The sequence below is a fragment of the Abrus precatorius genome, unplaced genomic scaffold (genome assembly GCF_003935025.1).
Source record: "Abrus precatorius isolate BTA unplaced genomic scaffold, Abrus_2018 Scaffold5, whole genome shotgun sequence".
NCBI lineage: Eukaryota > Viridiplantae > Streptophyta > Magnoliopsida > Fabales > Fabaceae > Abrus > Abrus precatorius.
In genome coordinates, this window is record NW_020874395.1 from 21,093,515 (window position 1) to 21,165,439 (window position 71,925).

At 31.6% G+C, this 71,925-nt stretch overlaps 5 protein-coding genes across 9 annotated transcripts; 4 read left to right on the plus strand and 1 right to left on the minus strand.

The window, feature by feature from the left end:
* The first annotated feature begins 2,398 nt into the window (after window positions 1-2,398).
* On the plus strand, window positions 2,399-11,531 carry LOC113868150. 4 transcript variants are annotated; one of them, XM_027503721.1, is made up of 11 exons: window positions 2,399-2,595; window positions 2,796-2,843; window positions 4,652-5,065; window positions 5,176-5,312; window positions 6,181-6,294; window positions 6,372-6,455; window positions 7,302-7,475; window positions 8,174-8,330; window positions 8,737-8,897; window positions 9,012-9,138; window positions 9,304-11,529. In XM_027503721.1, exons 3-11 carry the CDS (start codon window positions 4,748-4,750, stop codon window positions 10,828-10,830), a joined length of 2,799 nt encoding a protein of 932 aa, XP_027359522.1. In that variant the 5' UTR covers window positions 2,399-2,595; window positions 2,796-2,843; window positions 4,652-4,747; the 3' UTR covers window positions 10,831-11,529. The 4 variants fall into 4 exon arrangements, with proteins under 4 accessions (XP_027359522.1, XP_027359524.1, XP_027359523.1 ...); XM_027503723.1 differs by having other exon boundaries at window positions 2,573-2,843; window positions 9,304-10,579; window positions 10,652-11,530; XM_027503722.1 differs by adding an exon at window positions 7,588-7,658 and having other exon boundaries at window positions 2,573-2,843; window positions 8,251-8,330.
* A 3,093-nt stretch (window positions 11,532-14,624) lies between these two features.
* Window positions 14,625-27,631, plus strand: LOC113868151. Its single transcript, XM_027503724.1, has 16 exons — window positions 14,625-14,739; window positions 14,842-15,120; window positions 15,869-15,963; window positions 16,053-16,166; window positions 16,909-17,013; window positions 17,147-17,218; window positions 22,657-22,769; window positions 22,892-23,023; window positions 23,612-23,680; window positions 23,917-24,004; window positions 24,126-24,197; window positions 24,296-24,396; window positions 26,203-26,320; window positions 26,784-26,843; window positions 26,949-27,059; window positions 27,521-27,631. The coding sequence occupies exons 2-16, from the start codon at window positions 14,994-14,996 to the stop codon at window positions 27,629-27,631; spliced, it is 1,488 nt and encodes a 495-aa protein (XP_027359525.1). The 5' UTR covers window positions 14,625-14,739; window positions 14,842-14,993.
* Window positions 27,632-29,114: 1,483 nt separating this feature from the next.
* Window positions 29,115-30,466, minus strand: LOC113867868 (UPF0496 protein At3g19330-like). Its single transcript, XM_027503367.1, has 2 exons — window positions 30,379-30,466; window positions 29,115-30,264 (listed from the first exon to the last, which is right to left on the minus strand). The coding sequence occupies exons 1-2, from the start codon at window positions 30,434-30,436 to the stop codon at window positions 29,339-29,341; spliced, it is 984 nt and encodes a 327-aa protein (XP_027359168.1). The 5' UTR covers window positions 30,437-30,466; the 3' UTR covers window positions 29,115-29,338.
* On the plus strand, window positions 29,432-47,520 carry LOC113867867 (calcium-binding mitochondrial carrier protein SCaMC-1-like). 2 transcript variants are annotated; one of them, XR_003505201.1, is made up of 4 exons: window positions 29,432-30,550; window positions 43,382-44,134; window positions 45,954-46,911; window positions 47,007-47,519. XR_003505201.1 is itself a non-coding variant. In XM_027503366.1 (4 exons), exons 1-4 carry the CDS (start codon window positions 43,750-43,752, stop codon window positions 47,182-47,184), a joined length of 1,443 nt encoding a protein of 480 aa, XP_027359167.1. In that variant the 5' UTR covers window positions 43,263-43,749; the 3' UTR covers window positions 47,185-47,520. The 2 variants fall into 2 exon arrangements, 1 of the variants encoding a protein (XP_027359167.1); XM_027503366.1 differs by lacking the exon at window positions 29,432-30,550 and having other exon boundaries at window positions 43,263-44,134; window positions 45,954-46,742; window positions 46,821-46,911; window positions 47,007-47,520.
* On the plus strand, window positions 47,485-56,611 carry LOC113866904 (40S ribosomal protein S27-2-like). Its single transcript, XM_027501702.1, has 4 exons — window positions 47,485-47,520; window positions 56,017-56,118; window positions 56,287-56,315; window positions 56,412-56,611. The coding sequence occupies exons 1-4, from the start codon at window positions 47,485-47,487 to the stop codon at window positions 56,536-56,538; spliced, it is 294 nt and encodes a 97-aa protein (XP_027357503.1). The 3' UTR covers window positions 56,539-56,611.
* The last annotated feature ends 15,314 nt before the right edge of the window (window positions 56,612-71,925 follow it).

The window sequence follows — 71,925 nt, forward strand, 5'->3', positions numbered from 1 at the left end:
ATAACATATTTTATAATTAATAGTATGTATCCAACAAAAAAGTTAAAAATACACTTATTTGTTTATTAGTATTATTTAAATATGCCACATATTATAAGTTCTATTATTATTAAATTGATATATAATTATTTAAATAATTTTTTATTTTAAATTAATTTACTTCATTATCTCAATTTGAGAAGATATTAAAAAAATTTATTCATGCATTGGTGTTAATATTTTTAATTGAGATGATATTTGCTTATTTATTAAATATAATTTGATTATCTACATGTAGAGTTTATTATGCATACGAGAGAGTGAATAATTATGTAAAAATTATCATATGAAACAACATTGGAGCTGATAGGAGATGTATTACTTTAAGATTTCATAGGATTTTAAAACTTTTTTAAAGTAAAAAAGTATATAGGTATTTAATCAGAATTTTATATCACTTAAAAATAATTCAGTGGTATTCAATCTGAATTTTTAAGATTTTTGAAATAGTCCATTAAAATTCATTTGTATTAAAAAAATATAAGGATTTTAAAAGATCATTGTATTAGACGAATTTTGAAGAACTTTTTAGTAGTATCCATAAATATCAAATTCATAAAACAATCTCATCCAAACCTATCAGATTTTGGAAGATTGTTTAAAATAACTTTTTAAATGTTTTAAAAATTTTCAGGTGAGTTTTTTATCTCTTTTTTTTTCTATGTTCCTGTCTTTTTCAATTTTTTTTCTTTACTAATAATATTGCACTACTGCTCATATATAATATAATATTGTACTATTGTTGCCTTTCCATTTCTCTATTTGGATGACAATGTCATTCTTATTCTATTTAATTGAGTTTGTTCTTCAAATATATAATAATGCAGAAAACACTTAAAAATTTTAACTTTTAAGTAGTAATTTTTTTATAATACGCGTCAACAAAAGAGAAAAGTGACTCATGCAATACACGGATAAATTATTATGTCATACTATAATATTATAATTAATAATTATAAAATAAAAAATAACTGTATAAAATATTTATAATAATGTTAAAATTATTTTAAAAATTAAAATTAATTAATATATATTAATATTATTACTAATAAAAATATTTCATATATTGCATTAATTTTAAAAATAAAGGAATTAGACTCAAATATTATTTTAATTTATAAAATAATAATTTTGATTTTATAAAATTTAAAAATTGATCCTTATAATTAATTTGTAATAATATAACATGCATATATACATACCACAACATTAATAATCAATAAAAAAAATTAATTTTAATATATTTAAAATTTTTTAAAACTAAAACTATTGAAGGTATAAAATAAATATTAACTATATTTATAAATACTAAAAACATATTTTATGTTACAAAATTATTATTTAATATTATAAAATTAATTTAATAAAAGAATAAAACAAATATATACAACGTACGAGCATACTAATAATTAATTTTCATAAAATATATAATTTAACTCTTTTTTTATTGTGACTGTTTTTAACATATTTTTATTATTATTTATTAATAAACTAAATCATGATCCCATACATGTATGACATGAAAAAATTATAAAATAAAATTAAAAGTTAAATATTTATTTTTATTAGAAAATTGGTAATGAAATAATATTTTTTTAAATATTTAAAAAATTAATATTCATTTAACTATATTACACATTTTTATTAAAAAATTTGCATACTAGATTCACATCCCTTGTTGCAGTGCATGAAGAAACAAATAAATTTAAATGTTAACTAATAATTATGTTTATTAAAAAAATAGTAATCAAAATAATAATTTTATTTTCAATATTTTTAACGATTGATATTCGTTAATCAAATTATACATATCTTAAATTGATTATATTTAATAATGCAGTATTGTTTTCATTGTTATTTGTTAAATTAAAAGAAGAAAAGAAAAGAAAATATCCTTGCTTACTACTAGTATGTAAATTACAAAATATTTTATTTGAACAAGCTCTTTTATTAATTAATGAGATATTTAAATTTCAACGATTAAATCTACAGACCATTAAAGATATTTCAGGATTTTAATAAACTAATTTTAGTTAACAACGTATCAATACGTAATAACTGAATATTAACATTCAAATTAAAACATAAGGAAAACTATAATCCGTGGCACAACACAGAAACCCAAAATAAAATTGATTTGTCAGCTTAGAAAATTAGTTCAATATCTACACCAACCATCCTAGATTCTGTTCCATTGACCACAAAGTCAACGTCACATAAAAATAATTATTTAATTTCAATGATTGTTGCCAACACCCAATAGAATTGCCGTATTAAATTCACACAAATAAATAAATAAAAAGGGCAATAAAAACACACGCCCTCACTCTTTATATTCTGTCGTTGACATATCCTAAACACAAAACCGCATCTCCATCCAACGCTTACCTTACCACATGCGCGGCACGCTCGAAAATGTGTCGGAGCTGGAGTCGCTAAGCCGAGCGGAGCCGAGCCGAAGCGGGCGCGAAGCTGTCTAAGGATTCGATGCGGAAAATAACGGTTTCGAGAGGAAACCACAGTCGTCTGATCCTCTTTCTCTCTCTGCCAATTGTGGTGTGTGTCTCTTTTCTCTCGATGCTCTCTTAATAATAAGAAACCTTCTATGACTCTCTCACTCACTCTCTTTCTCTCTCTATCCTCCTCTTTCTCTCTCTTTCTCTCTTTGCCCTTGCCCTTAGGTTATCCCAAATTCCTATTCCTCTCTCAATCCTTATTATAATTTTTATTTTAATTAACTTCGATTATCGGCCCAGCTTCAAGTTCTTCTTCTTTCTGTGGGACAGGCGTGGAGAAATTTACTGGTAAATTTTTTTACTGATTTTTTATTTTTTCGATTTTTAGGGTTTCGCTGCTCCGAATTGGAAAGGAGGTATCTTGAATGCGATTTAGTCGTGACTTTTGAAATTCGATATGTAATTCGTGAATTTTGAAATTCGATATGAAATTCGTTGTTTTGCTTTTTGTTATTTTTGCTGTATATTTTTTTTTGTGTGAATTGTCGCGGTTTTATTTGTTTATTTTTTTTATGTTGTGAGCATGAGCAATGGGGTTTACTTCTAATTGGTGATTTAAATTTTGTAGAGGGCTGTCGTGAATTTTGAGTTTCATTTTCTTGAGGTTACTTGGTTAATTTTGTGTATAGTGCTTATGCTCTCTACTTATTAAGTGTGTGTCTTGTGGAAACCGGTGAAAATTCAAATCTTTTGTAAAAGGAATGTTTATTTATTTATTTGCTTTATTTTTCATTGAATACATATGGAATCTATTTATTTATTTATATATTTTTCATGATTATGCATGAATATCTTTTTTTTTTCCTGTTGAGAATTTGGGTTTATGTTGTTTAGACCTGTGGGGTGTTGAAAGTAACTGAAAACGTTATTGTAGTTATTGTTTCTGTTGGAATACTTGTACTTTATGTTTGGTTTACCCAAAAAGAGCTTGTTTTTGTCGACACTTTGATTGAACTAGTGAAAGATTTGTTGCAGGTTTTCATCAAATTTGTTGTTGTTTGCCATTGTCAGATATCATCTTTGCTCTCTTGATTTGGGGAGGATTTTACTTTATATACTGGAATTGTTATGATACTTGTGGTGATACTGGTGTTATAGATATTCCAGATCCTGATTGGCAGTGTTCATTCATTACTTTTGTGAGGAATAGAAATCCTATGAAAAGTCCTAGTAAATATTTGTTCATGGGAAGTTCATCGTGGTGAGCAGTCAAAGTAGGCGCTTGAAAGCACTTTTCTCTTTAAAGAAGCTGCAAAAACAAAAAGAGATTATTTGTCCAAACTTTAGCCTATCTAAACATACACAAATTATGATATGTAGCCTCTGTACAACTATGAATAAGTGTATGAAGTTGTAATGCAGTTGATTTGATTGGTATTCTTCTCTGGAACATAATTAAGAGAATAACCTCTTCTCCTTCTGTATGTTATCTTAATTTTTAAGTAGCTTGGGTGTTTTGTTGATGTGATACTGCTAAGGTCATGCTTAATGCATGGAATTTATTTTTGCATAATTAGAATGGGACTGGAATGACCATTCCTGTTTTATTCTAGTTTTGCTCAGTAATGGAATGATATTTTTATTCCATTTCATCCTGCTTTTATGTTTGGTACAGAAAATATAAAATTTAATCATAATTATGACTATATGAAGATAAACATGGGATTATGAAATAAAACAAACACTAAATTATTCTAGCCAGCCAAAAATGATCATTAATGAGGAAATTAAACAAACATTAATTTGTTCTAGCCAACAAAATTGTCATTTGCCTCACTTGAAAGGAATGGAAATTTCTGCCTCTATAAAATTGAGGCATGGAATCAAATATTTCTTTCCTGCTGAACTTGGCATTACTTGTTCTTATGGAATAGTGGTAAGAACTGAATGACTAATGAGGATGTTACACACAAAATGGTTAAATTTTTTATGTGAAGGGCAGTGATTGACTTGATTGAACTGAACCCTTAATTGAAGCAGCTTTATTAGTTAAAGTTGCACTATTTACAGAGAAAAGTATGTTTAACCTATCTAGATATTAAACTTGTCCATGGAAAGCTATGATGTAATTGATTGTTTATGATGATGCTTGGCAGGTTACTTATGGATGAAAGATGTTCTTTAAAAGTGAACGAGGCAGTGTTTTGATATATATTTGTATAGTGTTTTTTTGAAGAATTATTCTCATTCCCATGGCTGCTGATCAGAAGAGAAAACGGGTAAATGGTGCAAACATTGTTGGTTATGGTTCTAGAGAGCAACACAGGACCAAAAGAAAGAATTTGGGATTAGTTCAAAATGATTTAAACATGAGACCTCACATCTCTGTTGAGTGGGATGGTAATCAGAAAAGGGTTGTTGCTAAGCAGGAGCAGATTGGCATCGGTTGGAGACAAATGAAACCATTTGTTAATTTTGTTTCTAATGATCACAAGGTCTTGGCAGATGTGTTTACAGTGCCTCAAGAAATCTTTGACTTGGATAATTTAAGTGAAGTGCTTTCGTATGAGGTAAATATCATGTTTTTCTGTGTTTCTATTGTTTGCAGCTGAAAATAGCTTTTACTTTGTTTCTGAATTATGTCTAAATCATCTTCTATAAAACTTTTGGCAATTGGCAGGTTTGGAAGACCCATCTTTCAGAAAATGAGAGAAACATTCTCATGGATTTTCTCCCTAGTGGCTTTGAGCCACATCAAGTTGTGGAAGAATTACTTGATGGGGCTAACTATCATTTTGGAAATCCCTTTTTGAAATGGCAAGATCACTTTCTTTGTATTTTTCTCTCTGGATCTTTGTCTGCTCACACTGTTGTATTTAGCAGTTTACTGTTCATGTTCACAAGTACATGCTGCATGTGACAATTTCTAATTGAGGAATGTTATCACCACACTCTCTAACACACTCTTTTTAACATATTCCTAACTATTAGTTAAAATTTATTGAAAACTTCAAAAATCATGTGGGTTCCACTCTTCTTACTCCTAATTTAATATTTGTCTCTCATACTACAGTTTTTAATAAATTTTAACCAATATAGTTAGGAGTGTGTTAAAAAGAGTGTGTTACTTGCATTTTGCTTTCTTAATTTCAATGAATTAATGGATTAGTTATTGATGTAACGTTGTGATAATGAGTTTTATATATAGCCTTCAGGTTGAGTTTCCCAGCTTTACTACCAATTGCATATCTTGGGTATAAATTCTGTTTGGTGCATATTTGGAAATTCAATCTCGGTTTTATCATATCTTACAAGCATATTGACCAATTTTTTAGCATCTTCCTTTTACTGCATAAATTTTTTTTTCTCATGTTTGTAACTTGAAGGGATTTTGATTGGTTGAATTTCTGTTTTATTCTTCGTAGTTTCCATGCTTACAGTTTTTTATTTATGTTTATTTGACTACCATTTAATGCTCAATTGCTCATCTGGATTGTCATCATTCATCAATACTGTTTGTTATGGTCAGATCATATTGCTATCTCAGCAAGATCCTTTTGTTTATCCTGTTTTGTGAGCAAAATATCATTTAAAAATGGAATGGTATTTGTCTACTTTGCTGATCATTGATGAAAATCTTCTCCTTTTCAGAATCAGAAATGTCTTAAAATATATACTTTTGCAGGGGTGCTTCACTTTGTTTAGGTGATCTTCATCCAGATGTGATTGTTGACCGAGAACAGCATCTTAAGTCTGAGAAGAGAGCATACTACTCACAGTTACATAATTATCACAATGAGTAAGCATCGTACATTCTCAATATGTATCTTTTTGGCATGGTATTTAATGCTGTATTGTAATTCTTCCATTTTTCAGTATGATAGGATTTCTATCTAAGTTGAAGGAAAGGTGGCAAAGTTGCAAAGATCCAGAAAAGGAGATAGTGCAGAAGATATGGAGGTTGTCACTTACTTTCTGTGTATTGGGATCTACGCTACACACCTGACCACTTACAAAATTAGGGCAGGACATATTCCTTAGTTCCTTTTATTATTGCTTTGTGCTTTCAAGTTTCAACACCTGTATTGGTAGTTATCTGATATAGTAAGACAGCTCACCGTTGCACACGCTAGGCGAATGCATATAGAATGTATATGATCCTTCATATGATTAATTTTGAGAGTAGTTTGAGATGTCATGTTGTTTCAAATCTGAGATGGTAGAATTCTGGAGATCTTTCTTTGAGGTATCTGATCAAATGGAACTTCCACTTTATGTTCTGCTCGACTACTGTCTTCATCAGTCAATGATGAGTCTGATAATGTGCATTTATCTGCTTAATTTGTCCCTTGTTAAAAAGTGTTCGAGTTATTTAAGCATTACTATTTTATTTTGTTTCAATTTTGATGGTAAACTGTTAATTGGTACGGTACCAAATGAAATTCTTTGATAACTGTTGGGTGAAACTAATTGGATGGATTTTATTTTTGGATACCAAATGGACGATAGTTGGTTAATTAAAATACTATCTTGCAACATAATTGCTTGACTTCTCTCTTCTTGATGTATCCTTTTTAGATATTTTAATTGCCAAGGTGTAGTTTATGGTTGCGATGGGTGTTACTGTTACTAAATAGTTGTAGTTTCTGTTGATGTAAAGTATTTCTGTTATAGTAATACAAGCTATGCATGAACTTTTGTTTGGGGACTTCAAGTTGATTATTAAACTTGGATTTTGAGGTTTTTCTCCTGTTTTGGAATTTCTAGTGGTAATTGTTAATGTCATAAAGTTGTTGGATTTCGCAGATCAAAGAATGTAGAGAAAAGAATGCCCTCAAAAGTGATTGAACCTAGAGTTTATGATCCTGATGGGAATGTTACAGGGTCATCTGAGTCATGCTCTTGGGATGCAGAGGAGAAGGCATGTAGTAGTGACAACCAAATTTCCTCACTGAGAAAAGATGATAAACTTCAAAGAAGGTAACTAATGACTTTCTAATCACTAATGTTTTGGTACATACAGGGTCTCTTACTCAGTAATATGTTTGAAATTGAACTACTAATTTGGTGAATTTAAATGCTTTATGACTAGTGATTTTGGTTCATCAACAATGATTCCTTTTGGCTTTTGCCATCTCTTAAGCAGAGTAAAAGATCATTCCGGTAAAGCTGTGATGTAGAAATTTAAGATATCTGAATTTTTGCTTGAATAAGTGAATTTTCCAAGGCATAAATTTTTACATTTTAAAATTGATTACTAGTGCCATCCACACTGATCACAAGAAAACTAACATTTTAGAGTTAACTATCATCACCGATAACCAGTTATTGCTCACAATTGTTGTTACTATTGTTTTGTCATTGTCATATTTTCTTTTTTGAGAGCTACTTTTGATTCCTCCACTTATTTTGTGGTTATCACATAACTGTGTGTGCATAACAGGCATGCTGCAATATGGAACCGGGTCATTTGGGGGCAAATTTCTTTCTCTGGTTTTGTATGTTTTATTTGGCAATATTTTGGTTTGTATCTAGTAGCCGATCTCACTTGGTGGGATAAAGCTGGGTTGTTGTTGTATTTTGGTTTCTATCCTCTTCTGGATGTGTAACTGTCATGTTTAATCTACCTTTACCTGCTTAATGCTTAATACAACTGTTTATGAAACAATTTTTGGCAGGGTTCTTGAAAAAGACATTGTTAAAGGTAAATCCAGACATTTGATGGTTTCTTCAAACGATATGCTTAATGTGGCAGAAAAGCCCAAGATAGGGGACAAACTACCCAAGCGTAACATTCATTCTACTGATGGTGACAAATACATGTCATGTATCAAGGTTAGGCTCTCCACCTTTCTAATTACTGACCGATACTAAACTGATAAGAGAAACATGGTATCTGGGTTAGTTATCTCTTTAGTGTCAATAATTAGAGGGACAAAAGTAGTTACTCTATTTAGCGGAATTAATTACTGTTATTGAAACTTGTAAATATTTAGACTTCAACTGACATACTACTGTTATGTTCTGACTTTCATTTTTGTTGTGGTTAGAGCTTTTAGTGTGATTTCACTAATTCTATTTAATATAGTTATTTGGATTTAACAATAAACACGTAATAGTAATATATTTTAAGATGATTTTTCCTTCAAGGTGAGGAAACCAATAAAAAAATTTCATCTTCATTATGAATACGTTAATATTTTGTAGAGTATTTGCTGATTGTTCCCTTCATGCATTTCAGATTAGTAGGCAGCAGCATGAACTTGTTAAGAATATGAAGCAGTCCGGTAAAAGCATCCAATCTAGATCTCTTAACCGTGTTTTGGGTAATCTTGATAAAATTCATGTGCAACCATATGAAATATTTGTCAAAGAAGAACAGAAGAAGTTGCAAGAGCATTGGTTAGTGAGATGTTTGCAGTGCTATCTATTTATGTCAATATGACATCATTGAACACATTAAATTTTTAAAATTTTCATCATTATTTCTCACTAGAATATATTTTATTTGCATAGGTTACAATTGGTGAACAAAGACCTCCCTGTGGCATATGCAAATTGGACAGAGAGACAGATACAGAGAGATGGTGTGAGAAATTCTTTGCTGGCAGAGATGAAGGATAAATTAAATCCATTCATTGAGGTTTGTAGTTGTGCTTCCTTATTATGGTCTTTTATGACTTCCTAGAATTGAGTTGCATATCTTGTATCAGTTTATTGAATCCTAGAAGATCCTCGGGCCCATTATCATGAGAATTTTTTTCGTAATGCCTCTGTTAAATATGTCCAATTATAATTTTTCCTTCAGGAAGAGGATAATGTGAACTCAGGAAGTGAGCTTCAGGATCAGGATGAGGATAACATAAGCTCAGGGGGTGAGCTTCAGGATCAGGATGAGGATAACATAAGCTCAGGGGGCGAGCTTCAGGATCAGGATGAAGAGGATAACATAAGCTCAGGAGGTGAGCTTAAGGAGCAGAATGAGGATAATGTGAGCTCAGGAAGTGAACTTCAGGATCGGGATGGCGATAATGTGAGCTCAGGTGACGAGCTTCAGGATCAGGTGGAAGATGGAGGTCTGAATGATCAGTCTAACTTGAAAGATGATAAGGATTCTATTTCTAGGTCCCCAGAGAACCAGTCCCTGCACAATTCTTATGTTAGTGGTGAATCTGGTGATGATGAGTTCAACCAAATCAGTGTGGATTCAGAAAAGAATCTTGTTTTATCAAAATCAAATAATGCTTCCCCAAATAAAAATGATGAGTATACAAGGAATATTAACACTCAGGATATTTCTATTGATGAAGGAGCGCCTTTCACTTCTGGTGGTGATGTCTGGCAAGCAGTTGAAATGCCACATTCATACTATGATGCTGCTGTGACCAATGAGTTCACAGCCAGTGGGCTATCACTGGCTAATCCTCAAGTCAGTGAAGAGCAGCCAACCCATATGATTGATCTTGAATCTAATTTGCGTCGAGAAGAAACAGGTAAAGAGTTGTTACGGAGGCAGTTAGATGATGGGACCTTCAGTTCTTACCAAAGTCAGGATCGAAGTGTTTTACTTCCATCTATCTTCAAGGGAGAAGAGCTGCTACCTTATCATCATGAACAGAAAGGAGCCCAGTTAGATTTCCAGACTTCAAACAACGTTATGATTGGAAATAGCCAATTTTCCAGTCATTTTAAGGAGCCCTTGCAGACATCTCTGACGTTGGACCAGGGGCGAAGGAGAGCTAATGAAGTATACCTGCCAGAAAACATGTCAGAGAATATTTATTCTGATGGAGGAAGGTACTTAATCCCCAGGCAAGATCCATTAATCCCCAGGCAAGATCCAATTGCTGCAGTAAACATGACTGATTGGGTTGCTAATACTGCTCGGCTTGCAGCACCTTCCCAACCAAACTTAAATACTGGAAATTTTATTGGTCATCATTGGTTCCCTCCTGACCATCAAGTTCGTGGTGGCTGGAATGGATCTGATGGCGGTAGTCTTTCAACTCAAAGTCTTGGCACTGGAGCAAACTCTGATCAGAGTTTATTTAGTATTCTGTCAGAGTGTAGCCAATTACGTTCAGGTAGTACCTATGATTCAGTTAGAAATACTGACCAATTTCTTGCACCCAGAACTTATGGAGTAGTAGATGCAGGTACACCAAGGGTGAACGCCGTTGTACCGCAGTCTTCTCATCCATTAGATTACTTCACCGGACGTGAAGCACCTAGTGGTCTGGTACCTGATGATATGACATGGATGAGCATGCCGCATCAGAATTCTGCATTACATGATCAATTGGGAAAGCCATACTTAAGGTCATGGAACCGTTAATGAATATTTTACTCAGTTAGCGAGATATAGTTCAGAGCTCGACTGCAAGACAGTGAGAAGAAATGCATATTTGTCCATGTGATAGTATTTTGTGACTAGAGCAATCACAGAAGCTGGGGTATGTATCCCCTGAGATGAGATAGGTTTCTGTACATACCTATACCGAGGCCAACTCAACACCATGTACATATCTAGATATTTAGAGGCGCAGGAAAGAAACCAAGGAGTTAAGATAAGCTTCAAGAATTTAAGGTTATTAGGCAAGTTACATATTTTATTCTTATTTTTTATTTCTTTTCCTTTGCTTCTTCTAGAGAGACATTCTTTAAATAATTTTGGAAGGTAAGAAATGCTGGAGGCTGGTGCCTCTTTTTGAGTTATCTTTATTTTGGGTTCGTTTTTCATAACTTCGACGTATGTTTATAATGCTAAAAATCATATGGACTTCAGTGGGAATAATCAGAATCACTGTGAAAACAGCAACCAAGGGAAATTCTCGCACGTGGGCCATAGTCTTGTACTGTTAACATCATCTGGAGATGAGCATATTAGGCTTGCTCGAGTCTATAGGACACCAAAGCCCGATCAGAATGAATGTGACTATTTGGTTTGCCAAAATTGAGGCAACGTTGCCTTTAGGCTTTTGGCAACAGAATTTTCTTATGTTTCCTAAAGATCTTAAATATATAATGTTAAATTTTTATATTTTGTATGGATATTTAAAAAAAAATACTCAAAATTCTAATATTTTCAAAAAAAGTATTTTAAATCATTTTTTTTTAAGAAAAAGCTATCGTGAGAGGAACTAGAACTGTCAAAAAGGATCAAAGCCTTGGGGTCAGTCTTAACCAGCCCTGAAATAATTTATTAAGCCCTGTTCTAATACTAATTAAAAAAAAATTAATTTAGCCTTAAGTTATTTAAAGTAGGAATACCCATGATTGGCCCTAACCCTGATAATACTGCCAAATTTTATCCAAGGAAGTAAAATTGCTGTATAAGTTAAGCAGGTTGAAGAAACTAGGCAACAAAAGACGAAAGTGACAACATCGACGACGTGGGGTGTGGGGAAAAAGGCATATGAAACTGGGCCAACTAAAAAATAATAAATTTCTTTTATAATTGTTAATATATATTTGAAAACGCATATTATTTTTTATAAGAAATTATTTAATATCATAAATTTTTATATATTATAATATTAAATGTTATAATTTTAATAAAAATTAGTATTTATTTTTTATCATACGTTTTAACCACATTTTAAGAGATATAAGTATTAAAGTTTTTTAAATATATAAATTTATCTTTTTACACACACATTTATCATATTACTAATTTCTTATATTATTATTATTTTTAATTTAAACATTAATTTAATTTTTTAAATAAGCATAAATTTAGTTAATAATGTAAATAAAATTTATTAATTATTATAGAAAATAAAGAGATATTTTTTAAGAAGAATGAATATCCTTGAAAAATAATATTTAAATAAAAGATATTGAAATATTGTATAACATTTTAAAGGTGGAAAATTTCATACACCAAACATTTTTTTCTTATGTTATTGAGTAGTCAATGAATCTTCGGAGAAGTGGAGCTCAGTGCTACTCGTTAGGAAGAGTTGTAACACTGATTTAATGGTTGGTTGAAAAAATATTTTTTATTTTTTTAATTAAGAAAATAAGCATTTCACTAAAATAATTATAGTTAAGATTAAATTTGACACATCTCAGTTTTGTTTCTTCGGTTAAAAATTGATTTTATCAAAGCTCAATTTACTCAAACTTAAGATAAATAGATCTTTAATTGTTTTTGGAGTAAAAATTTATCTTTTGTTGTATCATTTGATTTATTGTGTTATTATTTTATTTTTTTAGTTTTGGTTGTCGTATAGTTATATTAGTTGTGTAGACGTCATTTTCTACTTTTTATTAATTTTATTTTTAATGCTTTATTTTAATTAAATGATGAAGAAAAAAAGACACCAAAATGACCTGCGGTAGTTCTTGGTGATAAATGCAGACGTTCTATAAATTTAGACGATTGATTGCAAAATTACTTAAAGGGTTTTGATAATCTCAACTGTTATAACTTAGTTTATGCATCCATAAATATAATCTTTAATAGAAAAAATATATTTTTTACATTAAAATCATAAAAGTATAATAAACAATTTTTTTAATAAAAATTTATTGTTATTAATTGCTTATATTTAGCTCTTAACATTTTTAAAAAATAAAACTAATAAAAATTTAATAAATTAGTAGTCTTTTCTGTTATTGGTGTGCACTAGAGTTGTTTTATAGCCAACACCTAATGATTAACCTTTTCAGAGTAGAAATTATTGAAGTAAATTTTATCTTTGTTAAGTAAAAGATTATATAGATGATTAAAAACCATGCTTAGAATTTTAACATTGCTGATAAATTAGTACTTAGTAGTTTTTAGTCTCCATATTTGAGACTTTAGGCAACTAAAGGAAATGTTCACTGTACATGTAATTGTCAGATTAATTTTATTAGTAAATTAGTCATTGTTAACCATAAATTCAAACTATAAATTAAAATAAATTGACAATCATAATAAAATTGTGTTTGAGTATAGTTTGTATTAAACTTATCTAAAGGTTAATAATGAATTCTAATCCTGAATGTCATTTGTGTTGGCTTTTTTGTGTAAAATATCATTAAAAAGAAGAAGAAGAAGAAGAAAGGGCACATGTCCTAAGTAGTCGTTTGAGAGAATTTGTAAAATTTAGAATTTTAAAATGATTTTGAAATGTGTAAATAATATATGTTGGTGTGTGAGAATTATGAGAAACAAAATAGTGAATAAATAGAGTAATTTGAATGAAAGAAAGGACACATGACCTAAATATTTTTTATTTTTTAATATTTTAATATAATTTAGAGAAAATATTCACTTCTCAAGTTTAAGAATATTGTGGTAAGCACCTCGTAAAATTTAGGATTTTAAAATAGTTTATATTATGAAAAACAAAGTAGGGGATAAATAGGGTAACCTAATTTTTTGTCAAGGTTTTTTTGTCTTGCTCAATATTGACGTGAGTCCCCTTCTTGTCAAGCTCTAATAAAACGGATAGCGTTTGAGTGAATGACATTAGAAAGGATGGGTAATGGTAACTTCGTAAAATGAAAAATAAAAAGTTTCTCTTGTCCTTTGCGCCTTTAATTTTTTTCTTTTACCGGAATATGTAATTTTTTAGTTAATTTTCTAACAAATGAATATAAATCTTTAATTTTTAACCCAATTTTTAAATATTTTTAATAAGCACAAGTTCTCTAAGTATTTTTTTAGGAGTGTCATTATTATTCTTACATGTCTATTATTATTATTTAAATAATTTTAAAAAATTCTTACTAAAATATAGTTATAAAAATAAGATTTTAAAATAAAGATTGATTAAGTAGGATTGACTTCCACTTTTTTTTTTTTTAATTATAATGCCAAATGCATGGGGTCACATTACAAATAAAAAATTACAAGATTTATGTTAAAAGGTTACATAGTCATTAACAAAAAGTTACGAAATAAATTAAATTGGAAGTTACAAGCATACGAAGAAAAATTATAAAATTTCTATTAAAAGTCACAAAAAATTATGCTTTCGTGATTTTTTTAATTTATGATTCTTAATTTGGAAAAAAGAAAAAGAACGATAAATATACTATAAAACATCAACGAATCTATTTTGAGAATGTAAAAAGAAAAGTTTGAATGAATCAATTTCGCTATAATTTACCTCTATCACTCACTTTCTGAACGATGAACAATCGCTTGGCCATGGATACGTGAATTCCCCCTCCGAAGAAACCGAACATCTGCGTTTTCTTGACAACCTTGGTGACGAGGCCGACCAACACGCTAGTGACAGTTTCATCGGTTAAACAAGAACTTGCATTTTTGTTTTCTAATTTTTAATTTATGTACCTTTCATTTTTCTTATTTTATTTTATTTTTTGGTTTATTGTGTGGTTGTTGCAGCACCGTGAAGCATCCTTACGCCTAGTTTGTTAAGCACGAATCTTATTCCATGATGTGTTGGCAAGAAACACTTTGTTTCAGCTAAGTTTCACCGACACATTTAATATAAACGGTTCCTTTGATTCATATTGCAAATTTTCAATCTTAAAAAAATGGCACAACTGGGTTCGGTAGAAACGGGTCACGATAACAAGAAGGATGAAGTGATTCGGATAGAACGTGAATCGGTCATCAAAGTTTTGAAGCCTCACCTCATCATGACATTGGCCAACCTCATTAGTATGTTTTTGTCTTAACCCTTTTGTTTCTTCAATGTGCACGTGCCATATAACTTTGTTGCACTTTCGTAATCATTAAAATTGCTATTTTAGATGGCAAATGGGTTGGCTCAATTCGTTTATTTTATTTTTATTTGTTTTTAAGTTAAATAGAATTAAATTTAACAAAATTAATTGTGAATTGTTCAATTTAATTAGAATATGTGTTCAAATTAAATTTTTTTTTTACTGAAAGATGTGATAATTAATTTTTCAATGTCTTAATAATCAGAGACTTAAATGTTAATAATACTTGAATATCATTGGTTAGTTTTTCCAATAATACTAATAACACACTCTTTAATATACTATTATTTATTATTTAATGAATTTTATTTTTTATTTAATCATTTCTAATAAATTTTAATTAAGAACAAAGTGTGTGTTAGAATGTAATAATGTATTCTAGCATTTTTTTTCTTAATTTATCACATATTTTGCATAATTATTATTACCAAATTCATTTTTTTCTCTCTTTTATTGGGTATATCGTATATAATTAATAGGTGGCAAAGACTTCCAAAAATCACCATATTGAAGCCTTAATTGCGGTTTTGAAACTGAACAGTTGTTAACTGCAATTAAAATCCATGCCCTGTATATAATTTAATTATTTAGTGTAGTCATGGTGATAATATGTTGAAGTTTTGATTTGGATGAAACAATGTAGAAATATAGTTCTGACAGAGTCGTTTGGGTACTGTATGCAGAACATAGTTCTGATAGACTTGAGTTTTTGAAGCTATGCAAAAGAATAGAGTATACAATTCGAGCTTGGTACATTCTTCAGTTTGAGGACATGATGGTATTCTTTTCTTGACCATTTCAGATACAAATAGTGATATAGTTAGATAAGAGCCTGATTTTTTTTATTATTTATTTTTGTGCCTACAGCAACTCTATTCCCTCTTTGATCCTACATCTGGGGCCCAGAAGTTGGAACAGCAGAACTTGCCTCTTAGAGAAATTGAAGAACTTGAACAGAATTTCTTGAAGTACCTTTTTGAGGTAGTAATAGGATGACATTATAGGAAGATATAAATAGGATGATATAGCAGTACTCTTTTAGATAGTTCATTAATTTCTAACGTCTAAAATGATCTTGGAGACATTTGATTTGTATATTATATGGACCTGAAAATCCATAACAATGAAAATTGTATTATATAAAAGTAATATATGTTAATAGACAAATTAAATCATATAATTAGTCTTCATAATCACTACTATATGCAAATTGTGTTGTCAATAGATTTATACCCTTTAAGTTCTGATTATCATGCTATGCCGGTTAATCAGAGGCTATCAAACTTTTCTTTCAATTCAATAATTTTAAACATCTTTCCTTTCTCCTCCTCAATGAGTGGAACTGCCTTACAATAAAATGCTAATCTAGCAATAATTGAGCCTTGTCTAAATTGTGAAGGGTGAGGAAGTGTAGGGGTTGTGACTACATGACAATGGCTGGATTGAGTTTCACTGTGTTGTTATTAGAATAAAAAGGTTATTTGGCTACTCTTTTGTGTAACATAAGGAATGTGGTTAAAAGCTTTAGTTTGTGGAGCAAATATTGTCAAGGTATGAAAATGGTAAGGCTGAGGCAGTGAAATGGCATAGAGGTAAATGGTGAATAAGATTTAAAATAACAAAATATTCAGGGTCTGATTGAAAAACGTAGCACTGTAATATTTTAAAATATATGTTATTCTGTTTCTAATGGTATCTGAAGATTCTTTGATTCTCTATGCAGGTCATGAAAAAGAGCAACTTCAAGATTGCAACACAAAATGAGATTGATATTGCACTTTCTGGACAGTATCTTCTAAATCTTCCCATTACTGTTGATGAATCTAAGGTTGGCAACTTTGCCTCGGTCCTGTAACACATAATGTACTTGCATTACATATGTGCCTTTAATGGCTTTGGTTACTTTGGATGTTTGATTATGCTGTTTAACAGTTGCTGATCTGTATTTTTGTTGAATGTAGCTTGACAAGGTTCTTTTAAAAAAATATTTTGAAGCACATCCCCAACATAACCTTCCAGATTTCCATGATAAGGTATGGCTTTAAGGGTACTTATCCACGAAGGAACTTCTGGTGCCATGCTGTTCATTATTTTGCTCTCTGAAACTCTTTATAAGTCATCATCGTACAGCTGTTTACAATTTTGATTTTAGATTTGTCGAATGGTGTTTTTAGTTTGTTCTAGCTCTGTTGACTATTTTGTATTCCCATTCTTATCAACCTAGTAAGTGGTTGTGTAGACTGACAGAAATTGATGACATAGGTCAACTTAGGTCATTTGAAGCTTTTGATTATACTCCAATCTCTATTTCATGAATGGGTACAATACGGGAATTAAAAGGTCTATCACAGATGACATGATCTTATATTTAAGGTTCAGTTTTTCCTTTAGACACTAAAGCATTCCTCTAGATTCACAAGTAAAAATTAGAGCTTGTGTTATTAATTTATTGAAGTCTTATATTTAGTTTCTACAAAAGCATTACTTTTTAGAACAAGCTTTTTTTAAAATTGTTAGAATTTAATTTTTAGTATTTTTAAAATATTTAAAATTAGTCTTACCGTTAATTAAGTGACAAATTATCATTATTTTTTATATTTTATTATTTAAAAATCAATATTTAAAATAAAATTCCCTGATTCTCTCTCTTTCAACTTCCATCACTCTTGCATTGGACTTCATCCCTCTAACTCAAGGCCAGAGCTCCATTTTTTCACTGGTTCGTCTTCTCCAAGACCAAAGCCGTTTTGTTTCTCTCTCTCTCTCAACACACCAACCAGTAAGCATTACCCACTCCACTCTCACAACACAAACCCTTCATCCCCAATTCCCAACCATGAATTCCCACGATTCCTCTCCACGCTCTGGTGACATCGATGACGATAACCTTTCCCTTGACAAACAACTCCTTCCACCTACAAAGCCAAGTTAATGTGCAGCTATGGTGGCAAAATCCAACCCAGGCCACACCACAACCACCTCACCTACGTCGCCAGCGAAGACCTCTAGCGCCTTGATCTCGGTCACCAACGACGAAGACCTCCACCACATCTGCTCGAGTACGATCACCTATGCTGCACTTCACCTAGACCCGCACGGTTAAGACTCTTCCTCTTCTCCCTCAGTAACACAACAGCTGCGCTCATTCGTCGCAAACTGTTAATTTCGGACTCTCTGACTCTAAGCTAGAATGCCATCTAGACTTCTTTTATTTCATTACTTAAGATAGAACAATTGATGATGAGGACTCAAATATTTGAAAAATATTAAGGATTAAATTTCAACAATTTTTTTTTTAAGGACTTCTTCCAAAAGTGTACGACTTTTATCAGGAAAAAAACATAATTAAGTTTTTATTACATATTCATTTTGAAAGAAATACCTTGTGTGAAACAAAATAACAATAGTTAAGGTCTGAGATGCGTAGTAATTTGTTAATATTGTAATGTTCACGTGTGAAGAATTGGATGTTCTAGCTGGGGCTACAGGCTAGTACCAAGAGTTGAGGTAATAGATGATTATTATTCAAGAAAGATTTAAGTTTTGTCAAGAATCTTTCTTTTCTTGTAGAAATACAACAATGATCTAGTTCAATACAATCCAAGGGGCACTAGTTCTCTCCTAATTTCTAAATAGTTCACTCTCTCCCCTCTGCGTATTAGTCCAATACATTTTATAAGCTGCCCTCGTTCTAACACAACCATTAGGGTCCATTTTGCTTAATCTGCCAAGCATAGACCTTTTTTATTATGGGTCTATTTTCATTATTGCAATCAATACTCCCTCCCTCTCCCCTCCCTTCTAAAGCTTTGATCTAGCCCACAAGGTGAAATTTTGGAAAAAAAACTCTTTCTAGTGTAGACAATAGCTCCTATGAATTCTCAAAATCTTGTATATTTGTTCATTTAACTAGTACTTCCACTTCTGCATCATTACACCACAACTTAAATAACTCATAAGGTTGTAGTTGCAACTCTCAATCCTCCAAAAGTGTTGCTGGAAGTGGATGAGGATGGAGACCTGTTGTAATGGCCTTTTTGAGGAGACTAACATGGAAAGCTGGATGAATTGTATTATGTTTTGGCAACTGTAGTTTGTAAGCAATTTGTCTAATTCTGATAGAATACTAGATTAGAATGTGGGCTTAAATGATGTAAGCCCTAGGATTTGGAAAATGTATGCCTGTAAGAAGTATTTGAGATGGGGCTTAGATCCTTGGTTTGAAATTGGCTGAATACGGGTCTTTGAATTGCTGAATGTCATTGGAATCATCATTGGAAATGACGATAGTATCAACATAAACAACCAAATTAATGCTTTGGCCAGACATATAATGAAGAGAAAAGACAAAATGATCAACTTCACATCTAGTCATGTCAAACTGTGTTATGGTAGAGCTAAAATGCCTAAATCGGGCACAAGGGATTGCTTCAAAGCATAGAGGGAACGTTAGATATGACAAACAAGATGAGACTGACCACAATAAATCCTAGTGGCTATTTCATATAAACCTCTTCTTATAAATCACTGTATAAAAAGGCATTTTTAACATCAAGTTGATGAAGGGGCCAACGATGAACAACATCCATAGCAAGAAAAATGCGGACTAAGGTGATTTTGACCACAAGGGAAAAGGTGATGATGACATACCCTTCTTCCTCTTCCTTCCATTCTTTCACTAGTTGTTTCAAGGAAGCTGCTAATTTAGATAGTCTGGGGTCTCCTTTGAGGATATATTCCTTGTCTTTTTTAATCTTCAAAATGAAGTCTTTAAAATTGACCTTGATCTCCTCTAAATCCCTATATAGTCTCAAACAATTCCTCCTAAGGAAATAGTTTGGTTGATTTAGCACAGTGATCCATCAGTTTAGTATGACTTAGTGTGAAGTTGATCACTCAATTTCCTATCATCATTCAACTTCAAGTTTTATCTACTTAATTGTGTACATCAATGACTTTGTCATTACATGGAATGTGGCATTGAACAAGTAAAGCAACACCTCTTTCACCACGTTCAAATAAAAGCTCTTGACAAATTTCAATACTTCTTGGGAATTGAGGTGATACTATTCAAAAGTGGTATTATGATTTTTCAAAGGAAGTGTGTGATGAATATCATAGTAGTCATATTAGGATTATGTTTTATTGTTATGAATGGTCATAATGGACCTAACCCATTAAGGTTTTATGTGATTCTTGAATTTGGATTAGTGAGAGTGATCATACAATATTTTATAAATAGACTAACATTGGTTACATTTTAGTTATTTATGTTGATGACATTGAAATTATTTATTCAAAGAAAGAGATCTTTCTCTCACAAAAATGTATGTCTTGGACCTGTTTGAATAAAATTGACATGAAGGGGGCTAAACCGTGTGAGACACTTATGGAGCAAGGAGTGAAGTTGACAATGGAGTCTCATTGTTTGATCCATAGAAATATAGAATATTGGTTGAGAAGCCGAATTATTTAATTGTCACTGGGCCATATATTGTTTTTTTAGTCAGTGTTATTAGTCAATTTATTCCAATTAACACTAACTGGGAAGCACTTATGCACATTGTTAAGTACTTGAAGAAGGCCCCGAGAAAGGGTATTGTGTACAAGAATAATGGGCATTTGTAGGTGCCAGGTGGAGGCATTTTTTTATGCTGACTTGGCAGGATCTCCTATAAATTGCAAGTCTACTACAAGATATTGTGTGTTCTTATGAGGTAATTTGATTACCTGGAAGGGCAAGTAGAATGTGGTGGCCAGATCAAGTGTAGAAGCAAAGTACAAGGTTATGACTCCATTTGTGAGCTACAATGGGTTAAGAAAATCTTGGAGGAGATGGGATTTGACAACACTAGTCTTATGAAACTTTGGTGTGACAACCAAGTTGTTATATATCAAATCCAATTTTTCATGAAAGGATAAAACAAGTTGCTATTTACATCACATCATATTCAAAAGAATCTTCTATGTATATATACATAGGGTCTTTACTCATTGTAGACTATCCAATTTCAGTTCAATCACTTTCTCTCCCCATCTCTCTTATGGACCCAATACTAAACTTTTGTTGAGTCATGATGAATAATTTTCAAATATAGAAAAACATAGAAGATTGGTTATTTATAGTATGTAACTATTTTTATTGGTCTTAATGAATTAGTTGCTTGTTTCTTATAAATAAGTTCGAAGGTGGTATTATAGAACTTAGGAAAAGGTCTCTTGTATAAAACAAATGACATGCTCAAATTGTGGGGTATTCAAAAAATCAAATTGAGAAAGATCTCATAGCAGACCTGCATCTAGTTATTGCATCCTTATTGGTGGTAATATGATTTTTTGATAGAGTAAAAAACAAAATGTGGTTGTTAGGTGTGATGTAGAAGCTTGAAATGACGAGGATGATCATCATTTGACATCATAGCCCACGCTTGATACAAGCATGATGAATTTCATACTCTCAAATCACTAGCTGCAATCCAAAATCCTAATTTTTGGCATTTTGTCTCACATTGCTCTTATTCTTGAGGTGAAGTATTGAGATTGGATGACTCACGTGTAGAAGAATCACTTTGATCATTTAAATATTCTCTTTTAAAAATTTGTCAATTGTTTTTACTTTACTTATACCCAAAAGAAATTAGACATATACACAAATTAACGACAAACGTTATTTCATTTAAATAGCTTCTCACTTGTTCGACTACCCAGTTAACTCATGCATTACTTGTTCTGCATTATTTTTCACATCTTCTAGAATCATCGCTCAACACTGTTTATTCTTACACACATGTTCTCTACTAAATTTTTCATCACAAGTGAATTCTCCTTCTATCTCCTTATTCTGTAGCAACCATTGCATTGGGTTCACCCTTGGTAATGAGTCCCCTACTCTTGCTATTACTTGTTACCTAATTGCCTTGCCTCCAACTACTCTTGTATTCTGTTGTTTTGAGGGATCTTGGGTTTGGAAGTTGTCCCAATGTCTCCAACAAGAACCTATTCTTGCAATCTGTTGAGTGTTTAGTGTCTGCTGCCATGAAAAGGCCTTCCCTTTCACTGACAACGAAGGCTGGAAATGCAACCTGATATTTCTTTCTGGTGCCTGTTTTTCCAACAGCTTCCAGAAAAAAGAGCTTTGATACTAGTTGATAGACTAGTAGTAAAAGATGATTGTTTTTCAAGAAAGATTGAAGTTTTGCGCAGAAAGACTCTTTCTTGTTGAACTGGTACACTAAAAGGTCATCTCCACCATCTCTCTCACTCACTCACTTACTCACACAACACACACTATTGTACCCAAACATGCACTCGAGCAGACACTCTAGAGACTGATGCATTTTTATTTTGTTAAATCAGAAAAGTTTACTACACCAAACCAAGAAGGATGAACCTGCTCAACAAAAACTATTGTTTTGTTACTTGGTCTTAATCTGTTTGTGAAATAGCAATTTAATACATCCTGTTATTTTAGTATATTATCTTTCGGCGTGGCATTGGAATTGATCAAACAACTGATTTCTTTATCATGGAGAAAGTGGACATGCTCATAGCACGTTTTTGGGCATATCTATTAAGAATAACTAGGTAAGGATCTCTCACACTAGGAATTTAATTTGTATTATTATCTGATGCTAATGAATATTTTATAATGATGATGAGTCATGATTTCCATAATTATTTGAATATTTAACACATGTTGCTTGCAGGTTGGAAAAGTTTCTATCCAGACGGTCAAAATTGCATTGTAGGAAGGACCCAAAGAAGAACGATGAAACTGACTCAGAAGATTATCAGGATGATGCATATAAACGAATACGCCTTGAAAATTTGCCATTGAGGTCTTGTTGGATCTGAGTGTGTTTGTTCCTGTGTTGTCCTTGTTGTACCTCCAGCTACTGCTCTTGTTATGTTATTTTCTGTCTAAATCAGAACTTTCTATAGTTCATTTATATAACATTTTTGCAGATAATATAGGCTTATCATTGAATCTCCTGTTGACTCAGATAACATTTTTGCATTGACCATTCACATCCTCTTATGCTTCCTATTTAAAATTTAGATTTATCAATATAAATACTGAATGTTAGCAGTTTCATTTAATCAAAGATTCAAATTATCGGTATTTGCTTAAAATGACATGAAAGTTAATTGCTCTGGAATCAACACAGTAACAGTAGCCTTGGGAAATTTTATTAATGAACATTTACAAGCTAGTCATCCTCCTGTAGGAAGTTTGAATTTATATTTTTCATAGATTTTCAGAAAATAATTCTTAAGGCTCAAAGTTCCCTATAGTAATCCAATTGTTCATATTGTCTGAGAAATGCAGGCTGTTTTCTTACTGCCAAACTCATGCATCTAAACTGTATAAATCTTGAATATTTTATTATCTTGTCACTCATGAAATTGTTTGCTGCACTTTACAGTTTTTCTAATTTGCTGAACAAGAACACAATCCAAGAACTCACGTTTGATAGGATAATTGTTGTGTACAGGTAGTACTCTCTTATATCTCTTTAGTTTAGCATATGTTCCTTTTCCCATTCAAAACCAAAATCATAGTTTCTCTATTCATCACATTGATCATATCAGTCTGTGTAAAAAATGAGTAATCTGAGTTATCTTCAGAGGGGTCATGTAAATAATGCTTGGAATTCATAAATCTGTTGTGCAAAAGGAAAAATATGAATATTATTCTATTTAAAGCCTAAATTGGAAACTGTTTCATCAGGCCAGTGAGTTCCAAATCAAAATCAGAACGAGGAATTTTTGTGAAGCATTTCAAAAACATTCCAATGGCTGATATGGAAATAGTTCTTGTGAGTTTCCTCCTTTGTGAAACATATCAACAACATTCCAATGGCTGAGTTAATACCTAATTACCCTTTTCCCCTAATTACCATATAAGTGTTGACCTGATCGAAACTTTTTACTTGACAGCCAGAAAAGAAAAATCCTGGATTGACTCCAATGGATTGGGTCAAGTTTCTAGGATCTGCTATAGTCGGGCTGGTTAGTTTTTCAACACAAATGGAGTTTCTCTACCACAATGTAGTGTTCTTATTCTTTACCATTATGTACTGATGTATTTAATGTGTTTTTCTTCACAGGTTGCTGTAGTTAGCTCCCTTGAAATGGCCTCAACTGATTTGACGGTGATTGTTGCTGTTCTTTCCACAGTACTTGGTTATTGTGTTAAGACATATTTCACGTAAGCATGTCAACTGTTTCCATTTTAAACTTTGAAAATTTTATCTGCAGTAACTCCAAAGCTTGATCCTCTGTATATTGAACATTCAAAGATAGTGATTAATAGTGAAAAATAAGACACAACAGGTTTTTTTGAAACAGATTATTGGTTGAACTAGTCCTTTTGTAATGTTGAAAATAGAATCATGTTCGCAAGATGTTAGGAACCAATCCGAATAAGGAATGCTTATTCCATTAGGAGAAATAAGGATAGGCCAAAGGAATCAAGTTGGCCAGCCTCAATTACTTAGGCCTAGTTTGTTAAAGCTATTATTAGAGAAGTTGTAATTGTTTAGCTAGTTAGCTCTCTAACTGCAATACTGGAGCTAAGATATAAACATAAAAAGAGAATGTAAATGAAGCAGTTACTTGATAATGCAAAAGATGATAGAGCACTTTTATTGACTAGATCATTAAAAGTATGTCAGGTATGCTTTCCTAGTTGACATAACAAAGTTAAAAGTTTGAAGGTTTAAAAGATGCGGAACCATAAGATTCATTTTATTAAGACTAAGGTGACTGAAGTGTTGATGCTTAAGTGTAGGTGGAGTAGCAGCAGAGACACAAGCAACCGGCAGTGATAATTGATATAATCCTTAAGACTCAGGTCCTGCTCCAATCATCCATTTGGTATGTCGATCTTGGACAAGAATAGAGTTGCTAACAAAAACAAACATAGCAACTAACGGTACCAGTGAACTTGCTAATGGATATTATGTTAAAAGGACGACCAGGAACATAGAGTATAGAATATAAAGAAAGATTAGGAAGAGGTTGAGTTTGACCAATGCCTAGAACTTTTATTTGAGAACCATCAGCCAAGATAACAAAAGGCAAAGAATCTGAGTAAGATAGATGAGTGAAAAGGGATTTGTTACAGTCAAATGGTCAGATGCACTAGAGTCAAGGATCCAAGAGAGGAAGACTAAGAAACAAATGCTAAAGGATTACCAGATTGAGCAACTGCAGCAACAAGATTACCAATACCAGAGTCAGATGGTGAATCGTTAAAGACCATGAGAAAAACAAGTTGGTAAAAGGATGGACAGGCTCACCATAGAAGGGAGAAGACTCAGAAAGATGTCGCCAACAAATGGGCCTGGCCGGAAAAGTGCTCATGCGCGTAGATCTGGTACAGGCACGGGAGATACATGCGTAAGAGAGAGGCCACGATACCTGAGGGTGGCAATGCTGGTTGCAGAGGCACACTGGGAAAAGGAGGTGTGGTGGTAGGCAAAAAGTGGCTAACAGAGGTCGTGGGTACTATTCACCATCATGGGTACCATATAAGAGAAGAGATTTCTGAATGTTGTGTGTCATATGATGACAAATGAGCTGTATTTATAGTAATGCAATGAGGTACAACAGGATTAATAGTAATTAATTAAATCCCTAATTTACAGATAAAATGTTCATATCCCTGATTATTATCTGATATTTTTTATACATTGAATGTGAGATATCCTACCTTGTCACTGCTGTTGGAGAGTTAACTAACAACTTCTCTAACATCTTTAACTAACAAGTTCTGATTAATATAGGCTCGCTCACTTGGCACTTTGGACCTATCCTTATTTCTTTCTCCTAATGTAAACATTCCTATCTGTGGTTGATTGCTGACAGTTTATAAATTGCCAAATTCAACATGTTTTTATTTTATTTTTAAAAAAGTTATGGTCAAACATTCACAAGTTTGTGGTGTATACAAGTCATTGCGTTTGATGAATCTATTTAACCAATGTGCCTACCAATCTTTAACCACCCATAGGTTCCAACAAAACTTGGTTGCATACCAAAACTTGATCACTCAGTCAATGTATGAGAAACAACTGGACAGTGGAAAGGGTACACTTCTCCATTTATGTGATGATGTCATTCAGCAGGAAGTAAGTTCTAGCTTGATGTGTTCTGTTAACTTGTTTATTATTTTTTATTTGAAAAGCATAATAGGAGTTTTAACATCAGGATGGAGTACCAAAAAATATTGGATTGCTGTAAAATTTTGTAAGCTTGATTTATATGAAATATGCTTTCAATGTGATGGGTGGCTTTTCTGAGAAATTCACCCAACAATCAGTAATTCACACGTGGTTCACTGGCTTTGGTTGACAGCAATCTTTGACTCGTTAGCATAACCGTATGTTGGTTGTTTTACTTCTCAAATGCTCCCTAATATGCCTGTAATAGTAACTGAAAACTTTGTAAATTTATATAATACTTAGTATTGGAATATGTGCCAAAATGTTTTTGAAAAGCATGGATAAGCAAATTTCTTATGCATTGCTTTATATGTAGTGATTACTGTACTAGTGAGGATGTTCATATAACCTTTAAATTCTTAATGTGCAGGTCAAAGAGGTAATAATATCATTTTATATTTTGATGGAACAGGGAAAAGCTACAAGACAGGTATGAACGTCAATATCAACTGAGCAATCTTGTTCTCTTTATAATTTGCAATGTTTGTAGTTTTCTCATTGCTATTCATATAAGCTATATAGTAATGTTAATCAGGATCTGGATCGATGGTGTGAAGACCTAATCAGAGAAGAGTTTGGGGGGAGCTGCAATTTTGACGTGGATGATGCGGTTCAGAAATTAGAGAAGTTGGGAATTGTCACTAAGGTAAGATTCCTTCTAAAGTGATTATAGCCCAATTTGAATTAATTTTTCAATAAGAATTTTTAGGAGACAAAAATTAAGCACTGTCAATTTAAAATTAGTTTATGTTCTTTTATTTTTTAGAAAATCTTTCACTTAATAGTATAATATTTCATCACGTCTATGACTTGTTTAATATCCTTTGTTGTAACCAAGTTCGGTAGATCTGATTCTGAAGCAGTCGGTGAAACAATGTTGATTTTGAAGCCGTGATTTTTCGCCCATTGGATGTGACTGCATTTACTCTCTGATGCATTAGTCATGTCCACTTTATAGATCTTAGTACATTTGCATGTTAAATGACAATTAGAACTTATGAAATCTTGTTTGTTGCTTTAAGGTCGTATATTCAGGAAATATGCTGATACAACTTGTAGGAAATTATTTTCAATTGTTGTTACCTATGACATGTGCTTGAAATTCAGGATGTCATTGGTCGGTATCAATGTGTTGGGCTGAAACGGGCTAACGAGATAATTGGCACCACCACTGAAGAGCTTATTCTTAAGGCAAAACAAGGAAACATTTCTCCTTGATGGTGTTTTGGAATATATGTCAATATTTATGTCTCATAATTTTATCCTCGTAATTTCATACGTGCCACTGTCTTATTCTTTATTCTTTTCTTTTTTCAAAATCTTTGCAGTGTTCATAAAACCTTTAAAAAGCACACTTATTTAAAATGCTTGGGCAAATTCATTATTTCATCAGTTAATTTATTGACATTATGAGTGGGGATAGTGGATTTTCCTTAAATCCCTAATGGTCGCATCAGATGTTGAATCAGTTTAACGAATATTGAGTAATAAAAAATCAGTTAATTTAATTCCTAAAATTATAAAAGTATCGTTTTAGTCCTTAAAATTTTCAAATATATCATCTTAGTACTTATTATTATAATTTTAAGGACAAAAATTATTCCATTTTATAATCATATACAAATTCTAAAGAATAAAGTAACATTTTTTGTAATTCCAGAGACCAAATTGACTAGTTCCCATAATTTTATGCTAATTTAACTTACTACTACCAATATTTAAATTCTGCACCCGTTCATGCTTAGGTCACATGGTTGCTACAACAGCTACACGAATATATACCAACACTGGTCGCCTTCCTTATACTTAGCAACCCGAATGAACAACCATTCCAAGATCTCAAGAATCGCATTTATCAACAATATTTGAAGATAGTCTCAAAAGTATTTGGACAAAATGGGACTACTTTTAAACATAAAATCCATTTGTCTATTTTAAAATATATTAGACCTTTGAAGATGACATTTCAATAACTTAAATTCCTACTATTTGGTCACACAAATAATAAATCTGAACCTCGGGGTTACCTGAAGCATAGTTCAACCAAAACAGTATTGGATAAGGTGACCCTTATTAACATGAAACCGTAACCCTAACAACTTGAACTAAGCATAGAAGGCACATGAATTTTTAGCTGTACAACAACAATTTGGGTCAAAATCTATCAAGGTTTTAAACTGCGATCAGCAACTGTAATTGCAGCCACAGTATTAATGTTTCAGATATTATACAATTAATGTTATCGTTAGATCGAAGAACAGAACCAGAATTTCTTTCTCAGACATCGACCCCTAATCACTGTCTACATTTAACTGCACTGTCTGCACCCTTTTTTGCCCACATTAAATCCAGATTACTTGTGCCACATTCACATCATGTTGTGAATGCCAATCACCAAGGTTTTAAACAACAGTTTTGAAGGCCTCAAAAGCCTTAATATTGTGAGAAATTACAAATAAATGCGGCCCTAGACTTCTATTTAAAACCAAGCAGACTGATATTGCAACCACAATCACAATTTAAAACTAAGAATACTTGGGGCCCGTTTGGTTTGTGGAAACTTTTCTGTCTTTACTTTCTGTTTCACTTTTATTACAAGACTGCCACTTATTTTCATTCTATTCCCTGTTTTTTAAGATTTGTTTTTTAATTACAAATTTTTAAAAACCGGAAACATAATATAAATAGAAAACATTCCTGAATCCAAACAGACCCTTATATTTCAAACCTAATTTACCATACATCAATTTTACATCCTCCTCTTCTTTCAATCTATCTCTTCCTTTTGTGTCAACTTATCTATCACATCTTTTGTTTTTTTTTTAACATTTCTTTCTTCTCCCATCCATTCCACACCCCAAAAAGGGGTGTCAACAAAATATTAATCTAAAACTAAAACATTGATTAGTTGGTTAGGAACAAGAACTACAAAGTTGAACTATTGCATATCTCTTGAAAGAGCAAGAATCTTGCCTTGTTGATGTTATAAAAGCAGAGGTATATGTGCTCTTCCAGATCCTCAACCTGGCGTATAAAACCATCATGGCTCTTGCAAAGTTGCTTAATCACTTCTTGCACAAGGTACCTCTCATTCCCCCTCTCCAAGCTAAGCCGAACCAAAACCCTATCTCCTTCAACCGCGGCGCGAAGCCGCGAAACGAGTGCATCAATTGTGCCAAGATCATTGCTCAGAACATAAGAACATTTTGCAGCAGCATCAAGCTGTTTCAACCTCACTAATTCTCTTCTCTCAGATGCACAAACAGGCACAGCGCCAGCCGATGCCGCAGTCGCCAAGGCGACCACAGCGTGCAGGGTCACTGCCACGGTCGCCACCACCACCCCGACGGCGACGGCGACCAGGCAGATGGCCGAGCCGGCGGCGGCGCGACGGAAAAAGCGTACCCTAGATAGGGACTTCGAAACGCGGCGATCGAGCTGCGTTTTGAGGTTGGATAAGGCTTCGCGAAGGTTCGAGAAGATGTGGGAATCGGGGATGGAGTTGTTTTGTTTGTCGAAGTGGTGAAAGAGAGGAATGGCGCGCTTGCAATCGCTGTGTGTTGGGTGAAGAGGGTCGATTGTTTCGAAGAGGTCAAGGAGAGGGGCGTGGGCGGCACGCGCGAGGCTGAGACATTGGTGGAGGTGGAGGCAGAGTTCGGAGGCGGTTTCCGTGTGGTCGAAGAAGGTGGAGATGAGGCGCGTGGTGGTTGTGGTGTCTGATAGCGCGTGTTGGACGCGGTCTCGGTCTGGGTTAAGCGTGTGAAGTTGAGATTGGATATTGGAGCGAATCTCGGCGTAGGAGTTGGTGTGAACGGCGAGGTTGTATTCGCGAGAAACGCTGGGTGTGTCCTCTGTGAGATGTTAATGCAATCAGAAACGCAGCGTTTTGATAGAAAGAGTGATTGTTTTTATTTTAAAATAAAATAAAATAAAATAAAATAAATGGTTGCGTTTTGTTGAGTTACCTTGAGAGGAGTTTGGCATTGAGGTGGATGATCTGAAGAAGGATATGCATTTCGGCATTCTAATTCTGAGAGTTGATCGTTGCACTCTGTGAGTAGCGAGAAATTGCCAAAGTGGAGGTGTTTATAAGCTAACACTGCGTATTCTTGGGGACTATACTTCCTGTCGTACCAGGTAACTTGTAAACATTGTCCAAAGATTTGTTATTTGTAGTGTAAATTATTTTTTTTAAGATAAAATAATTCTTTTTTTTATTTTTTATTTAATCAAAATTATTAAAATAACAACATTTTGGATAATAATTTTTCTGTTATTTCATACATTTTTATTAATTTTATTATTAAATTACCATTAAATTTTTAATTATTCACAAAATAATTCTAATCAACTACTTATTTTTATTTTTTATTAAAAATATTTAACAATTATGTCAACCATCATCATTGATTAAATATCATACATTTATAATTGTTATAGTTAAAATTCATATACACTTAAAATACAAAACATTCTCTAAATCAATAAAAAAGAAACAAAATTAGTAAGAAAAAACTTTACCATAAAAAGGGAATTTAAAAAATTAAATTAAATAAAAAATAATTAATATTCAAATTACAACTTCACTTAAATTTATGTGACAAAAAGGAATAATTTAGAGTCCATTTGTTTTTTAATATATATAAGAAAAGCACTTTTAAAAAAAAAAAATCATCTTTTAGTTTGTTAGCTTGTTTAGTTAAATTTATGAAAATTCAGAAGTTAAAAATAATATAATTTTAGCTTCTTTTTCTTCCCTTTTGTAAATAAGCTGTTTTAAATAGCCTCTAGAAAAATAATTGAAATTATAATTATCCTCTAAAATATTTTTTATAATAATAATAAATAAATAAATAACCCCTAAATTTTATAATAAAAAAAATCTAAAAGTCAACCATTTTTTATATATCTTAAAAATCATTTTTTTAAAAGGTGAAACAAACAGGTCTAGTATAGTTTTTTTTTTAAAATTTTGACGTCAAATTATGAGCATTTAAATTAATATTACATATATTTAAATTTAAAATATATGTACTCATATGACATGTGAATTTATAAAATATTTAATATATTTCTTCTAAATTTTTAGTTATTTATATTATTTCTAATACTAAATATGTTTATTCATATAAAATATATAATTAATGAAAACATTAAAATTTATTTAAAAAATTAAATCATTTATATAATATTTAGAAATAAACTCCATATAAATTTAACATTTAAAAATTATTTTATATGTAATAATAGAAAAATTATAAATGCATAAATAAAATAATTAATTTAAAAATTAAAATTAAAATTAAAATTAAAAATGTCGTATCATACATTTAATGAAATACATATATATATATATATATATATATTATTGATAATTTATATTGTATTTATAATATTATTAAATATTTTTCTATTCACGTTGAGTATATATTTATTAAAAAATTAATTTTAATTAAAGGAATAAATATTAATCTATTTATTTAATCTTAAAAATTTTAATTTATATATTTAATTATGAAAATTATAAAAATTTGAAAAATAAATTAAAAACAAAATTATTATTTTCATTTCTAAACTTTAGAATAAAATTCGTTTTTATTCTCTAACTTCTTTTTAGTTCATTTTAATTCTTTAACTCTTTAAAAAGTTTTAGATAGATCATTTTCTATTAAAAACTCTTACTCCATTAAAAAAATTTGTCATTGTATGTAAAGAGTACTATATGTTACTGTTTATTGTCTTCTTTAATCTTATTTCGAGTATCTTTTTTTCTTTCTTTTCCCTTTCATCTTCATCTTCTTATACTCAAAATTTCATCTTCTTGCCACTAACATCAAGCACTCATCTCACATCCCAAATCATTTAAAACTTTTTAACGTAGTTAGAATCTTTAACAGGAAAGAACATGAAAATATATTAATATATTAATATGTTAAGGGACAAAAAGAATAATTTTTCTAAATTAAAAAGTTAATACAAATAAATAAATTAATATGTTAAAATAATTTTTTTAAAAAGATAAATGAGAAAATATATCATGCATCACTTTTAAATATATATTAAAAATGTCACGTGACATATTTTAATAAAAAATATTTAATTATAATATATTTTTATTTAATTCTTTTTATATATGTGTTTCATATCGTGTATATTTAATTTTTATCTTGTTTATATACAATTATTTAAATATTATCAAAAAATAATTCTACAATAAATATTACTAAAAGAATATATACATACTGGTGTATTTTACCCCATGCACTCAGCACGGTTTATAATTTATTTTTTTAATAATTAATTTATAGTAAGAGAAAAAAGTATAAATGTAACTTTTATATAATATAAAACATTTATAGTTTATCATTTTAAAATCAATATAACTTATATAGTATAAACATTCATTTATATAACTTAAATACTCGTTTACATTTATGTATGTTTTTAGTTTTGCTATCATGGAAATGTTTATTTACATTATTCTAATATTAAATATTCTTTTATATAAAATTTTAATGTCCTTTTTTATTACGCTAATATTTATTTTATGATTTAAATTTTAATATAACTTTATATAACCATTTTAACTCCAAGTAAAACAACAACTTATTTTTATAATTTAAACATGAGATTAATTATTTGAAATTAATATTAAACTTTTATTCTCTATTTATGAATATAATTTTTCATTTAAAAGTTAAATATCTTAGGATACCTATGAACATTTTTCTGATCTATTTATGCAATGAATAAGATAATTAGTAGAAGGATATTGAAGAAATATTTTTTTTTATAAGGATATTGAAGAAATAAGTTGAAACTGTATAATAAATTAGATTTCTCTTTATCATGTTACTAGGTAAGGGTTCTTTCCTTTTTCAGATTGATATTCATTACTAGAATTTTTGTATATGAAGCTGTTGAAAAATAGTTTTAAATCATTTTGTAGTAAACATATTAATTAAATTGACTCAATTTTCAAAAGAAACTTTTAGTTTTATAATTTTGATTTCAATTTTTATGTATAAATTTATTAAATTTGATTACATGACAACCTTATAGTAAAAATATATTCAATAAATTATATTATAATTAGCTTTAGTATATATTTATACAGAGAAATTTGCTAATATTCACTACTTTTTCTGGAAAAGAGTGTTTTAGTTAACTTTTATAATTATGACTTTCTTAATGCACACTTAAAGGTATAATGTAGTGACATATTGTAACTTAAAAATAAATAAGTGTATATTGACACTTAAAATCACTAACATATATTTACTTTTTTTAAAAAATATATATATAACAAATTATAACTTAAAATACATTTAAAATATAAATTATTAGTTTTAAAAAAAAAGGTAAACGAACGTTAATAAATTCCTTATAAAAATTCCCTTGAGGAGACAAATTACCGAAAACAGATTTGCATTGCTATTTTTATTACAGGTACCATGAAACGTATTTGACAAAGAACTCTATTTTATTGAAGTAAAAATATAATTGATAGTAAATAATAAGCACGTTGAGATAATAACTTTAGGTAAAAGTTAATTTTCATTTCTGCAATAAAAATTTGTTTATGAAGAATCTCTCTTAGAGAAGTATTTTAATTTTGTCAACTATTATTCTTAGAAATTAATAAATATTTTTTATTAAAAAAGTATAGCATATAATAAATTAATAAACATTAGATATTATATTTTTAATAAAATATTGTTTTTTTTTATTTTAATCATCATGTTCTTATACATGATATTGAAAAACCCTTCAATGCTACTTTCATATGAAAAGACAATATTACAGGCATACCTCATTAATATAGTAATTGTTTGTCAATTGAACAATGATTTTTCCTATGCTTGTAATAACTGTCTAGTAGAATTACCGAGATGTCATGTCATTCAAGATTGCAATCCTTTGTTGGATTTTCACTTTTGCTTAAACACAGGAAGCTGATTTAACATGCTCACAAATCAATTTCTATTTTTGCTTTTTGGGATTCGCTCTTCGCTATTACGAGCGAGGTTTTATCTAGCATGGGATCTGGATTATTTGCAGTTTTAGATTCGCTTTAAGCGGAATTTTTTTCCTTAATTGAATTTTGGTAAAAAAATAATTTTATTTTAATATAAAAAAAATTCACTTAAGTCAATTTTGTTTAAATCAAAAAAATTTATTTAAGCAAATTTAGAAAGAGTAGCAAAAAAATCAGAAGAAGAAGAGAGAAAGGGAGGCTGGGAGGGAGACCAGAGATGGGGCAAGAGCACCAAGGAGAGGGAGAACGAGAGAAAGCTAATAGAAGAAAGGAAAAAGGATTAGATGAGGAGAGAAGGGGAGGGAGAGGGGGATGGGTGGGGTGAAAGGGAGAGAAAGGGGAGGAGAGCTAGATGAGAAGAGGGAAGGAGATTGGGTGGGCCGAAAAAAGAAGAGATGAGGAAGGGGAGGAAAGAAATAGACTGAGTGAGAAGGAGGGAGGAAGAAGGTAGTTGGATTAGAAGGAGAGGATAGTAGAGGGAACCGAATTATGGAGAGAAAGAAACATATTCGCTTAAGCAAAAATATGTAGGAAGAAAAAGATGTTGCAGTATATTTTTACTTTCGTTTAAGTAATTTTTTTTAACTTAAGCTAAAATCATTTTTTACTAAAATTCGCTTAAGCGAATCCAAAACTGCAGCCTGCAGCTCCTGCTAGAACTACAGGCGATCTGAGTCCCTAGCATGGACCATGTTGAAAGTTCCCTTAAGGAGCAATTACATATCCACCGTAAGATAAGCTGTTCATCAGCAAAAATCCAATTCCCCATCTACACTGCCCCCACCTCCTCTACAGCATGAAAACCACCATGCAACCTATTAATAGGTTATGCAAATGATAGTGGATGCAACATCACTTTATGTTATAAACATATTTTTGTTTATATTATATGTTATTTTAATTTTGAAATAGTAAGAATAACTTTATGTGATTTTAAGTAAATGATTTAATTATAAAATTTTACTTGTTTATTAATCTAAATTATTTTAAAGACAATATAATATATTAAAATTAATGTGTAAGTGAAATTAATGGTTAAGTCTTACAGTGTAAGTGTATGGATATAAGATATCAAATTCTTGCATAGTTTACACATTAAGAATAATGATATATTAGATTAACCCATCATTAAAATATTGTATAAATTATTACATGAGAGTTATAAACAGTTTTTAATGTAATAATAATATATGTACTCTTTTAATGTGGAATTATTATAATTCCTACACAATGAGTTTTATGTTTTAATCAGATTTGGATCCTCTCTCATTGTAGTGAGAATTGGACGTCCAGTTCCATTTTCATTTAAGCAAAAATAGAGAAAACCATAATTTTTTTTAACACAAGATTAGGTTATGCAAAAAAAAATTTATTTAAGCAATTTTACAGATTTGCTTAAGCAAATTTTGTTGGCTTAAGCGAATTTTGCATCTTCTCTCCCAATTTTTTCCTCTCTTTTTCTCCATACTTAACATTCCCTCCTCAACTTCCATATTCAACTCTCCTTCTTTCATACCTAATTCTTTTCTTCCCTCCACCTCATACATATCCAACTCCTCTCTTCCTTTCACCTTATACCCAATTCCTCCCAATTGTTCTCTTCCTGTTCTCACCCTCACCTCACCTCACTCCACCCCCATATCCACCTCTCCTCTTTTCTCTATACCCAACTCCTTCACCCTCCTCTCTTTCTACCACTACCTCTATATCACTCGCTCTCTCCATCTCCACCCATCCCCAAGTCCCCTCTTTCCCATCTCACTTAGGTAAGATTATCAAAAATCCCTATCTAAGGTATGCATATTCTGCTGCTGGCTCCACCTTCTGCTTGGTCGTTGTCAGGGTGGTGGCAGTAGCCATGACAATGATCCTGCACGCTATGGTCACCTTGGCGACTGCAGCATCGGCTAGCGCTGTGCCAGTTTGTGCATTTAAGAAAAGATAATTAGTGAGGTTGAAATAGCTTGATGCTGCTACAAAATGTGCTTATGTTCTTAGCAATGATCTTGGCATAATTGATGCACTCGTTTTGCAGCTTTGCACTGCGGTTGAAGGAGATAGGGTTTTCGTTCAACTTAGCTTGGAGAAGGGGAATTAGAGGTATCTTGTGCAAGAAGTGATTAAGCAACTTTGCAAAAGCTATGATGGTTTTATACGCCAAGTTGAGGATCTGGAAGAGCACATATACCTCTGCTTTTATAACATCAACAAGGCAAGATTCTTGCTCTTTCATGAGATATGCTAATAAATTATGGAAGAATTTCTATGTGTTATTCATATACAAAGAGCATTCATATATACACGATACCCAGCACTATTTTGGTATCAGGTTTCCTAAACATATGCTTATAAATCCCTAAGATTGTGCCTGTAATATCTCTCTGGACAACTTGATTAAAGATACAGCAAATCACCTTTAATATGGCTAATAATAATTATGCGTACAACAAATATTTTATTTCCTATTACCCCCCTTCAAGGTGGTGCATAGGGAGTCTAAATGCCCAGCTTGCCAAGTAAATCATGAAACTGAGTGCGTCCCAAAGCTTTTGTAAATGTATCTGCAAGTTGTGTGTGAGTGGGAACATAAGATGGTTGTAGATTTTGACGGACAATCTCATCACGGATGAAGTGACAATCTACATCAATATATTTGGTACGCTCATGAAAAACGGGATTCTTTGCAATGTGTAACGCAACTTGATTGTCACAATAGAGTTGTATGGGAATGGAATGGGTGACTCCAAAACTTGAAAGAACACCTTTGATCCACTTCAGTTCACATGTGGTACTAGCCATGGAACGATACTCAGCTTCAGCAGACGAACGAGCCACCGTATGTTGTTTTTTGGTTTTCTAAGAAATGGGAGAATGTCCCAGAAATACAATCCATCCAGTGAGAGGCTTACAAGTGAGTGGGCATGCGGCCCAGTCAGAGTCACACCAACCATAAAGTCAAAAATCGCAGTGACTATCCAAGAGAACTCCTTGACCAGGATTACTTTCGAGATATCTAACCACTCGCAAGGCAACTTCCTAGTGTTCTGTTCGCGGTTGTTGCATGAACTGGGAAAGAACATGAACGTAATACGATAATTCAGGTCTAGTGAATCATAAGTAGATGAGGCGTCCTACCAACCTGCGATAGCAATCGGGATTAGTAATAAGCTCGTCATTGGCAAGACCATGATGATTTTGTTCGAGTGGGGTGCTGGCTGGTTTCGCTCCAAGTAAGCCAGCCTCACTAATAATGTCTAGAGCATATTTTCTCTAACATAGAAAAATACCTACAGGGGATTTAGCAACTTCCACTCCTAAGAAATATTTTAACTTGCCCAAATCTTTCATATGAAAGCATCTACTCAAGTAATCTTTGAAACACTGTATGGAGTCATGATCATTTCCACATATAATCAAATCATCAACATACACTAGAATCACCAGTTGTATGTCTTTATCATGAAGTGTGAACAAAGAATAATCTGAGTAAGACCGTTGGAAACCGTATTCTTTGAGAGCCTGAGATAGTTTAGCAAACCAGCAACGTGAGGCTTGTTTTAACTCATACAATGATTTGTGAAGTTTACAAACCATCCCTGAATGAGATGAGCGAAAGCCTGGTGAGAATTTCATGTAGATCTCTTCTTGCAAATCACCATGTAGGAACGCATTGTGTACATCCATTTGGTGAAGTTCCTAGCTCTTTGCAGCAATGACCGCAAGACCAATTTGCATGGTGACCATTTTTGCCACTGGAGCGAAAGTTTTGTTGTAATCGATGGCTTCAATTTGATGATTTCCAAGAATAACCAATCGAGCTTTAAACCTTTCTATGTTTCCATTGGAATGATACTTGATTTTATAGACCCACTTGCATCTTAGTGCCTTTTTTTGTGTTGGTAGGGGGCACACCGTCCATGTATTATTATCTTCAAGTGCTTGTATTTCTTGTTGCATTACTGACTACCATTTGTTATCTTTTACTGCTTCTACAAATGTCATTGGCTCTTTCTCCATCGTCACGGATTCAAGAAACCTATGATGCTTCAATGAAAATTTTTCACAGTTAGCATAATGAGCGATAGGATAGAGCACCTTTGATTGTTGTTGTGGAGTGGGTGAACAATTAGATGGGCTCTTTGATGCTCTCACTGTATTGGTTACGTAATCTCGAAGCTTTACCAAGGGAACTCTAATACACATGCCTCACCCAAACTGCTCCTCATTTTCTAGTTGTTCATCAATTGCACCATCAATTACAGCATGTTGTGTATCCTCAAGACTGGTACCCCCTTATTGCAACGCGTGTTTTACTGCCTGCCACCTTAGTGGTCACAAGCTGCTCATTGTAGTCAAAATCGGCCTCTCCATTCTGCATGTCGGTTATTGGTTTACTGCTAGACCTGTCAGTGTTCTCTCCAAAAGGAAATTTTGCCTCAAAAACATCAACATCTCTTGATACAAAATAAGTGTTGGTGTCCAAGTCAAACAATTTCCATCCTTTCTTTCCATGTGGGTAGCCCACAAAAACGCACTTCTTGCTTCTAGTGCAAATTTATCTCCCTTCCTTCCTTGGTTATGAGCGTAACATAGAGACCCAAATACTCTAAGATGGTCATAGGAAGGTTGTTTCCCATTCAGCACCTCATAAGGGGTTTTTCCATTCAGCAAAGGTGTCGGTGTTCTATTTATCAAATATCTTGCAGTCAGAATACATTCACCCCAAAAAGAAATAAGAAGATTACCTTGAAACCTCAACGCTCGAGCCACATTGAGTATGTGTCTATGTTTTCTTTCAACTCGTCCATTTTGTTGAGGCGTTCCAGTGCATGATGTTTGAAACACGATTCCACGTTTAAGAAATTGTGTTCTCAAACATGTAAATTCTGTTCCATTATCGCTTCGAATCATCTTAACCTGCTTTTCATATTGTCTCTCTTAAAGTAATAAAGTTCATTAAGGCACGAGGAGCTTCCTTTTTATCTAATAACAAAAAAATTCAAATTGCTTGAGAACAATCATCCACTATAGTCCTCATAAGTCACAATGAACCAGTTCAAACACACTGGCGACTTTATGATTGCTTAAAGAAAAACTATCTCTAGTTTGCTTAGCCCTTTGGCACACATCGCATGCCTTATTTCCGTGGTTATTATTCTTGCTACTTGTATTTGAGACTAATTCAGTAATCTTCAAAGAGGGATGCCCCATTCGCCTATGCCAGAGATCAAGTGACATCACAACATCAGCTTTAAAGGCTTTCTCATGACGAATTCCTCTCAAATAGTAGAGCTCATCTATTCGTTCACCCAATCCAATTAGCATCCTCGAAGTGCGGTCCTGCATTACACACAAAGAATTAGTGAACTGCACTATACAGTTTGTGTCATCTATCAACTGGGTCACGGATATCAAGCTGCAGTTTAATATAGGCATATATAACACGTTCATTTTCAGCCCTCCTTCAAGTGTTGTTGTTCCCTTTTTAGCCGCAACAACTTTTTGTCCATCTAGAAGTCCCACGGGACATCCTTTTACATTCTTCAATTCTTGAAGTGATTTCAAATTTCCTATCATGTGGTTGAAAGCCCCTGTATCAATTATCGAAGTTTCTTTACCTATCATTCTTTCATTGGCATTTCCCTTCTGATTATTCAAGATCTCTACCAATGTTTGCCATTGTTTTGTGCTCAACCCCATCAAGCCTCCCTTGTCTACCTCTATCGCTGGCTCAGGTGCTCTTTCACCAACTACATGAGCAGCATTTGCTTGCACACCTCTGCCACGTCCAGAGTTTATACCATGTCCTTGTTGTTGCCCTTTCATGCGAGCAACTTTTTTTCCTTCATGACGTGGCCTATCACCCCACCAATCTAGATATCCAACAAGTTGGAAACAACTCATGGTGTCATGGCTCGTTCGATTGCAGTTCGAACAGACTATTCCTTTGTCTTTTGTATCTCGACGTCCTCTCATACCTCCACCGGTCTGTATAGCCAGACCAACAATCTCTTTCTTTTCTTCCTTGGTTCTAACAATGACCTTCACGCGTTCTTCTTGTATCAAGATGGAATACACTATATTCAATGTTGGTAATGGATCGGTTGCAAGAAGATTTGAGCGAACCGTTCCATACAACACGCGTCTAATCCCATCAAAAATTGATTTACCTTATCTTCTTCCCTTCGTCTCTCTAATTTTGCCTTGATGTCACATTTGCACCCTTCACATGTGCATGTTGGTATCTGCTGGTAATTTCCCAGCTCATCCCACAACGTCTTGAGCTTTCCATAGTAGTTCACGATGGTCATCCCCTGTTGTTTGCATTCAGTCAGTTCTGATTTCAGTTGTTGAATCCTTGGTCAATTCACAACTGAAAAATGTTCTTTAATGTCATCCCACAGTTCCTTTGTGTTCTCCCCATAGGAAATAGTAGAACGCAGAGAAGTTTTGATGGTGTTTAGGATCCAAGACACCACCATAGATTGCACGGTCCACCAATCCTTAATTTCTGGTGAGTCTTCATTCGGCTGTTTCACAGTGCCGTCTACAAACCCCCATTTACGTCGTGCATGTAACAAGGTTCTCACAGCTTTTGCCCATTCTTTATAATTTTCACCCGTAGTTGAACTTGGGTGATTATGCTCCCTGGATTGTAGTTTGAATTCAGGTCATATGGCGATGACTTCTTCTTCACTACTCTGGGTATTTCCACATATTTCTCTTTCTTAGAACCTAGCTCTGATACCATAATAAATTATGGAAGAATTTCTATGTGTTATTCATATACAAGGAGCATTCATATATACATGATACCCTGCTCTATTTTGGTATCAGGTTTCCTAAACATATGCCTATAAATCCCTAAGATTGTGCCTGTAATATCTCTCTAGACAACTTGATTAAAGATACAGCAAATCACCCTTAATATGGCTAATAATAATTATGCGTACAATAGATATTTTATTTCCTATTATATGCAATAGTTCAACTTTGTAGTTGGAACAAAATCTATAAACTTAAGGATAAAAGGGGTTTGGGTTTTAGGAATATTAGCCTTGTGAATCAAACCTACCTTATGAAAATATAGTGGAGACTCTTAACTTCCCCTAATGACCTGTGGGCTCAGGTCTTATGTAGAAAATATAAATTTGATCTTAGTAGAGACCTTTACACTAGGACTAATCAAACTTATTCCCATTTATGGAGAAATATATTGATTGTTTGGGGCCCTTTCTATAAAGGGTTAGGTTGGATTCTTAGGGATGAATTGACTATTAGATTTTGGAAAGATAATTGGATTCCTACCTTTCAGAATTTTTCTAGTTATGTTGTGTAATCTATCTTGATGATGTTTTAAATGCACCTATTACTATATTTTTTGCTCAGGATAGTTGGGATTGGCCTAGAATTAGGTTGATGCTTCTTGCCACTCTATATGAATCCATCTCTGATTTTTATCCTTATGTTGAGGTTAGAGGTCAAGACCTCTTTTTCTAAAATCATTCCAATAATGGAATTTTTTTCATTAAGTTTGCAAATCATATGATTGCCTCCTCTGAGAAAAGTGGGGATAATCAAAATCATAATAATATTTTTAATCTCGTGTGGAATTGAGAGGGTCCACCTAAAATTTCAATTTTCCTGTGGAAAGTTGCTCATGGCAAGTTGTTAACAAATGTAGAGAGGTGTGGGGTGGGTATGAGGTTGGAGTTGGAGTGTGAGTGGGTAATGGGAAAGGGGACAGGAGAAGAGGGGTGAAGTAATGGAAAAAAGGAAGGAGAGCTGAGGTGTGAGGTGGGCAACAAAGAAATGTGGGGGTGGACAGTAGAAAAAGGGAAAGAGAAGATGTGCCTTCCTGCAAATATATAAAATATAATCAAAGACTTATTTGTAAATATTAATTTTAAATAGTAAAATATTATTAAACTAAATAAATAGCATGTCACATGAAAGTACTAAGTTGGCTTTCACTTAGTTCAATACTTAACAGGAGGGAGTTGAAAATAGAGATTAAATCCTAATTTCTTAACTTTTCAGGAACTAAATACTAACAAAAATTTTGATAAAAATATATTACAAAATATTTAATATTTATAGAGACAAAAGATATAATTAAGTCTTTTTTTATTTTATGAGGTTCATTGACCTTTTTTCTTTCTTTCTTTTAACAACTTATTCAATAGTCAAACTAAAAAAAATGATTTTTTTAATTTACTAAATCACTTTTTTTTTATCTTTTTCTTTCTTTAAATTAATGCAACTAAATAGAGTCTAAATAATTAGACCTATACTTTAAAATTTAAATTTTGAGATGGAATTGATATTTTTTATGATTCTATTCTAAACTAATAAAAATAATCATATATACATATTAAAATTATATTATAAATGAATTATAATTAATTTTAATAGTATTATAAGTTTTATAATTACACAAATATTTTACAATATTTATTTATATCTTTGAATATACACATACCGTAGAATTGACCTTAATTAAAAGGTATTAAAAAATTAATCAATTTTTACAGATAATTTGAAAGAACAAATTATTTTTAAGATTTTTCTAGAAAAGACTTTTGAAAGTTACTTTTTTTTATCATGTTAATAATTTTTATATTTAAAAGATATTTTTAAAAATTCATTAAATTTTAAATTTTGTGTATAATATATTTGAAATTATTTAATTAAGAAATATTTTAATTTAATAATACTGTTAAAGGAAAACAATAAGTCACTTATTGTAACAAAGATGCATAATTGTGCATTACCCAACATAAGAATTTCGGCACCTCACCCACACACACCATGCATCTCAGGCTCCCTCCGTCCTATACATTACTGCCACCACTCCCTCACATTATTTTTTACTTTTCCTTTTATTATTATTTATTTCCATCTTAACCAATAACTATCGCCCAAACCAGAAAAAGCTGCTCCCCAATGACAACAATCGCGTTCTCCGATGCATCACATATCGCCGGCGATCCCTCTTATCGCCGCCGGCCATAACACCACCCCCATTCTCGCCGCCGGCGCAACCCCCTTCACTCCCCACTCACTGACCCAAACCCATCACACAAACCAGAATATGCTTCCCTTTATTCCTCTCCCCAAAAAAATAAAATAATAATTATTAATATTTTCATTTTCCTTTTTCCAAATTGATTCCCCCATTTATTCCTCACCACATTTCGCGTTTCCTTCGCTTCCAACTGGAATCCGATCCATCCCAAACTTACTAAAATTAAAATTAAAAAAAAAACCCAAAAAGAAAAAAAGCAGCGTTACCATAATGGGGGCGAACCGGAGAAGAGAGAACCGTGGGGAACCGGTGACGATGGATCACGTGTTGTTGGCGTCACAAGAGAGCAAGGAAGAGAGGGAAACGAGGATTCGTAGTCTTTTTGGTTTCTTTGATAAGGAAAGTTGCGGTTACTTGGATTACGCTTTAATTGAGGCTGGGCTTTCGGCGCTGCAAATACCCTCCGAGTATAAGTACGCCAAGGACTTGTTCAACGCTTGCGATGCGAACAAGGATGGGAAAGTTGATTATGAAGAGTTCAAGAGGTACATGGACGATAAGGAACTCGAGTTGTATCGAATTTTTCAAGCCATTGATGTTGAGCATAGTGGGAGTATTTTGCCTGAAGAGCTTTGGGAAGCGCTTGTCAGAGCAGGTAAATGCTAAACTATATCTTTTATTCTAAATAAATTTATTATAATAAGCTATTTTTAACTTATTATAATAAGCTTTTGGGTTAAGCTTAAGAAAAAGTTCTTGTACAATGTTATGTTACCAAAATTAGTTGAAAGGTTATAATTTTTAACTTATAGCTGGTAAGCTAGTTAAACGCATATAGCTTTTAACTAACTGGTTGAATTAGAATTCATTGATAAAACTAGTTGAACAACTAGTTGAAATCATGAAAAGTGTTACATGATTTAAAAAAATAAGTGTTAAGGTTATTTTGTTTGAGTGTAAATTGTTGTAAAGATTTAGGATAAAAATTAAAAAAAGCAAAATATTGGAAGCTGGCTTATAATAAGTTTAACGTTATTTGGGGTAGCTTTTCTTAAGCTAGCTTATTTTTTTGTTCACCAAACAGTCCTAATAGTTTATTAACAATAAAAAAAAAGCTATAAGCTCCTAAATAAGCTTTAAGCTTGAGTTACAAAACATACTTAAGTATTTGTATCAGTAAATCACATGATAGCTGATAGTTTATTTTGATTAGATTTGCGGTGAACTTGTTGGAAGTCATAGATCACTTTTCTAAGCTTAATTAAATGCATATTTAAGTGCTTAGATGATAAAAATAAGTCGAATAAACTTCGTACAAGCTCATCCAAAGGCAAAGGCCTACTTAAGGCTTGGTTGTCAATAGTATGTATGCCTTTAGTTTGAACCGTTCAACTAGTTAAAATAGTGGTATAGTGTATGCTTAATGTGTTTCTTTTGCTTCAGTAGGAACCTGACATCAGACGTCATGTGATGGTTACTGAATTCTCTTAACAACTCTATGTTTTGTATACCAAATTTCTGGTTTAGTGAATGAAGTACTAGATTCAGCTTAAAGTCTTGTGATAATGATATAAAAAGTGTCTTTGTAATTATGGACAAAACTTAGGTGCAGTACCAAAAGTACTGTGGGTGTTGTTCTCTAGTTAGATTGGAGTATCGCTTCAGTAATATGTGTCGACCTTTAATGCCGGTATGCTGACCTTTAATGTTGACTTTTATTATGCATATTACTGAGATAAATCTTAATTCTGACTGGAGAACAGTACCAATAATACGTATGGTACTGCACTTAAGTGTTGTCTGCTAATTATACCCGTCTCAAGCTGCAAAAACTTTTAACTTGGAGGTTAGAGAGAAATGTGTTTAAGAAAGAATTTATTTGCGTTGGACAAAGCAATTCCTCTTGGGAAGATGTGTGAAATTCAGAGAAGCAGTGATACATTCACTGTTGCAGTCACTTATTTTGGTATATACCTTCTTGTTGAAAACATTTTGTGTATAGATTTGGTCTCCTGGTAAGGCTCCAATTGATGTTGAAAGTTGAAAGGAATGAAAAGGGAAAATGAGTACCTCTGTTAATATTTTGTATGACCAATTGATATACCTACTTTTAGGTTCTATCATTCTGTAGTTATCGCCGAATACAATAACCTGGTGTTAAATTCCAAACTACACTGATAGGATCGTCAATTGTTCTAACTACACTTATAACTCCATCTGTCCTTAAGTAGTGTTTGATCGACAAATACTGGGTATTAAGCATTAACCTTCTTATTTCTGTCTCTGCCTTCAGTGTCTGATTGGCAAATCATACAACCACGTCTATTTCAATCTTGATTCAAATGTCAGAGCTAAATAGTAGTTTTCAAATTTATTTAGTGTATTATTCCTTGTGTAATTAAGTCTTCCTTGATGTCATGGTAGACGTTGTTGGTTGTTTCATTCTATAAGCCACACTAGTCTCTCTTTTGTAGGGATTCAGATTGATGATGAGGAACTTGCCCGTTTTGTTGAGCGTGTTGATAAGGATAATAATGGGGTTATAACATTTGGGGAATGGAGGGATTTTCTGCTGCTTTACCCTCATGAGGCGACTATTGAGAACATTTACCATTACCTGGAGCGGGTATGCCTGGTGGATATTGGGGAACAGACTGTTATTCCAGCAGGCATTAGTAAGCACATCCATGCAAGTAGCTATCTGATTGCAGGAGGGGTAGCAGGTGCTGCATCCCGAACAACAACTGCACCCCTTGATCGTTTAAAGGTTGTATTGCAGGTCCAAACAGCACGAGCTCATATAATGCCTGCAATAAAAGATATATGGAAAGAAGGTGGCTTGCTAGGATTTTATCGAGGCAATGGCTTAAATGTTCTTAAGGTGGCCCCTGAGAGTGCTATTAGATTTTACACCTATGAGAAGTTGAAGACCTTCATTATGAATGCTAAAGGAGAAGAGTCAAAGGCTGATATTGGAACTATGGGACGGCTGCTAGCTGGTGGTATAGCTGGTGCTGTAGCTCAAACTGCAATATATCCTCTGGATCTTGTTAAAACACGGATACAAACTTATGCTTGTAAAGGTGGAAGTGTTCCCAGTCTTGGAACCCTCTCAAAAGATATCTTGGTTCAGGAAGGACCCCGTGCATTTTATAAGGGCTTGATTCCTTCTGTTCTGGGGATTATACCATATGCTGGCATAGATCTTGCTGCATATGAAACATTGAAAGATATGTCAAAGAAATATATTCTTCATGATGAAGGTAATATACTTCTTTGTGTATCATGTTCTGTACCACATATGCTATAGCTGTGTGTTGAAATTCTGAGATTTTCTGTAGAACCTGGTCCTCTTGTACAATTAGGATGTGGGACAGTGTCAGGTGCCCTTGGAGCAACCTGTGTTTACCCTTTGCAGGTTGTGAGAACGAGGTATGCTTTGGCTGTGTAATGTCTAAGTTGTGACATGTAACAACTTCATTTCATCTTTTATATAAATTAGAAACTGACACAGCTTTTGATTTCAGAATGCAGGCTCAACGTGCTTATATGGGAATGACCGATATATTCAGGAGAACCTTTGAACATGAAGGGTTTAGGGGTTTCTACAAAGGACTATTTCCTAACCTGCTCAAAGTTGTTCCATCTGCTAGTATCACTTATTTGGTATATGAGAGTATGAAAAAGGGATTGGAGTTGGAGTGATTAACTTTGCTGCCTCATTTGATAATTTGTCTAACTGACATGGCTGACCGTTTGCAACTACAGGAGTGGTTCTGCAATGAGACATTAATGACAAGAATAAAGTCCCCATTTGATTTTATGACAATTGTTTACGATCACTATTAAATGACACCACTTTTATCAAAATTCTTGGAGGATGAAATTGGTTTGTCCTGCTTGCTGCTTCATTAAACTCTGAAGCTCCATATCTATCAAGAATAGATTTTGTTGTATGCTGAAGTGTACACAAAACCCAGTTAGGATCCGATTTTGTACTATGTAATGGCTCAGATTGCTAATCTTATTCTCAATTTTTTGGTATCTTTCCGAGTTAGAATGCCACTAATTTTGGTAATGACTATAATGCCTTTCTAAATTTGCTAAAGTGTGCCTGAAGACATGGTGTTGTTCACCTCCTAAACAGTATGTCTTGCATCTTGCTTTCTTTTTCCTTTTCTGTTTTTTGTTTGGGGTAGGGTGTTTGAGGAGACTGCTTCGAATGTAAAACTGAATGATTGTAACCTTTTATCATAAGCTTGGATGTTAAGGCTTCTGTTTTGATTTGTTAATAGTATAATTATTAAAATGTACCAGACAAACCCAGGAAATAAAAGTCTTGTAGACCCTGAAGGTAAAAATTGGTGAACTGGTCTAGTCTCAAATTTGTAAAACAGATTAGTAACTATACAGCCTAATTGTTTATTTTTTACTTTGGATAAACATATTGCTGGGCGTTTTTTTTTTTTTTTTTCTGAAATATAAAGAGGTCCACTACATAGCTCACGTGAGAAAAGTATCCAGCTATGAGCTTATGATTCTTGTCAACATTCCATGAGAAGCCATATCTTTTGACCCCAAAAATTTGAGAAGCCACGTCTATAATTTTCTAGATAATTAATATTTGTTAGTCTTGTTGATGTGATGTATTGTTGGATTTTGTACTTATTTTTTCGGATTTCTTGTTAGAGAAATAAGATTTGTGCTTTATTTGATTTTGTTTTAAAATTCATAAGATTATTAAATTGTATATAGTCATAAGTAGAGATGTTTTTGCTCTTCTTGTATATTGTTGTAAGGTTTTTATCATCCTTTAATTGTAATTGTATTTGAGCTTTTTTATCATAATAAAATAAAAATTACGTAAATGTTTTATAATAAAAAAAATTACACATGTTTAGCATTTAAAAGAAAACTATTTATATTGATTTTTTTTAAAACAAAAAATCATTTAAATTGATTTTAGTTTGCTGTGCACTGCGCTGTATTTGTTTTTACAGAAGTCGATTCTAATCGATTGTGGTTATTTTTTTTGTTGTGTGAAAGTCGATTTAAATATACAGAGGAAGTCGACTTGAATTGATAGAGGTGAAGTTGACTTGAATAGACTTTAGTGCACCGGAGAAGTTAACTTGAATTAATTTTAATGCAGAGAGAAAATCAACTTGAATAGACTTTAGTATAAAGAGAAAGTCAACTTAAATCGACTTTAATGGAGAAAAAGGTTCAAATTCAATCAACATATAAGCAATGTGATATGGTGGTTGAATGTAGCCAAGTCATGACATCATATTTAACATGAAAGGTGGATTTAATTAACATTATCTAAATATATAAAGTTTATTAAAATAAATAAACAAATTACTATAATACGAATTAACGATTAAAACTTTTGAAATATAATTAACACTTACTAAATTTAAATTTATTCTAATTCACTAAGTTATAGTTTAAATGTTTATTCGCCTAAAACTATAATTGTTTAATTTATTGTAATAAATAGTAAAATCCTAATATAAAATACAGTAACAGTTCTATAACCCACACTTGATTAAATATGTAATATACGTTTATACAATATATGTAACAGTTATTTTAATTAGACAACTAAATATTTAATAATAGATTAAATTAAAAAATTCAGATAAAATTAAATAAATTTTTTAAACATTTAAATAACAGTTTGTTTGCAATATGATCAATAAAATTAAGTCAATTTAAATTATTATTCATTTTTATTGTAGTTGCACTGTATTATTTTTTTTTTCTCTTCCTTTCGTTTTGTCGATTCTTTTCAAAGATGTTTCTTCCTTCCAAGATAGTCATGGCAGATAGGTAACACATCCAAATTAATTAAATCCTTCACCAAAGTCAATTCAAGTCAACTTTCTCTCTATACTGAAGTCGATTTCTTTTCTATATTGAAGTCGTCAACTTTTCCTCTACATTGAAGTTAATTCAAGTCGACTTCCTCTTTGCATTAAAATCGATTCAAGTTGATTTTTTCTCTACACTCAAGTTGACTTAAATCGACTTCCACACAATAAAAAAAGAAGAAGCAACCATAGCAAACTAAAATCAGTTTAAATTGTTTTCTATTTTCAAAAGAAATTAATTTAAATCATATTCTTTTAAATGCTAAACATGACATTTGTGTAATTTTTTTATTATAGGTCATTTATGTAATTTTGATTTTATTTTATTTTATTATACTAAAAAGCCCTTATATTTGAGTATTTTAGTCTATAAACTTTTTACTGAAAAACAAAAAAAGTTTACAAATGTTGAACCTGTAGAGATGTTCAAAAATTGATCCAAACTATTTTAAATTGTTAAACTTTAGATTGAAAAATTCATTTTGTTTTTTTGCAGTTTAGTTTAAATTTCGGTTGATAAATTAATTTTTTATTATATTTTTAAATATATATATATATATATATATATATATATATTAATCTAAAGTAGGGACGCAAATTGGTAAGATTTAGAAGAGTATCATAATATGTAGGACGTTCTAAAGGTTATTTATGTTTATTTTCATATATTTTTTAGGTTAAAATCTTAATCCTCAAGTTAATATCTCTTTAAATATTTAAATTTGTTCATATTTATCTCCATTACTTGCATTTTAATTAATTAAAATATATAAAAAAATAAAAGAAATATTTAGACCTTTTTATATTTTAATATAAAATCTTAATTTAAAACATGTCAAATATAATGTAAAATTACAATAAGTACAAAAAAAAATACAATATAAATTTTTAACCTTAACATAATCAAATATTATATATTATAATTTATCTATAGTAAAAAGCAAAATAATGAAACAAAATTCTAACAAAGTTACTTTTATTTAGTTACAAGTTTTGTACTAATTACATTCTAAAGTTTGTTAAAAAAAAAACTTTAATTAGTTAGATATTGTAAAATCAAATTAATATAAATAATAAGGTTTATTTTTTATTTTTTTAGAATTAGAGTTTCCAAATTTTTACAATAACTTGTATTTCATACTTAAATTAGGTTTAAAGAGAAAAAAATTATAATGACAAAAAACTCAGGTATACAAACGTTAATTATATATCATAACGAAAAAATGCACAAAAAGGTGATACTTAAATTCTGTTAGTTAACCTTTATTAATGTTTATTCCTCCCAAACAATAGAAAAATGCATAACAAAAGTGTATAAACAATCAAAATATAAAAAAACATAACAATGAAAAAAAATGCATAACAAAAGTGTATAAACAATCAAAATATAAAAAAGCATAACAATGGAAAAAAATACATAACAAAGGTTATACCTGAGTTTTATTAGTTAACCTTTATTAACTTGTTTCTGCCAAATAATAAAAAAATGCATAACAAAAGTGTGTAAGCAATCAAAATATATATAAAAGAAGCATAACAATAAAAAAAATTCAAAAATGCATAAAAAAGTTGTACTTCTGTTTCGTTAGTTAATCTTTATTAACATTTGTTCTGCCAAAAAGTAAAAAATACATAACAAAAATACGTAAGCAATCAAAATATTAAAAAATCAATACTATATAAATATTCTATAAAACAAAAACAAAGTAATGAATGATAATATAAAGAAAGAAGGGTGAACCAAAGTAGAAATGATACTTGAGCTTGTTCTTGTCAAACAATGAAAAAATGTATAACAATGGTGTGTAAGCAATGAAAATATATAAAAAATAATAATGCTCTATAAATCGTATAAGAGAAAAAGGAAGTAACAAAAAATGAAAGTGAAAGAAAAAGTACGAGCCATACATGAAGGTGTAAGAAAAAAAAAATGGAGATGATACCTGAATTTGCTTTCTTAAGCTTTCCTTCTATTCAAATGCAAGATTTATTGTCAAGGATGCATAATAGTAAAGTCGCAAAGTACACAAAACTAATAAAAAAAAGAGTTGAAAGCAGAGATGTAAATAAGTTGTTCAACAGGGTCTACGGCCTAACCTTTTTAAAGCCTAACTCAACTTAGCCTATTTAATTAATAGGCTTAATTTAGACTTTTAAAAAATTTAATTAATTAAATAGGTCAAACTTAAGCTTTAAAAAAAAGCCTATTAGGCTTATTAGAATGACCTATTTAAAATTTATAATAATATATTAGATAATTTTATATAAAAGTTATAATATAATAATATATTACATCAATTAAATTTTAAAATAATAAAATTTTAAATTAAAAACCCTAAGAGAGAGAGAGCTCTGCTTGCTAGAGGCTTTTGCATATTCTATATGTATAACACCGATTTACATTGCGTTGTCTCGATTATGTCTCAATTACGTTTATTGCTGGTTCATCTCATCCATCATTTCTTACAATCTTACACACTTATTTATATTATATCATATATAACTAATTTTTGTTTATTGCATTTGTTAATTTTAAGTCTAAAACTTATTTAGTTATATTGTGTTTATTGATTTAATGTGTAAGACTTTATTCTACTAGGTTTACTTAATAATTTTTAAATTGATGTTCATTTTATTGTATTTTTTGTATGTGTATTGATTTACTTATTTAAATTAAATATATGGTTTGAAAGTAATAAATAGGAATATGTAATTTTATTATATATATTCAAGATGTTGAATATTTTTTTAATAGTTTATTTAGATATAAGTCTTGTAATTTTTAAAAAAACATACATATTTATATGGTTTAATAACCTATTTATAAGAAAGTTTAATGATCTATTAAATGTCTCAATACAAAGTAGGTCATTAAAAAAACTAATAAGTCAAACTAAACTTTTAAAAAGGTCAGGCTAGACTTAATAAAAAGCCTATGATAGGTGATAAGCCAGATTTAGACTTCAAAATTATTAAATAAGCCAAGCTTATTTACACAAAATTTAGCCTATTTCCATCCCTAATTGAAAAGATTTGTTGCTAGCTGAGTGAATTTGTTTTTTAGGATGTTTATACAGTTACAACGTGAAAAAAGATAAACTAAACATGAATATATAAGAAAACAAAATATAAATTATATCTAACTTACATTGGTTAACATTTCCTCTATTTATCTGCAAAACTTGTAAATGTAGAAAGAAAAAATAATGGAGTCAGACACGCCAAACTGATTTGAAACAAAGTGAAGAACAAATAACCAAATATAAAGATACCATAAAGCAAGATGCTAATGATACTTGACTTTATTGCTTAACTTTTCTTTTCTTCACCTACAAAGGTTTATAATGGTAGATTGAAGAGATTCAAAATTGTAAAGTACATAAAACTGATTTTAAATTTTTAAAATATTATTTAATGGTAGATTTTATTTATTCATTTATTTTTGTGTTCGTGAAGTTTCTTTTTTTCTCTAAATTATTAGAATGTGTTTCAATACAACATGCTAAGATAACATGCCTGAATAAAAAATGACGAATAATAAATGATCTTGTCAGAATGTAACTATTACTTCTTTATAATTTTAAATTTAAAATCTGAAATAGAATAAAGTTTCTAAAAATAGAAAGAAGTAAAAAAAATGTTGAAAAAACTTTTCAATAGGTACTGATACTTCATCAAACTTTTAACAAAATGATACTCAAATTGAATATATTATAAATGCCTATCAACTTCAATATTATTTGATTTTATTAAATTTTTATTATTTTGACACACAATATTTATATTTATAAAATTAAGTCAAAACAACTTTTAAATAAGTTATTACTTAAAATAATTTTATTCTATATATATAATTATTTAAAATATTAAATTTTGTTATTTAATTATCAATATTTATATTATAAAAATGTAAAAAAGCTCTAAGTTAAAATGAACTAATTACTTTTCTCTTGAAATAAAAAATATATTATTTGAAAAACAATATTTAATAGTGTTACTTTTTATAATTAATCACGTGAATATTTTAAAATTAAAATTAATTTATAATAATATAAATTATAATCTTTTTTATTATTATAATTTTACTTTTTATTTTTATTTTTGTTAATTTTATTCTAAATTTAAATGATAAATTTTTTTACTTAATGTTTTTTATTATTTTATATAAATTCTCAAAATTTTCATGAATACTTATATTTAAATTTTTTTGCAAGTATACCTATTTTCATATTTATAATTTTTCTTTCATTATTTACATAAAATTTTAAATTTACTGAATTTATTATTTATATTTTTTCAATTCTCACTAACTACTCATCTTTAATTTTATGTAAGAAAAATATTTTTTTTACTAGACAACTGCAAATTTTATTATTTTAATATTTTTTTTCTCAAAATTTAAACTACTTTTCGATACTTTCTTTTAGATTTTCTCAAACAAATTTGCATATATATATATATATATATATATATATTATTTAAGTTTACTTTCTTATTTATTTATTAATATAAATTAATATTAACATTTAACTAAAACTTGTTTGGTAGTATATGATAAAAACATTATTTTAAATTAAATTAAAATTTAAAATTATTATAATTTTAATATATAATATTTATGATTATAAAATTAAAAAATAATTTTTATAAAAATTATTATTTATAAGAATATCAAAATTTGTTAATAATTATTTAACTGTATATATATTTATCTTAAAATAAAATACGTGTGTATTCACGGAATGCTAACTAGTTGACATCAATATCAAATAAAATTTTTTACATTGCAAATAAGTGAAAATCTTATAAAGACATATATGTTTTCACATGATAAAGAAAAATATTATCATAAAAAGATATTAATATCTGAATTACATGAAGAAAATTTATAACACATAAAAAATTACAAAATTGATTTATAAATAATTAATATTTCCTTTAAAATTATATTTTTTAAAATGATATAAGTGTATAGTTTTTTAAAATAATTTTTTGCATATGCATGTCGTGATTATTATCTCAAAAATTCAAAAAAATAATTTTACTCTTGTATATGGCATATAAATTATATATAAAAATATATTTATTTAATTTTTAAATTTTATATTTTAATATGAATATAGTATTATTAAAGTATTTTTACTTTAATTTAAATCATGCAAAATATATTGTTAAATAATATAAAATATGTTTGGATCGAGTAAACTCTAAGAATGTGCAAAAAAATTTAAATTTAATGATCCAATCCATAATCAAAATAAATTATATTTAAAAATTTGAATTATTTTAAAAAATTAAACATCCAACCCTTTTTTTGGGGGTTAAGATACATTTTAGATCTCATTTAATAAAACCAGTTTTAATGCTGAAAAATCAGTTTTTATTCTGAACAGTTCACTCCACCAGCACTCTTACGCTATTTATGCTGAACGGTTCCCTCGAAGAAAGCAATAGGTGCTATACTGCTATTCATTTTGTTAAATTTTGTTTCATGTGATATCTACTTTTTCTCTGTTTATATTATATTATATTATATATATATATATATATTTGTATATTAATAAATTTTATATACACATAAAATGTATTTTTTTATTAAATATATTTTAAAAATTATTATTTTTAATTATTTTATGATAAAATAAATTTTATATTTTATAATAATATTTTAATATATTAATTTTTAATAATATTTTATAATATTAATTTATATTAAATAAAATAAAAGCATAAAATATTATATATATATATATATATATATATTATGCTGTACTAAGGAAGTATATTATTAAAACTAATTTTAAACTATATTTACATTTAAAAATCAGTTTTTAAAAAAGTAATATAAATTAGCTTAAAACTTAATTTATATAATTAAATTTAAAATAAATTTAGATTAGATTTATTTAAATCTAATTCATGCTCACCCCAACCTTAGTAAACTCTCCAATTTGCTGATTATATCAGTTATATGGTTGATTTGAGCTGAGTTTAATAATATTATTAAATTAAATTTTTTAAATTATGTGAAAATTAAATTAAAATTTCTCTGAGAAGAATAAGTGTTAAGCATACAAATTTAATGTTTTTATTTTCTGTATCAAAATATTAATTTTCTCATTAACAACAATTTTTTCTGTGTTTAAAAATTAAAAAAATGTAATTATTAATTTTTGTTGAAATCCATTTTTCGGTTAGAGAAAGCATGTTATGGGCTTACCCACTGGGTCATGCCGAAAAGAAACAGCTATAAGCTTTATAAATTGCATGCCCAAAAAAAAAAAACGCTATACCCCTCGCTGCTTTGTGCTGCTTCTGCAAAACCTAGGGTTAAGCCTTTCTCTGAGGGTTGCTGTGGTTTTATCTCAAGATGGTAACTAACTTATGGTTATCTCAATACTCTCCTTAGATCTATACAATCTTCCCCTTTGAATTACGTAAAACAGAAGAGAAAAAGATTATCGTGTTTTTTCCCCCTATTTTTTCAATGTTTTGCTACCTCTGTGGTCTGGTTCGAGAACATAGTTTAAGCAATTCTTATTGCTTTTTGTTTTTTATTTTTATTTTTTGCGAGGAATATTGTCTATTTTTATATTTTAGATGACTATCATTTATATGCATTAGGTTTCCAGAATGAAAATTGGTTTTTGTGTGTGAGTAGGTTCTTCAGAACGATATTGATTTGCTGAATCCCCCAGCGGAGTTGGAGAAGAGAAAGCACAAGCTCAAGCGTCTTGTTCAGTCCCCAAATTCCTTCTTCATGGTATTCAATGCCCTTTTGTTTTATACTATTATTATTATTTCTTGATTTAAAATGTAAAATTGCTTTACTGCATAATTATTCAAACACAGTTTCTTTTTTTTGTGACAAACCCTGTTGGGAGGATGTGAAGTTTTGATTATTTGTCTGTTATTATTTTTTTTTTTGCAGGATGTTAAGTGCCAGGGCTGTTTCAATATGTAAGTTGGATGTTTCTTTTATTTCACTTGATTGTGATGATATTTAAATAACTTAAATGTGGATTTGATTACGTTATGTTTTTAATTGGGATGCAGAACCACTGTGTTTAGCCACTCTCAGACAGTTGTGGTATGCGGTAATTGCCAGACTGTGTTGTGCCAACCGACTGGTGGACGGGCAAGGTTAACTGAAGGATGCTCGTTTAGGAAGAAGGGAGACTGAATGTTGCTGTTACTTCTCTTTATCCATGAATGGAGAGTTTTGGTTATTAGGCTTTTAAGATGGAAGCAATTTTAGTTATGATGTATTGATTTTGTTAATTTGTAAGACGTTAATTCTGAACCTTTGAGACGTGATGGGGCCATCCAATCCTGAATTTCTTTGCTGAAGTGGATGTGGTTTTGTTGGATATTTATTTTTGTAATTTTCTTTACTGAAATGGATGTGATTTAGTTGGATATTTGGTATGGTGCATGCGCTTGTATCTGTTTTGTTCACATGATTTGTTAGCAATTATGTTATGTCAATTGTGATAATCGGGGAAATACTGCCTTTCAATAAGTTGGATGTAACTTAGTTTTTCAACTTGTTAAAACAGTGGTATAATGCCGCCTAAAGTGTTTCTTTTGCTTCACATGAGATGTCGTGTGATAGTTGCCAAATTCTCTTAACATTATCTATTGTATATCAAATTACTGGTCTAGTGAATGACGTATCAGAATTAGCTGAAACTTGTGATAAGTGTTGTAAAAAAATGGTTATGGTGGCACTATGGCGGGTAAGGATGGCATTTCTCAACTAAACTGCTATGACCATGGCAGAATATGGAGGTTTTCAATGGTGGTGCGACGGCCATGGCAGTTTTCTTAGGGAAAATTGGGTTGCGCCGAGGACCCGACTTGGTCCAGAGAGAAAACTGGGAGTTCAAACCTTAAATCTTGCATCTCCTTATCCTTTCTCTTCTTTGTCGCACATTTTCGTCGTCTTTTCTTCGTGCTTCTACTTTGTGCTCAGATCGTCTTTCTGCTGCTTCTTTTTGCTTCATCTCTGTGCTTACTGTTTAATTTGAATTCTTTGTCTAGTTCGTCCTCACTGAGTCTCTCATTCAACATTTGTAATGTGAAAGGTTCCTCAAGTGTCCAAAATAATTTTAAAAAGGAACTTGAAACATATCAAAAGGATAAAAATAGTGAAGACAACATTGAAATTCCAAACGTGAGGGGCTTTGAAAGTATAAGCCACGACAATGAAAATGAGGACGAAGAAGATAGCCAAACACGTGTTGTTGCTATGGGGAATAAGATGGTGGATAAAAATTTGTGTTTTCTCTTGTCATTGTTTTTTGGGTCAGGGTTGGGGTTCAGGTGGCTATAATCTATTCCATTTTGGAGTGTAATTTCTACCAGGGTGTATGATTACAATTTTGGAGCATTTTGTTAATTCATTTTGTCTATAAAATCGATCAAATACCAGTTTCAAATATCTTGTCTCCAAATATGTATAGTAGCCAGCCTAATGAATCATTCTAACATCCAAGCCTTTTCTATTGTCCAGCTCCAGCAATGTATATTCATTTATACTTCTGTCTGAGATTGATAAATGGGGTTTATTTTATTTTTTTGCTAGAAAATGGGGTTTATTTTGTCTCCTTGGTTACTAGGATGGCACATGTATACCAATTTCCTTTTTCTAAATAAGCACACTGATGTAAATAAGAGTTTGATGATTCTATTGCACGGTGATGCTGTATTTCATGTTACGTATATTTAAGATTTATAACTGTACTAAAACTTTGTCTTTATTAAATCCTGGGAGCTTTTGCATCTTTTTTTAACAATTTCTTTTGCAGGTCTGCTTATTGTGAGGCTCAGCTGCCACCTGAAAACTTAAGAGAATTCTTGCCTCATCTTATTCCAGTAAACCAAATTATATGAATTTTCTTCTATAATTGTTTTACCATGTATGATTTGGAATTTCAAGTTTGTTTGTTGCATCTATGTAGGTTTGTTGTCAAACATGGCCTATGCAGATGATGATGAATCACTTATTGAAGCTGGGGTTTTCTTTTGGATTATTTAGTCTTTGTATTTCAATTAATTCTTGTTTATTTGGCTTCATTTGTTTGTACAGTTTTTTTTTTCAGGGAGATGGTTCTCAACCTAATTGAGATCAGGTCTGGTTGTTTTTAGGTTGACTTACTGGATTTTCTTTAGTTTCAGACAATCATATTTCTAATTTTCTGAGTTTTGCAATGTAGGACATTAAACCTCGGTTTCATGTATCAAGGTTTCATGGATCAGATGAAGTAGAAGAGGATGTGTGCTGTATTTGCTCTATTGATTGTTTACTCAAGTTATTTGGTTAACATTTTGTCTTTATATACTAGAGTTTGTGTAGCTTTTGAAAGCTGAAATGATAAAAGAATTGCTTTTCTAATCTAAAATCGAATTTTACTTTTCATATTTCGGGATGATGATGTTGTCAACACATGGAATTTACGGAAATGCAGTGCAGATATTCTTTCAAATGTTTTTGGAGATGAGATCCTTCCGACTTTGATGCCTATTGTTGAGGTGATTTAAGCTTCTTGTGGTCATTTTGTAACGAAGTTCTAATTATCATAGTGGCTACTGGTTAGTACCTGTTGAACTTGTGCTGTATTAATTCAAAGGTAGTCTGTATGCATGATGATAGTGGATCAAACATAAGTGTGTGTATAGAAGATATTTGTGAAAACTATTATATGATGCTAATTTCCCCATGAACTCTTGCATTCTTTTGTGAGAAAATAATAAAATTTCTGAAAATTTGTGCAGGCTAAGCAGTCTACTGGTGGGGATGATGCTTGGAAAGAAAGGGAAGCTGCTGTCTTGGCTCTTGGTGCCATAGGGGAGGGTTGCATCAATGGTCTTTACCTTCATCTGGAGGTATTTTCTATTCTTTGATTCTGATGACTTTCATTGGAGAGCATGTCAGTGTAATTATATGTACTTATTATTATGCCAATTGATTAGAATTGCGTAGACTTGAACTAAATGAATTGTAGATATGTTGGAATGTGAAATATAAAGGTTGTGTGATTGTCGAATAAAGAGTAGAGCAGTAATTGTGCTGTATGATGATGTTAATATATGTGTAGTGCTGTGTGAATGGAAGAATAATTGTTAAATATGTTTAGTGTTTGAATAATTTAGAAAGTATGATTAAGAAGTGATAGTATTTCACTTGGGAGAGAAATTTTGGAGTCTGGGTGTGAGATCTCTCGCTCAAGCGAAAGTAGTCTCGTTCAAGCGAGAACAGATAGGATTGCTTCAGCTGCAACCTCGCTCAGGCGGGAAGGAACCTCACTCTGGCGAGAGGTGATCTCGTTTCGGCGAGAGGTGATCTTGTTCAAGCGAGAAGTTTTCTCTCAAGTTAGGTGTCGCAGGAGTAATAGGTAGCTCTCTGGACGCAATCTCGCCCAAACGAGAATGTTGCTCGCCCAGGCGAGATGCATCTCGCTCAAGCGACGTGTTTCTCGCTCAAGCGAGAATATCAGAAAATTGAGAGGTTCCACTGTCTAGTTTTCTTGTCCAGGTAATGGTTGGCTTGTCCAGGCGAGAGCAGAGCTCGCTCAAGCGAGAAATAGCTCGTTTAAGCGATAACGTGTAGGCTGGAGGGGTATTTAAGGGGCCTTAGCACCTAGAAACTTCATTTTCACGCCAGACAACTTTTCTCTCTCATTTTTTCTCTGTTCTCTCTCCTAGTACCCTAAGAGAAAACCTTCTCGAAGCCGAATTCTTTTCCGATCAAAGAGAGATCTTCTATCTCATTGAGATCTAGGTGAGTTCTCAGAGCTCAACTTTCAGTTTTTACCTTGTTTTTTCGCTTTTTTTCTCAAGGGACTTAAATTGGGTTATTTTGAGTAGATCTGAACTGTTCTAACTGTATTCCACATCCAAACAGTCGATCTCTCTCTAAGGAACCCACTAGGAGCACTATCGTGCAACTCATTTCAGGTAAGGGGAGCTTACGTGATTTAATCTAGTTCATTTAGTAGAGATCGTGATGTTTATATAAATTATTTTATTCTAGCTGAGAATAGTTGGCTGTATGAGTTAATTTTGGGCTAAAACCTAGAGTCTATGTAGTTAAATAGATTTCTCTGCTGTTTGATAATTGTTTAGAAAACCGTGCTGAAATATTTAATTAATATTTTGAGCTGCTTAGTTTTATTGGGTGAAATAATTTTTGGATGAAATTGCTAAAATTGAAAATATAAAAATTTGCTGTGCTGTTAATACTGGATAAAATTATATTGCTGTATCGCTGAGGCTGAGAATAGATTTAATTTTGCTGTAATATGCTGATTTAACTGTGTTACATCCTATTCATTATCATCATTTTAGAGCTGATTAGGATGCTGAGCTGTACTGTATCTGGATTTAGATACCGGGATAGGTAGCTCCCAGACCGGAAACAGTTCCTCTGAATTACTTAGGCTGTGAAATCAGATGGAAACTGAATTGCTGCATTTGCATTTGATGGACTGGAAATGGGCTGGACATGCTGCATTGTTTTATTGAAGCTGTGTAATGTGCTGTGTGCTGACTGTATGAGCTGTTTAAATAATTTTATCTATACTTATTCACATTTCATTAATAAGGTTGTCAAATATATAAGCTCACCCTTGCATTTTGTTGTGTTGGTATGTGTGTGTTGCAATGATCGTACAATGGTATGAGAGACATTGGAGTTGACATTTTGGGAAGAACATGGAGTTAATCATTTTGTTGGTCTAGATTTGAGTATTAGATCTAGCCAGTTGGGTTATTAAGTTATTAACGAATGTAATTATACGTCGAACACTTGTATTTTAAATTCTTAGCTGAATCTCTGTTGTAAATATATAAATTTATGTAAATTTTGATATTATGCAAAAGTAGTTATGGAATGTTGTTATTTTATCAAAGTAAATGTCAAGTTACAAATTACGATAAATTGATATTCTTGGACTCAGGTATTTCATATCCGACAAATTAATAAATAAATTAAGAATAGTAATGTGGAATGTTATTGATTTTCTTATAAAAAGGGGTCGTGACAGAGCAAATTGCTTAAGTGTGGGAAAAGTAGTTTGTTTATTCATACCCCATAAAATACTTTGTGAAAATATTGATTTTTTGTCCTTGTACTAATTTATTCATGCTTATGTTCAATTATACAATCACTGTCACATACTTATTTTATAACACCTTTCTGGATGAGTTATAATTTCAAATTCATGCTGAAAGACAAAGTGTTTCTTTCACAGGATTTTGTTAGTCTTTTAGTCATTGCCATTCTTATTTTGTTGAGTCTGGTTTCATTATCCACTTTATTTGTTTCTTATGTTTACTCATTTGTCAGAACAGTTTTTTTCTTTTTATATTTAAATGCTGTTTAGCCCTTATTTCTTACTAACTGATTCAGAATATTAAACAATTCATTGTTCTGCATTTATATATTGTGGCATTTCTTATCCATCTTCTTGATGGTAAGTTTCCTCTTTTACGAAGTATTTCATGCTGGACACTATCCCGGTTTAGCAAATTTATTGTTCAGGTATGAATGAATTTTTGTTTCCTTCTCTGCTATTGCATAGCAATGATTTTTTTTTGGCACTTTTCCTCTCAAAGTTTTATAACTTTATGTACTTTTTGAAGATTACTATGTCTTAAAAAATCATGACAAATTAAAATCCCAAAAACTTTCAAATTCCTACTTCTTAAAATCCCCAATATCTTCCCAAATTACTATTATATATATACCTTATTAGTTATTAGTATATATTACCAATTTATACAAATAGTCCCTTTTCCTGACATTCTTTTATGGATTACTTTGGTATGCTCTGTTGCTTTTACATTCATGCATTTAATATTCTGATTTGAGCTTATATATGTTATAAATGCATATGGATCACAGTCTATTAACATAAGTGGAAATCAAAATGAATCTCATTCTTACACCAACAAAAAATCCATAGGGTGAATAGTTCACAAAAATCATCAATGAGTTGAAGCCTTGCCATGAATATTGTGCTTATAAAATTTGGCATGCTTGATCAGCATCATAATTAGTTAGTACTAAATGGTTGATCGATCAAAATCACTTTTTATGAGTAGTTCTTACTTAGTTGCAAAATCATGCATCAGTCTTGAAGGATCTTTAATCCATTGGAAATTTGGAATATTGTAGGTTGTCCAGAGTACTGGAAATTGACAAAACCAGAGCAAATATTATTAATAACATATATATGCACTTACATATAAATTTAGTGATTCATAGTTTGTTATAGTGCAGTTTGTTCTATATATTCGGTTTAGAGGTTGTCTTGTTTGATTTTTGTGTACCTTAGGGTATTGGGCATCCTAAAGGCTATGAACAATTTGACAATGTTCTTATGGGTCTTCTATGGAGAATTTGGATGATAATAAGCGTGTCCAAGAGGCTGCTTGCTCAGCTTTCGCTACACCGGAAGAGATTCTGATTACAATTTCTGTTCATTTATCCTTAATGAATTGACTCAATTACTTCATTTATTTTAAATTTATAATATACATTTCAAATTTGGTTTACTTATGATAGGAGGCTGCTGAAGAGTTGGCACCACGTTTGGAAATTATATTGAAGCACCTGATGGTTGCTTTTGGGAAATATCTGGTGATTTCATGTCACTAATACGTAATATCTGTTTATGTTTTTTGTTAAATGTTACTATACTGTGCTATGCTTCTTCTCATCACATGCATGCTCAAACATTTTTAGTTCTAGTTTTTTGTTCTTAACTTCAGAGGCGAAACCTCAGGTTGTATATGATGCTATTGGGACTCTTGCTGAAGCTTTTGGAGGCGAGCTGAATCAGGTATGTTATTTTGAATAGTAGTCCATGATAGAAGAATCAACCTTCTCCCCCAACCTATAAAGTTTTCTCCCCTTTCCAAGTTATCTGTCATATTGACATTTTCTCTCTTTTGTTTCAAAGACATTTCTTTACCAATTGTATCTCTCCTTGCTTTGAATGCCTGTTTATTTTGACATTCTTATGCCACCATTAATTGAGAAGTGGCAACAACTCTCAAATTCAGACAAAGATCTTTTTCCACTCTTGGAATGCTTTACATCTATAGCACATGTACGCATATCAGTTTTTCCAATGTATTATATATATAAAAACTGTTTCTTGTCTATGTTGTTAGTTACTTTTATAACAACTATTATAAGCATGCATGTTTGAACTTTGAATATGAAAGTGCTGGCAGACTTGTGATCTCCAGGTTGTTCTTTGATCAACAGATTCCCATTTTAGGGGGCAGACTCGAATGCGTATCAGTTTTTCCAATGTTTAGTTGAAGATTAAAAAATTGTTGAGCTGGCATTGTGCAGTAATTTTCTCTTGACAATGTTAGCACCATGCGGAAGCCACCTGTCTAAGCATCTTGAAAATTAGACTTAATTTGATGTTGCTGAAATGCATCCTATTTTCAAATTGCTTGAAAGTTATGGGTGAACTTGATACAGTTTAGGTGATTCTAGTTATGTTGCTAAGTAGACTAATATGTTGGAACATGGTCCATTTAATTCTGAAGGCTAGGTTTTTCGGTTTGTAGCTCTTTATTAATTCCTCCTTATCTGTTAAACTTGACAATTAATTTGTTCCAAATAAAATTTTTATTTCATATTTTTCATTTAAATTAAGGCTTAGTTATGTTTTTAGTCCCTATAAATATAAAGTATTTTGTGATAAGTCTTAATAAATTTTTTTATTAAGATTTATTCCCTAAAAAGTTAAGAATGGGGTTGAGAGAAGAGTAGGGGTTGGGGGAGGGTGCAGGTGCAAGAATGGGGTTGGGAGAGGGGTGTGGGTTGGGGTGGTGTACAGGGGAAGGGGGAAGGTAAAGGAGAAGGTGTGGGAATGGGGTGGGGGAAAAGGGAGGAGGAGGAGGAGGAGGTGGGGGTTGGGGGAGGATGCAGAAATGGGGTTAGGGGAGGGGGGAGGGGTGGGGGAAGGGGGAGGGGTGTGCAGCAGAAGGGAAGGGGGAACAGAAAGAAATTTTTTTGCAAATATTAAAAATATATTTAAAGATTTATTTACAAATATTAATTTTAAATAATAAAATATTATATAATTAAGTAACATGGCATGTCACGTGAAAGTGTTGGGTAGACTCTGTCAACCAGTTCAGCATTTAAAAGAAGGAAATTGACGGCAATGACTTAATTCTGACAAAAGCTCTGTTAGACACAGTGATTACTGTGTGTAAAATTTTAGCCATCGATAAACTAAAACTGATGTATAATGACATGGCAGAAAAGCCATGAAAAAGAGAGGCTAGTCTTACTGCACAAAATGAAGGTAATCATACCTGATTTTGTCAGTGTCTTGGTCATCTTCAGTGAGAAACCAGTTTGAAATCTCTGCGTTGACCACAAAGCGATGAAGATAATGTCCCATGATAACGGCTTCAACTTACTGTTTCAGATGAGAAAGTCTTTCCCAATGAGTGTCATTCCTGAAATTGAGAAGGACGCTTGAACAGACAAAGTAGGAGGGTAAGGATCACCAAATTTTGAAAAGGATTGGATACTAATACCTTAGCTAGGGTCAAATTCAAGCTCTAGAAACGATATTATAATTGTGGTTGGGAGAGAAAATGAGAGAAACTGCTGGAACACCAGAGTAGAACGAGATCGTGAGGATCTATTAATCTATATATATTTTCATTACTGAATGAACTCTCTTAAATAGCTTTACTATTTATATAATCAACTGGAGAAAACTGTCCTTACTGGACTCAACTCTGTTACAAAGAGTTAGGCCGACTGGTTTTGTTATTAGAAACAGACACTAACCACAACTAACTAGGCATAACTGACACTGTCATTAGAAATAAAATCAGGCTACAACTAACAACTGGAACATGTGAAATACTTCTCTAATAAAGTGAAAACTAGTTATCATGGATGTTTAGTTGTTGAATATAAACTTCCTTTAATCTACCCTTTATGAATACAACGGTTAACTTTGAATCCCTACTGCTTCTGTACATTTACTTTTTGCCTCCTGAAAATTCCTATCCATATGCATATTTTTAGTTCTGTGGTGTATTGTTATTTTAGGGTTTAGATTGAGATATTTGGAGTAGGTCCTTGACAGATAATTTTACAGATATGCTAATAATATATTACTGCATTATATATTGGTTCGTCGATGGAGTTTTGTGCATTCATTGATGTTTTTGTTCAACTGCTTCCTCATTAAATTTTGAAAGGCATGCTTTGCATATTTCTTTTTTTCTCTGCCTTCTAATTTTGGAGTAGGTTCTTTTAACATGATATTGCACATTTGCTAAATAATTTGCTTTTACACCTAGTCTGATGTGTATGTTTAAGGGTTTTCTTCCCTTATGTTTGTTTTTCTTGTTTCTGATATTCTGTTATTAGTGTGAATAGCTTCTGATGTTGTCCATTCCACATCACATTATATTCATTTTTATATAAAATTTGTCATCGTAAACTACAAATTTTGAATTTCAGGTTCGTCAAGAAATTTCTCCCATTGTTTTAACCGTAATTTCATGCCTGGTCCCAATTCTTCAGCATGGCGAGGTCATTGTCCTATCACATTTCATTTATTATTTTGGTCATGCTTAATTGCTGGTTTTCTTGCTAGTTATAGGGATTCAACAAGTCACTTATAGAAAATAGTGCAATAACACTGGGGAGGCTTGCGTGGGTCTGTCCAGAGCTTGTATCACCATATATGGAGCATTTTATGCAATCTTGGTGCACTGCTTTGTCAATGTAAGTTATTGTACCACTCATGTGCTTCCTTTAGTCATGACTTGCACCAATGAGCACCTAACAAATAAATCATGTTTCCTTAAGTCACTTCAATAAAAATGTTTTGAAATTCAAAGCTTCTTTGACAGTTTCGCATCACGAATAAGTTGTCAATAAATTACTAATATAAATGGACTTCTGTGGCTAATTTCTTGTTTACCCTTTCATATTAAATGAAACTAGTTCATGTTTTGTTTACCTCGTATGTTTTGGTGGTGGTGGTGGTGGGGGCTTGGAAATTTAATGCCAAGTGTATTCAACATACGATGAGAAATTGGTTATAATGCTTTTCCCCTGGGAGTGATTGTTTGTGAATGGGGTAGCTGGGATTGAAGGTGGGTGTTTTTCTTTGATACTTACCTTCAGGTCATGTTGAACATAATTTCATTAAACAGTGTAATGTATTTCAACAATTATGGATCGGGTAATCTTCTCTACCATGAAATTGATACATTGATCTGCATTTGATATCTTAATAGTAACACTTCAGATTTTAGCAGTTGGGATATCTCCTTGAGAATGTAAATGGTATTGATCACACAAAAACATCAGATAGTGTTCAAAGCATGGTCTCATTGGAGATGAAAGTCCACTGTCTTATCATAACTGTAAAGTCGCTCTTACTTTACATATTTATTAACTTGTTTGTCACAAACATCCAATTTGGTTAGTTTTCTTTTGTAAACTGGTCAAGGGTTATGCTAGCAATCTTGTATCTATCTATCTATCTATCTATCTATATATTTATATGTATGTATGTACGTATGCTATAGAGATGCTGTGCAATGGACCGTGGGACCAATGTTGTCTGCTTTGGAGCCTCCAGTAAAAGAAAAGCTTTCAAAATATCAAGTATAATTTGATTGTGTGAGCTTTGTATCTGCATTGGCCTTGATCATTTTGTGTGTTGTCAAGCAATATTGGAGTCACCATTCATATTAAGCAGGTGCCTAGTCTCGGTCCAAGTTTTTAGTCAGGGGTACCTGTACTTGTACAATTCGTTTGAGCTTGATGATTGCAGGCAGTTCCTCAAGCCTTCAACTAACTAGCAAGTGTATTAGGTAGTTGTAGCAAGTAATAAAATTTGGAAATCAATGTGAGTTCCAAGTATCGTCCTCAGGGATTAGGTTTATCAATTACCACTTCACAAATCAATAACTAGTTGAGCCAAACGAATATTAGAGATGTTTCGAATCATTTGAGAACAAAACCAATAAAGTGTAGAAATCTTAAAGTACAGCAAAACAGAATATGAATTTTGTATTAAAATGCTATATGGAAAATAGTTAGAAATCACTTCACCAGATTTTCTATTGCAATGTAATAATGTTCTGGACTCTTAAGAATTTTAATTGATTGATAATCAATTTCACTTTTTTAACCAAAGGATAATTCCTTGCCTCATTGATCCTAATATATAATTAAACCTCCCTAATTCCTTAGGTGAAATTCAACCAAATATTGCATTAAGTTTTGGAAATTATAGGATTACTAGATTATGATACTTATTCCTAAGATCTCAATAACCTAGGCATATAATTCATATCTAAGAAAGAAACTCAATTTCCATTGATGAAAATTCCTTTAAACTCAATTGAATGAAGGATTAGTTCACAACTGCATTAAGAACAAAATCACATACTCAATTCAATTAAAACCTCAAGCTCCACATCCAAAATTACATCACAATTTCAAATATAGATCCATGGATCCCTAACAAAAAGAAATCAGAACATGTTCCTAAAAGAAAAAGAGAGAGAAAGAGTAGAAGAAGAGGAGCTGCAGAATTTCTTCATAAATCTAATCCCCAGCCTGATTCTTCAAGGTCCAGAGCTTGGAAGTCGCCCCCAATCTCCCTCTCTAACTCTCCTAAGGTGTGGAAATGAAAAGAAAACAAAAAAATGGCAAAAGACTGCCTTTTCTAAGTTCCTAATTCCTATTTATAGAGTTCCTTTAATTCTTTGACTTAACCCTTGAAATTCTGATAGTTAGTTGTCCCCAGGTGTTCTGGAATCTTCTAAAAGTGATACAAAAGCTCTAAACGTCCAGAATTGGAAGGAAGAAGAAGTTATGAAAATTGCAGAATTCTGCGCCAAAACGCGCAGTGGTTGGAGTAAAGGCGCACGGATGCGCGCCTTGGCTGCATATGCTATGAGTTGCAACGCGCTCTTGCGTGCCAAAGCTTCAAATGATGTGCGTTTCAACGCACAACACTTCAATGAATGCTTCTTCTATGTGCTTAGCTCTGCGTTGCTACGCCATCTGCTATGCATTTCCACGCTCTATTGCGTGCCAAAGTGCCAAGTGATGTGCGTTTCAACGCAATGGCAGTTATCCAATTTCAATTGTTGCAGTGTTAACGCGCATCACTCAGAGTGGCCACACAGACCTAATGTTGTATTTTGTTCTTTCCACGTTCAAACGCCAATCACTTGGAGTTGTAACGCCCAGCTTTTAGGATTTCTTCAAGCTTGATTCTTTGACTATTCTTCTTCAATTTCAGCTACTAATCCTTCCTTTAAGCACTTTCAACAACTTTCTATCTTTTTACATGAACTCCTACAAAAATCTAAACAATTTTTAATATTTCAACAAAACAACAATTTATACTATTATTTTATTTTTTTGATCTTTTCAAGTTTATTTTAGAACTATTTTCCTACTTATTAACCAAAAACTATGCTAAAAACATGGTAAAATATGGATTTATCAATAATATGTTTTGATATGTTTGGAATATGACTTGTTATGCGTGAAGCATGCTTTGTGGTGATTAATGATGAGTATGATCTTCATATGAATATATGCATGTACATAGTGGGCTGAGTCCGAGAGAACTAACTCTCAGTAATAACTGATTTATTGATTGAAGTAATAATGAGTTAGAATAAAATATAGAGAAATGAGATAGAAATATGGAAAGGAAAAGGAATATGATAAGGACAAGTATAGATAGTTCAGAGGTACACTGGGAGTATGGAAGTTAGAGAAGACTGAAAAGTATTAGGGAAGTGAAGGTGATGGATGCTCCTTTTGAATTGCGCAAGACAAATGAGAGTAGGAGCACCACAGGCCTCACACTTGTTTTTTTTACTATTGCTCCTAACCATGCTTTTGCTAAAAGGGGCCAGGTTAGCACACGTTGTATCCGTGTAGCTGCGGCTATCCAGCAACTATCTATGCTAAGGAAGACCTCGAGGGATCTCAGGAGATTTAAATTGAGTAAAATCAGATGACTAATGATCTTGTTATATGATGTTTGCATGATTTCTTTATCTGTATTATTGAATTATTTGTGAATGTATCCTTAGTAATAAAAAAAATATATAGAGACTCATCCTTATGTAAACATTTCAGGGAATCAGGATAACAACACCCACTGAGAGAATTAGATTAGTAGATAGTTCTATAACTAATAGGTTAAATTATGTATTTAATGAGTACCAGAGACTTTGCTTCTTTAGAATTGTTGTATATGAAAATGATGTACCTAGTGATCTTATTATGATGGAAATGGAATTAGCTTATAGCATTCCTTTTGATTTTCCCGTAAGTAGAATCCATCATACTTTTTGTGTATATATCTTTTCTGGCACTATGAGGACTCCATCAGCATTTACCTACCTGTTTATGTACCACGATCATAATCATCTTGGGAGACCATCTCGAAGAACATTTGAGCGAATTACAGGTACCCAAGTTACTGCTGACCCTGGTGACTTATATCTTGGAGCTGACGACAATCTTAACTCCGACGATATAGCAATGATAGGGGGATGACACGTGGATGACTAGTGTCTCTGGTCACGTGACGTGGGCTGCTTGTTAGGACTTATTATGTTTTGTATTTTGTAATTGTTGGAAAAGAGTCCTAATGTATTTTCAATGTATTTTAATGAATATTTAGTAAATATTAACATCTTCAATATTATGAGCATAATATATGTTCATGTCATTTTAATGTTCCTCTTAGAATTTTGTTTAACTATTATTGCTTTATCATTCAAAGTTCTTACACATTTGAGCAAAATAAATAGAATATATGATGATTTCATGTGTTACATATGATCGGTAATAAATTTAATTAAATTTTCATATTATTTCCAAAATTATACTCTTATTATTTTGAATAAAATAAAGATGTTACAATGATGATGTTCCCATCATCCTAGGGAAACCTTTCTTGGCCACTGAAAGGGCCATCATAGACGTACAAGAAGGAAAGTTCATCTTGAGGCTAGATGATGAGGAAGCTATGTTTCAAGTTTTTAATTCTTTAAAGTATTCTTCTAGCCAAGAGTTTTGTAATTTTGTGAGCACTATGGGTGTTGCTTCTCCTCCCTTAAATTTTGTCAATCATGAAACTCTAAGAATAAGGTCAAGGAAGAAGCAATCTAAGAAGAAGAAAAGACAAAAGCTCAAACCATCCACTAATAAGTGTTCTACTTTAGAGCTTAATTTTTCCTCTCTATTTTTTAATTCTTCTCCTATTAATCTTTTTGATGTAACAAGTGTTAGGGAAGAGAAGTTGTTGGGAAGACAACTACACATCAAGGGAATAACCTTTGAGACTTATGCCTTTTTCCCACCATGATCTAATAAGACTGTCAGGCTTATGATGTTAAACAAACGCTTCCAGGAGATAACTTGTTTCTTTCATTTTAATTTTATTTTATTCTCTTTCATTTATTTTAATTTTGTTATTATTTATTTTTTCTCTTAGGATGCATAATAAGCATACTAGAAGCTTGAAGGAGTTGTTGAGTTGATCATTCCTGTGCACAATTTCTAAGCTCTAATTGACAAGCACGCATGTGCTACTAACATGCATGGTTGTGCATGAAGATGTAGTTGAGAAGATGAGTTTTACTTTATAAGCATGGGTATGCTTAAGGTTTTAGCATGACCGTTCTCCACCAGAGGCTGTTACACTAAGCTTATCAGGGAATCGCTTTCCTTTCTATTTTAATTGCCCTCTTTACTTGCATTTAATTTTTTTAAACATTGAGGACAATGTTTTGCTTTAATTATGCGGGAGTGATTTCCAATAATATAATTGTTATTGCATGCTCTTAAGTAAGTGCTTTTGCCATTTTTCATGATAATTTGAAACTTTTTTCCTCAAGGAACCCAATTTTCTCAAATAAAATAGCATGTTAAGTTATTATTATGGGAATAAGATTTTCATTTGGAAACTAATAATTAGCTAAGTCCCCTACTTTTATGCTATACATTAAAATTTAACCAACGAATGTGAGTTTTGAGTCTTAAAGGAGATTTTTTTAACCTTAATTCAATTAATTGTACCCCTTTCCTCGTTATTTTGTGTGATTAACTCCTTAAGATTTATGCTCTAAAACTTGATTTGTAACCGGCTTGAGACTACTCTTTTTGACTGTATGTTTTTAATTTGATTGAGAAATATTAGGATTATTTTTTTCTAGGCCTTCGGTATGTTTGAGATAGAGATACTACTAGTTGCCCACTTTGAGCTTTATTGATTTTTCTTGGTCCCTTTGATATATCATATTTTATGTTTGCATTTATAGTTTTATTTTAATTTTTAAACATTTCTCATATGCTTTAATTTTAGGGTTTTTACCATTTTCCTGTTATTTGAATAAATTGGGCTTGTTACAGAATAAATGCTTTAATTTCATATTTTCGGTTATTCTGACCTCTGACTACTTTTTTAGCCATAACTTTTCCTATAGAAAATTTTTCTTGGCTTATTCTAATTGCATT

What these genes read in the sequence shown, in the direction of transcription:
- LOC113868150 (XM_027503721.1), top strand. Translation starts at nt 4,748, where the DNA reads ATGGCTGCTGATCAGAAGAGAAAACGGGTAAATGGTGCAAACATTGTT. An exon ending in GGAAATCCCTTTTTGAAATG is followed by an intron (nt 5,313 to 6,180) that starts GCAAGATCACTT and finishes ATACTTTTGCAG; the next exon opens with GGGTGCTTCACTTTGTTTAG. An exon ending in GATGATAAACTTCAAAGAAG is followed by an intron (nt 7,476 to 8,173) that starts GTAACTAATGAC and finishes AATTTTTGGCAG; the next exon opens with GGTTCTTGAAAAAGACATTG.
- LOC113868151 (XM_027503724.1), top strand. Translation starts at nt 14,994, where the DNA reads ATGGCACAACTGGGTTCGGTAGAAACGGGTCACGATAACAAGAAGGAT. An exon ending in CTGATATGGAAATAGTTCTT is followed by an intron (nt 24,005 to 24,125) that starts GTGAGTTTCCTC and finishes TTTACTTGACAG; the next exon opens with CCAGAAAAGAAAAATCCTGG. An exon ending in GATCTGCTATAGTCGGGCTG is followed by an intron (nt 24,198 to 24,295) that starts GTTAGTTTTTCA and finishes TTTTCTTCACAG; the next exon opens with GTTGCTGTAGTTAGCTCCCT.
- LOC113867868 (XM_027503367.1), bottom strand. Translation starts at nt 30,436, where the DNA reads ATGCCGAAATGCATATCCTTCTTCAGATCATCCACCTCAATGCCAAAC. An exon ending in AATGCCAAACTCCTCTCAAG is followed by an intron (nt 30,265 to 30,378) that starts GTAACTCAACAA and finishes AACATCTCACAG; the next exon opens with AGGACACACCCAGCGTTTCT.
- LOC113867867 (XM_027503366.1), top strand. Translation starts at nt 43,750, where the DNA reads ATGGGGGCGAACCGGAGAAGAGAGAACCGTGGGGAACCGGTGACGATG. An exon ending in GGAAGCGCTTGTCAGAGCAG is followed by an intron (nt 44,135 to 45,953) that starts GTAAATGCTAAA and finishes TCTCTTTTGTAG; the next exon opens with GGATTCAGATTGATGATGAG. An exon ending in ATATATTCTTCATGATGAAG is followed by an intron (nt 46,743 to 46,820) that starts GTAATATACTTC and finishes GATTTTCTGTAG; the next exon opens with AACCTGGTCCTCTTGTACAA.
- LOC113866904 (XM_027501702.1), top strand. Translation starts at nt 47,485, where the DNA reads ATGGCTCAGATTGCTAATCTTATTCTCAATTTTTTG. An exon ending in ATCTTATTCTCAATTTTTTG is followed by an intron (nt 47,521 to 56,016) that starts GTATCTTTCCGA and finishes GTGTGTGAGTAG; the next exon opens with GTTCTTCAGAACGATATTGA. An exon ending in CCCCAAATTCCTTCTTCATG is followed by an intron (nt 56,119 to 56,286) that starts GTATTCAATGCC and finishes TTTTTTTTGCAG; the next exon opens with GATGTTAAGTGCCAGGGCTG.